The following is a 72,089-nucleotide window of genomic DNA, read 5'->3' as shown; positions in this document are numbered from 1 at the left end:
CTCCTCTGTAAACTGAAGGGCTTCCCGTGCCACCATTGTTGTTGATGTTGTTGTTGTTGTTTTCCATTCTACAGTCAAGACTGGAGAAGAATGTATATTGACAAAGTAGTGATAGAATATAGTGACAAAGATTCTGAAGAATCCAGGCAAATTTAGTCATGCATTTATAGTTGTCGAGATAATGAAATCACTGGATTATGTGTTAAGTCAATAACATAAACATTAATCGAAGTGGGAAACTGGCGACCGAGCTTCCCAGCAATTTCGTTCAATGAATTTCTTTTTCCTTTTTCATTGTGAGTGTGTGACAACAGATTTTTAACATTTGTGATGAGCAAGGATCATTTTTCTATTTTTTTCCCTTTTTAATTGCTCCTTTTGTTGTTTGTTGCCTTCATACGCGTTAAGATATTTCTGCAATGAAATCGAAATCCGTCGAAGCTTCGTTGGTTTTCGATTTTTCTTGCTTTCTATTTCATTTCTACTCTGCATGGATTTGATGCATAGTTATAGAAGAAAGGGTGGGAGCCCATAATAGGCCGACATATACCAACTTCTGGACTAGAAAAGTAAAAGGGCCAAAGAGAAATGATCTTCACCGACTCACTACTTAGTTGGAACCCAAAATATAGATAGAATTCAAATCTTTAAATCTACCTTGAACATTAGTCAGTTTTTCGTACCTCCTCTTTTCCTCCTTCAGTCATCTGAAAAAACAAAAAAGAATCATTATAAGATGACATTTGTGTTTCTTATCCCCTCCTACAATATTTTAATTGTGAAAAGTGTGTTTTCCTTTATTATTACATTAAATTTGAGCATGTCATTTCGTCCAATGGATTCGAAATTTTACTAAGAACAAAAAACTTTCGGACAGAGGTTATTCTTGTTAAACTAAAATGCTAATGTCTGACACATGTTCTCTTTGCGCACGATTTCTTGTTTTTCTAAACAAGAAGATGGAATTGGTCCTGTATAAACATGGGATTTGTATTTGAAAATCTTATTCTTATACTACTATTGATTGTCCTCTTGTGCATTTACAAAATAGAAAAGGGTAAATTACATGTAATCTCCATGTGGTCTCGTCTTTTGCCACATAATCTCTCTAATATTTTAAAATATTCATTTCATCCCCTATAATTTTATGTAAAGTGAAAACTTGATGAAAAATAGTATATGTAACGTTGTTAATTATAATACCAATAATATCTTTACTTAAAATGCTAAATCAATCGACTGCTTAATTACCTTACATAAAAGTATAGTGAGATTACGTAAATCAGTGAAAAAATCACAGGGGATAACGTGAATACTTATACAAACTATAAAGGAATTATACGGAGATTAAAACTTTATGACATGCGTTTTTAAAGTGCATTTGATATAAACGACATAACTGATTGCGCATTCCTTTTACTTTTCACTTTACATAAAATCATAAGAACATTATGTAAATATTTTAAAATCTTAAAAGAGTCGTCTAGCATTGTATAAAATCACAAGAGAGTTATAATTAATTTATCCAATAGAAAATTGTCGGGAGTAGTGAGAATGAGACGTTGCGGAGGAGAAGCATGGTGGCGTGTATCCTGTTTCAAGACGCGGTTGTCTGACTAAGGTGAAAGGGATATCAGGCCCACATCTAGATTCAATCTTGTAATTAATTACTCTTTCATTGTCAACAGTTCTTGTTTATTTAAATTGTTCTGGTTAATGTTTTTAGTCTTAACTCATCATATTGAAGTAGACTTTCAATGTCATGATTTATTCCATGTGCACAATCATATTGGATTTACCTTGTGAAGTAAGCTTTAAGAATTTAATAACTATTCCCACTGTATTACATTAAATCTGCTGGATCGGTTAAAATCCACTATTTGTCTATTAAATTTACAGTTTTAATTAATTATGTAGAATATCAAGGTGAAGGAATGATTCCATGCATGTTAAAAAGAAAAAAGAGTAAATTCTTGTAACCTATTTATATGATAGGTATATGTACATGTATTTGTCCGACCATTTGGATTCAAAAATTTGACAAAGAATTTGAAATCCATCAAAATCATCACTTTAGTTGTTGAATTGTTTAAGAAATATTTGAAATTATAATCGATCAATTATTTAAATGCATTTTATATACTAGAATTATTAGTAATTTACAAATTCAAATTTCTTCTAAATAATCTAAACAACTAAAAAAATTCATTAAGATTTCAAATCCTTCAACTCAGTCACAGCCTAAAGAATTGATCAAACACAGAATCTATCTAAATCTATGCGAGTCATGAATCAGATTCAAGGAAATCGAACTTTGAATAGGTACTCTATTCATCCGAATTGGCCTCTCCTTAGAGTCTAAGATCAAGTGCACGATTGGTTTTTTTTTTTTTCTTTTAATTAAATTTAAAATGTTTGTATTTTAGCAGATATTAAAGTCAATAACGTAATTTGAAATGCTATCCCCTCAATCTAATTATTAAAAGGCCGGTCCTATTTCATTCTTCATTTTAGTCACCTAATTGACCATTCACTTTCTTCATTTCCACGTTCGTTTCTTGATCCAATACTAAGTTTAAATTTATAAAAGATACTTGAGTTTATTGCCACTAACTAACAAGTATATAAACTGCAAAAGATTTGGCTCCAAGGAGCATCCACAATTTCTAAATTTATAGAAGTACAAAAATATTCAAATCGTCTATTCTACCTAATCCTATCAGGCAAGATCGAGGAGTACGTAGCTGAGTTGAACACAAAAATCGATTGGGGCTACGGTAGTTTTTATGAACTTCTTAGGAGTTATTTATTTGTTTTAGAATTTTTTGCTCTCTTTAATTAGTCAAATAAATTTTTTGTTATTTATTTGTTTTTATATTGTAGAAGGAGATATTAATATTAATACACGTACATGAATGGCTAATTATGACTTATGAGTAATGAGTGATAACAGCTGGATCCTGCTAATTTTACATTAACAACGTTATCCACTAACTAAACACCCAACTGAAGTTTCACACTCCCAGGACTCGCTCCAAACATGATGTCAGGCTTCCTTCACCAGAAAATTAATTAATTAATTAATTCTACACTGTTCTTATTGAGAAAAAAAAAATGTAATTCTATACAACCTGCCTTTTGTTGTTCGTGACTTAAGAAACTTGCCACGCATAATTGTCCTTTTCTCTCTCAACTGCCGAAGTTTTTTAATCAATAATTGTAAAAAGACGAAATTATTTTCTTGATTTTGAAAATGTGGATTGCCGTAGAAAAAACAAATAGAAAATGGTGTTCGTTAATTTTTAGAGGCAACTTGGTTTACATTTCACCGAATATTTACAATAGATAAGCTTTGTTTAGATGCCCCAATTTTTCATAAGCTTATTTTTAGAAAATTATAAATACGTGTTTTTAGCCACTTTTTTTTTTATCTTATATATGTTTTTATCCAAAAAAAAAAATTATACACTACTCTAAAATATCCCAATAAAAAACCATTCAATCAGAGTCTAACTTACTTAACAAATATTACAGCTTTGACACTTTATGAGAGAAATAAACCATAAAATAACTATTGTGCGTGTGTTTTTTTTTTCATAAAATTGGAAAAGATGTAATTAGCCACTTTTTTTTTATTCAAAAAAGAAGATGCACTATATCAATATTTGTTGAACAAAGCCATTGCTCCATTGGCACGCACTTAACAAGGCCAGAAGTCGCATTTGACCTACAAAATTCTCAGAATTCCTGATGATGTCTCCTATGTTTCTTCTCTTTATTCCAGGACTATGTAAACACATAAGTATTTTCTTGTTAAGGTATAAATTAAGGGACCAAAGCCTTTTGTATGCCGACAAGAGCGACATGCTAAATCACTAGAGACTTTAAGTGGATTATCTTAAAAGAGCCCAAGTTTGGACACTTCAATTTATTTTACAGTTGATATTGGATCCTTCCTCTTTAACATTACAATCATGATATGATCTTGAAGATGTTCATTTTTGTCTAGAATAGCACTAGTGATGAAGAAATTCTTGATGTCAAAAATGCTTCACAATGATGGAAATAGTTATTAAAAGGGTTTGAAAATAAAAATTGAAATTTTATGCCGGATTAAAGTTTCTCAAGTAGTATCTGAAAACCGACCTTCAAAAGTGATTTCAGATTTGCTTGTCAAATGCATGGAAAAGTGGACACAAAATTTCATATTGGAATAAAATACTAAGATGAAGAGAATGTGACACTAAACCCAAGAAAGAAGTACAAAAATTATGTGGACCAACATATTTGGAAGAAGAATGATATTACCGTTTGACAGGAAAAAAATATATACTTGGACGAAGAAGGAGAAGAGGAACCTCACACTTTTTCCCTTGAACTTTAGTGGTATTTGCACTTTACCACTTAAAACTTAGAAATTATATTTTGTCCCTCATGAAGACTAGTCAACGTTAGAAATATTAACTCTGACCAAATTGAAAAAAAAAAAGAGGAGTGAGCGTAATGCCACCGTTGCCTTTTTATTGTCGAAATTATCCATGATTTATATTACTGGCCTTTTATTGTTGAAAAATGTCAAGTTTGTTTTAATGACCATTTTCCTCCTCTAAATTAAAAATAAGGCATATTAACCCTTTTTTTTAACAATTTTGGTTTAATATTTGACTAATTTGAAAATAAAAATGACATCAATATACTTCTAACAATTTACATGAATTAAAAACATAAAAATTACTCCTTTAACAAATAACGAGCTTAACATTGTCTTATGCTTTCAAAGATATTATAACTTTTCTTATTGTTATAGCTATGGTTTTTATATTATTGTTCGATAAGAAGTCTAACATATTGAATATATATATATATATATATATATATATATATATATATATATATATATATATACATGAACATGAACATCAATCCAACAAGAATAAGAAAAGATTTTATGGAACACTAATTAAATATGGATTTTTTATTTTTATCAATTTAATATTTTTATATTAAATGATATACAAAAGGTGTATATTTTTAGCAATATAAGGTCAATAATAGTAAACTACAGATACTTTGAGCAATTAAAGGGCAATAGCATGAAACTATAGAAAATTTCAGTAAACAAAATACTAATGATAAATTATAAATAATTTCAACAATAAAAAAGCAATAATGCCGTTGCACTCACTTTTTTCCTTGACAAAGTTAAGAATTCTCAGATTGACCAGTCTTTGTGGCAGGTAACATGAATACTTTTAATGTTCAGGGTGGTGAAATGTGACTTATCCCCAATTCTCAGGGGCGGCAACTGCAAATAACCCTGAATAGAACAGTGCTGCCCGGCAAGGTGGCAAACAGGTCTAAGAAAAAGTCAAAGAGACGAGATTGACCAAAATAGAAACAAAGCATGTGTTTATTATAAGTTTGACTCAAATCTAGACTTTCAACAAGCAAATGATAATGGGCCGTGTGGTCACAAATGCCGGTGGGCGTTTCACTTTCATTGTCTTCTTTTATGACACGTTCACAGTTGCTGACATTCCCTAAACCCAAAAAAAATTGATTACAAGACTTGTAAGTTCCTTAATGGAGTCGCGCGTTTGATTATGAGTTGTTAAGCACTTAACAAGCTCGTGTTAGAAAATTGATGAGTTTTGAACATTTAATTAATTAATTTTTTTCATTTGGTATTTTTTTAAAAAATTTCTCTCTCTAGCACACTTTTTTTTTTTTAGCTCTAATTCACCTGGGAACAACTTCAATTCAACGATAAGCTACTTTTCCTTTATTCTTTAATGGTGTAGAACCAATGAAGGAAAGAAGAATGACACAAGAGACTTTCATTTTAAAGTGGCGATACAAAACATTTTATTCGCTACTTCCGCTCTTTTTAATGAAGGATTTTTGTACGGATGAGTGTCCAATGACCACTTATTAACATATTTAAATTTTACTTAACCTATCATCTATTTACACACATTAACAATTATTATTCTCTCTTACATTTATACACTTCTTCTAATTAATTTTATTTTTTCAAAAATCTAACACATGGAATATACCTTAACTAGTGTCCATTGGTGCAGTTGTTAGGGAGACCCTTTAATGAATAAGTTACTTAACTTTGAGACGTTGATATTTGACGAAAACAATTACAAATGTTAAGGAAATTTCCTAAAATGGTTTTTTGAATTTTTAAATTAGTCTCATTTTACTACTTTCATCCTTTGTGTCCGAAAATATGTACGAGAATATGAAGAGTTAAATAAACAAATTTAATATGATGATTGCACCAAAAATCTGGATCGTTTTGCTCACCTTATAATTTGCTTTCAACTATCAAGAGTTCATGTTTCTTGCAGCAAATAGCGTACAGCGGTAAACATATCTTGAGAAATTTTATTACAGTCCAGATCAACTATTTAGCAAATCGAGTAGTTGATTTTTGATTAAGTTCCCTCCAAAAGTGAGAGTTTCTCTCTCTAGGTAAGAGTGTGAGTCTCTCAATCTTGAGAGTTTCAAACCTTTTCAAAATCTTCAAAATTTTCGCAAAAATACACACACAATCCCAAGATTCGGACATCAACCAGAATCTTTAATGCGTTGATGATGTTAAGAAGATCGAACATTTAAGAGTGAGACAACAAAAGCCGAGAACTTTGAGAGGATCTTGTTCCCCATTCAGTGGAAAGCTTGCACCTAAGTTTTAGCAACACTGTCGGAAAATGAGAGCATGCAGCAGTGATCTTAGCTAATTTGGTCCAAGGAAACAGACTCCATGGAAGACGTAAAGGTGCTGATAGGTATTTTCAGAGCCATTATCACCACTGTTCCTTGATGTGTGCTTCATTTCTGTTAGAGTTTTTGGTGTCTCCCTTTTCCAAAAGTTTCTTTCTTACGGATAAGGAAGACCATAAATAAAATAATGAAAAAGGAAAAAAATAATAATATAAGTAATTTTAAAAATATATTTTGTTGAGTTCTTTCAAAAACAGGGAGGGAGGGCCTTCTTCTTTTTAAGCGACCAAGTCTGCCTGGGTAGTTTCTTTGGCTCTTTGCTTGACTAGTCTTGGTCTTAGTAGTGATAGTAGGAGGTAGCTTAAGAATCTGTTTAGACCCCATGGCGGAGGAACTAGCAGATGCGATAAGAAAGTTCGCTCTTTCAGATAAAGAATTGGAAGGTACTGACCTTGGAGGTGAAGAGATAGACAGAGGTATTCAAGAATGTCAGTTAAGTTTAGTGGGGAGAATTAAAGGGGAGAAAGTGGTTAACTTTGTTGGAGTTAAGAACTCTGTGAACTCGGTTTGGGGGTATCCAAGGAATCTGAGGATCATAGAATTGGATCCAGATATGTTTCAGTTTTATGTTCCAAATAAGGAGGACAGAGATAGGATAGTAGGAGGTGGACCGTGGGTCATGGACAACCAAATTCTGGTGATGAAACACTGGTTTGAAGGTATAGAGGAAGACACATCTGCTTTTAACCTGGCACCTCTCTGGGTCCAAGTTTGGAATCTACCTTTACACAGGATAACAAAAGAAGTGGGATAGAAAATTGGTTCTGTATTTCAGGAAGTAAAGGATATTCTGGTGCCTCAAGTTGGAGGGAAGGAAGGTAGACACTTAAAGCTATTAGTGGTACTAGATACCTCCCTACCTCTACTCAGGGGATCGACAGTTAAAGTTAATGGAGTTTTAAAATGGTTGAACTTCAAATATGAGAGATGTCTAGATTTTTGCTACAAGTGTGGAGTAATTGGACATGGAGAAAAGTCATGCAAGGAGGTAATACAGATATGCAAAGGGAAGCAGGAACATCAGTACGGTCCATGGATGAGGCCAATACAGGAAAATCATCACCCCAAAAGAAACAACAGGATAAGTATAACTCTGAGAAGAACCATTGGGGATATAAAGATGGAGAGATGGTTCTGTTAAATCCTAAGGAAAAGGTGAATATGAAATATAGTCATAAGGACTTTATGCCAGGGAGAAAGAAAGGCAATAGGAAGGGTAATGAAGAGAAACAGACAGATAGGGAAAGGTCCAAAGAGGTTGGAGGTGATGAGGTACAGCAACAAAGAGTTGAAGTTAGCTGCAGTGAAGTAAAAATGCATAGCTTCAATTCAAATAGCAGTAAAAGTCAGAAGGAAATTTGAACCAGAGAAGCTACAGAAACCCTCATTGGGGGAAAGAGTAACAGTGTTTTTGAAGAAGGAAGGGTGAGTATCCTAGAGGAGGTAGAGAAACATAGGAAGAACAAGGGTGAAGTGGAGAGGAATGGACTTGAGCAAATAACACAGGAGCTAATGCAAGTAACAGTAATGGAGGAAGATTCTGATAGACCTGAAACAGCCTTAATGCAAATTGATCCAGGATCTTCGGACGTGGGTACAAAGGCTGCCCAGAAACATAACATGCAAAATGAAGATCTCCCAAAATCTATAGACAACCATTGAAAGAACTGAGGGGGAACAGGTCTCTGACACCTCAACAAGGGAAAAGGAAACTGAATTTGGTGGATGAAGACATGGTGGAAGTGCAGGTGAATGAAATTGGTCCTAAGAGAAACAAAATGGAAGAGGGGGAGGGGAATCTGAGTGAGAAACTGGAGGGGGTAGGGGCCAACCTCAACTGGCCTCTCATGTTACAATGAAGGTTCTGGTGTGGAATTGCCAAGGAGCAAGGAGCTCCTTGACAGTTCCCCAGTTGAAGGAGGCTAACAACCTCCTCTCCCCAAATTTAGTCTTTCTAAGTGAAACCAAAAACAGGTTTAGTTATATGAAAAAGGTCCAAAATATTCTGAGATTTGAGGAAAATGTGATTGTGGAAGCTATGGATAGGAAAGAAAGCATGGCCTTGTTTTGGAACAATGATATAGAGGTTAGGAAAGTTGTTACAACTGCCCTCACTATAGAGGCTCTAGTGATTGACTCGGACACTCAGCTTGAGTGGTGGTTTATTGGTGTTTACATGAGTTGTGATGCTAATATTAGGAAACATCAGTGGAAAGTCTTGACTGTGAGACAACAATTGTGGGGTGATAAATGGCTATTAGTGTGCGAACCCGTAACTTTTCCATTTTCTAGGTTTTATTATCTTTCTAGGTTTTCTTATCTTCAATGGTTTGTTTTCTGCACTTTCTGTATCCGGAAAATTTTCTAGATAATTTTATGAGTAAATATAGTTTTTAGATGAGTTTTCTAGTACCAAATAAGTTTTGAGAAATTAAGAGCGTATACCGGATGTGGGACCCACTAGTACGAAAAGTTCGGAAAAATTCGACCAACTAGGTTAAGTTTTGGATACTGGAATTAATTTACCGGGTGTTAAGAGATAATTAGAGGAGGCTAAGTGGATTGGTATAAGAGAGACAAGTTAGGTAAGTATTTAATAAAAGGTGACAAGTGTCACCATTTGAGTGGTTTACCTTTAAGACCACTATTCATGGTCTTACCATTTGACTTAAATAAACCAAAAATGACCAAAAATCATCAAAAATCCTCCATAAGTGGCCGGCCCTCTCTTTCTCTCTTTCTCTCTTTCTCTCTCTCTTACTCTAAGCACAAGGAAGAAAACTCTTCAAGCTTGCTCCAAATCATCAAAACCAACCATTGAAACTTGCAATTTCTCCATAAAACCTCTTCAATTAGTGTTTGTGAGTTGTTGTGTGAAGTTATTTGGAAAGTTAAGGTGACCAATTGCTCTCTCTCTCTTGTTTTTAAGGTGAGTTGTGAAGAACCACCCTCCTCCCTTAATTGATGCTTAAATCATGCTTAGTGGTAGTATGAGATGCAATATTATAGATTATTTCTTGATTTGTGGTTGAAGTGATGAAGTTTTATTATTTTTGGGGATTTTTCTGTTTTAATATAAGCATGATTGTGTGGCTATCTATGATGATTGGAAATGGTATATAATGACTCTAGGAGGTGGAAAAAGTGATTAATTGCAACCAATTTCTGGTTTGGAAGAAATTTCAGAAAATTAGGGTTCTAGTGGGAGCATTCTGCCCGAATTTTTAGCTCCTAGTTAGAGGCTGAATTGGCCTTGGCTTAAAACATGAAAGTTGTAGGAAATGACATTTTAGAGGTGTCTACAAAATTTCAGGTCAATTGGAGTAGTGTAGAATGAGAAAAGTCGAAATTACTATTACTGTTCTGGTTTTACCCGAATGTAAGAATTGCGCCTGTAATTGGTTGTTTTGGCTGGAATTGCTTCCGAATTAGTTGTTGAGGCCTTCTGATGAGATGTAGCCCTGTTTCTTAGCTTTCAGCTGGTTTTAGAATTTCTGGATTTGGACTTGGATAGCCTGATTTATGATGTTTCCGCTAGAATGCGTTCTGTGAATCTGTTTTTGTAATTCTGGTATAGTATCTCGCATTTTTGACCTAGTTACACTCGAAACTGGGTTGAGTGACCTTCTGTAATATTGTAGCCCTATCTCTTAGCTTCGAAACGGTGGGTCTTGTACCTTCATCCGATAATCATAGTGTCTTTGGCACCATTACCGCAAAATGAGGACAAAAACTATTTTTTTTCAGGGCTAAAGCTAAATCATTTCCGGATTTTTCTGGTTTCCTCTATTGTTTGTGTATGCTTAGGGAACCCTGTTTTGGTAGTATGTAGAATTGGTTTATGACTTGTAATCAAGTCTTATTGTGTTTATTTGAATAGTTTAGGGCTTGACTTTCATATCCGGTCATTTCCTAGCTAAATGTTGTACTTGAATGCCATCAAGCCTAGTGAATGGCTTTTGGGAATGAGATTATTTTTGTACGAGATGTTGGGACTGTTTTGAGGAAATAATGAAGTCATGATGGCTGAAAAATAGGTAAACACAAGGGACATGCTGCCGAAATTTTACTTGAAGGCTAGTTGGATTTACTTGTGAGTTGAGCCAGGGGCTTTTGGGTTGTTTGAGTCTAGGTCTTCATGTTACCTTTTCGTTTCCAAAAAAAATCATGTTTTGCACCCTTGCTTTAGTAATTATTTGGACGAGGCATACGACTGGTAGTCGAGCCTCACATGTGCATTCTGTATACTCGATTTTTGAAAGAGAAACCTTTAATTGTTTTCCTTGGATTATTTTAGGGTTTCTTGGTGATTAAAGCTCTCTTTTGGGAGGTATCTGTACTTGAACTGGTGAGTGTACCACTCCCCTTATTTGTTGATTAACTTGGGGTCTGTATATGCAATCTGTGATATGATCGAATGTACTATCTGTTTGTTTATTCTGGTTGAGACGAGGGTATACTTTATCACACTCGTTCTCTTGTCTGTTCATATGCCCAATTTACTATATAAAATTTGAATCTGTTATCTGTATCTGTATCTGTTCGGACGTCGTTTGGAGGCTGATATCCAACGACCTTTCTGTGACCTCTGAGCTCAACACCTGTGGCCAGTTACTCGAGTCGGGCCGGCAAGGGCCTGGTCGATTAGATAACGAACCACGGTAGTCCGTTTTGAGATCTTTGGGTATTGAGACCCCTTGATTCCGGTATACTCGAGTATTACCATTTCTGATCTGATTGGATTTCGGGCCCGGTGGGGGTATGTGAGGTGGAAGGAATCGAAGAAAGTGGAGTCTACGGTATTGGTTACTCCTTTAGCGTTGACGGAGTGTCAACTATTATTTCGATCAAGCTTCGATGATGCAAATGGGAATTTGGCTCCTGAGAGCCACCTGTATCCTTCTAATTTGAATCATTGGTTCCTTTACTTTACATCTGGCATGTGTACCTGATTTGTTAAATGTGAAATGCCATGATTTTACTGCTATATGTCTGGTACCTCATTGAGCGCAAGCTCACCCCTTTCTGTTTCTTTTTGTTTCCTTACAGAAAAATAAATACTTTTGGACTGCAATTGATAAATGGTTGCCGAATTGAGCTAGTTGGACATATTTTTTTTGTATAGCTCATGTATTGAAACCCTAAATGTACTTTTGGGACCGTTTCCCTTTTGACTTGGCAAACCAGACATGTATCCACTTTTTAATACTTTTGTATGCCACTTTGGCTTGTAAATGCTAAGTTTCAAGATGTGAATGTTTGTTTGATATTTGGTTGGGTTCTGATGGGTCGGTTACTATTCATGGCCGACTCCGGATTTCATTTTTTTTATTTTGGGTTATTTTGCCATTTTGACTTGTTTACCCGCGTTGGTAAGTTCCGGAATGTACTAGCTCGTTTTATACCGAACTGTTAGTCCTGGCGAGAGTTGGGCAGGCAGTCCGCTAACCCCTTTGGTTCGCCTTAGGGGGAGGTGGGGCTGTCACAATTAACAGGTGATTTCAATGACATTCTATCTAATAAAGAGAAGTGGGGAGGGAGAGCAAGAGATGATAGAAGCTTCAAGGATTTTAATAGTTTTATTGAGCGTAACAGCCTTGTGGATCTAGGATTTACTGGTAACCCCTGGACATGGAGCAACAATTGGGAAGGTGAGGGGGAGATAAGGCAAAGACTGGACAGGAGTCTGAACACCATAAGCTGGGGTCAAAATTTTGATAAAGCTAAATGTGAATATGTGGAAATTCTGGGATCAGACCATAGCATGCTGCTCATAGACAATTGGCCTAGAGTAGAAAAACGAAGATCAAGATTTTTCTTTGATAAGAGATGGCTCAAAAGGGAAGACATTAATCAAGTGGTTGAGCAAGCTTGGAAACAACCAGTTGAAGGAAATAGTATGTATAGGATTACAAGACATGTTGCTAATTGCAGAGTGGCTCTACTCAAATGGAAAAACAACTTCACAAGAAACTCTTTGCGAAGAATCAATCAAGTTAAGTTTCAGATTAAGGAGATCAAGGACTCTAAGGACTCAGGAGTTAAGGATAAGATTGCATATTTGAAGAAGCAGTTGAAAGAGGCTTACTTTGAAGAAAAACAGTATTGGGCTCAGAAAGCAAGGATTGATTGGCTGAGAGAAGGGGATAAGAACACCAAATTTTTTCATGCCAGTGTGAAGGGAAGGAGAAGGAAAAACAGAATTCTTAACATTCAAAGGGAGAATGGAACTTGGACAAAAAGTGAGGAGGAGTTGGGAAAGGAAGTAGCTGACTACTATAGAGTCCTTTTCTCTAGTTCAGGGAGTGAGGGTATAGCAGAGATTCTTCATGGTATACCTCTTATTATCACTACTGAGATGAATGCAAAGTTAACTAGAGAGGTAGATGAGATGGAAATTAAATCAGCTCTTTTTTCCATGAATCCTAATAAGGCACCGGGTCAAGATGGTATGTCTCCCTTGTTTTTTCAAAAATTCTGGCATGTTGCTAAACCTGATGTAATTGCTGCTATTAGGCATTTTTTCCAATCAAGCAACTTGCCTAAGTCTTGGAATCATACTGTCATTTCCCTCATCCCCAGAATTCAGAATCCTACTAATTTGAAGAGTTATAGGCCAATTAGCCTCTGTAATGTTGTGTACAAAGTGATTTCAAAAATATTGGCCAATAAACTCAAGAATGTTTTAAGCCATTGCATTAGTAAAAATTAGTCAGCTTTTATCCCAGGTAGGCAAATTCTTGACAATGTCATTTTGTCTCATGAGTACTTGCATTACATGAAAAATAAGAAACAAGGACAGAATGGTTTTATAGCTGTGAAGCTGGACATGTCCAAGGCCTACGACAGAGTGGAGTGGAAATTTCTTGATGCCATGATGGAAAAGATGGGCTACTGTACAGTCTGGAGGAAATGGATATGGAGTTGCCTTTCCTCAGTTACATACTCCTTCAATATTAATGGAGTACCAAAAGAGTTTGTAATTCTAGAAAGAGGAATAAGACAAGGTGACCCACTGTCACCTTATCTTTTTCTTTTATGTTCAGAAGGGTTCTCCAATTTATTTAAGCAGGCTGAGGGAGATAAAAGGATCTCAAGGATGAAGATAAGTAGGATTGGACCAAGCATGACTCATTTATTTTTTGCTGACGATTCATTGATCTTTTGTAAAGTTGAAAGAGAGGAAGCCAGGGAACTCATTCAAGTTTTGAGGAAGTATGAGAAGGGTCTGGTCAATCTATAAACCTGGAAAAGTCCTCAGTGTTCTTCAGTAGCAATGTGAGTCATCAGAGGAAAGGGGAAGTGACACAAAGCCTCGGCACAATTCAGGTAGCTACTCAAGGAAAATATCTGGGGCTCCCTATGGTGATAACAAGATCTAAACAACAAGTATTTTGCTACATTAAGGATAGTATCAGTAGAGAATGAATAGCTGGAAGAACAAGTTGCTCAACCAAGGAGGGAAAGAAGTATTATTGAAGGCAGTTTCCATGCCAGTTTATACAATGTCCTGTTTTAAACTCCCTAACAAATTGTGTAAAGAAGTGACCTCCATTTTTGCTAACTACTGGTAGGGAGAAATAAGATACACTGGTGCTCATGGGGGAGATTGGCTAAAGAGAAAAAAAAAAGAAGGTTTGGGTTTCAAGGATTTGCAGAACTTCAACAAAGCCTTGCTGGCTAAACAGGTTTGGAGACTGATTTCCAAACCGAATTTATTAGTCAGCAAGGTCTTGAGGGCAAAGTACTTCCATAGGGACTCAATCTTTAAGTGCAAAGTCCCAAAGTGTACTTCCTGGATTTGGCAAAGTATGATGAATGTGAGAGATTTTGTGCAAAATGGAACTAGAAAGAAGATAGGCAATGGCAAGGCTACAAACATTTGGGAGGATAACTGGATCCCTGGAAATAAGGATGGAAAAGTCACATCTGCAATGCCTCAGAATTGCAACATCAGAAGAGTAGATGAGCTGATCAGTGGTTTTAGATGGAGAAAACCATTGGTACTTAGAACCTTCAACAGGAAGGATGCTGACAAAATCTTGGATATTCCTATAAGTATCTCAGGAAGGGAAGACAGCAATTACTGGTTACATGGTGGCAATGGCATCTATACGGTCAATTCTGGATACAAGGCATTGAGTAGAGAAACAGCTCAACATATAGGAAGAAAAGCTGATGAGGCAGAAACGAGCTCAGCAAACTCCAATGGAAAGCAATGGAAGTGGTTGTGGAAGCTGAAAGTCAAAAGCAAGATAAAACACTTCATTTGGAGGAGTTTAAATGGGCTACTTCCAGTTAATGGTTTGGTGTTTAATAGAACACACCATGGAGATCCAATATGTGATGGCTGTGGAGAACACAATGAGTTTATTGAACATATGTTTTTTCAATGCAGCAGAGCTCAAGCAGTATGGAAGATGGCCCCAATACAGTGGGATGGGTTAACTGAACAGACAGGGAATTTTAGAGTTTGGTGGACTGCAATGCTGGAAGTCTCATATAGGACAGAGGGCAGGGAGCATATAGAGCTTACTACGAATATCCTTTGGCAAATATGGAAAAGAAGAAATGAATGGAAGTTCAATGCTAAACGAAAGCATCCTTGGAAAACAGTTAACAAGGGTCAACAGGAATGGCAAGAGCAAGCCTCAGCTTGGAGTAAGGAAACAATGATCCCTGAGGATGCTGAAAGAGATGGAGAGGAAGTAGAACCAGTGGACGTACGAAGTGATGAAATGCATATCAGAATATCAACTAGTGTGCAGAAACAGACCAATAGTGTTGGTACTGGGATTTTAGCAACTAACTTCAGCCATCAGGTGGTGTTAGCCTGGGCACTAATTGATAGGAAAACAATGAATCAGTTGCAGACTATCGCAGAAGCTGTGAAGATGGCCATTATAAAGGCCAGACATCAGCAATGGCAGAAAATTACAGTCCATATCCCCAGCCCACAGCTGCTGAAAGTGATTACGACAGGGGTGGCTAAGGATATCAAAATGTCTACTTTGGCTGATGATAATAACAACCTCAGAGCTTTGTTCCAGAAATGCTCTTTTTGTCTAGATAGGAGATTAGATAAAAGATGTGATATGATTAGTGATTATGCCTTAGGCATATTTCAAGATGAGGAATGGATCAATCCTCAGTGTGTCTAACACTTTTGTATAGAACTTCTTGAGTCTTTGCTCATATAAGTGTACATCTTTTGCCAATCAATACAAAATCTACCGTTGTAGAAAAAAAAAGTGGTTGATTTTTGATCAGTCAAATATCGTCGACCTCATAATCTTATTTAAATTGTATTTAATAGGACCAGAGGTTTTTGCAAGCATCAATTCTAACTGTGTTGTGTAATATAGACACTCAAATAGTAAATGTAGAGAGTAATAGAATAAATGTAGGTATTAATAAAACATGTAAAAACACAACAAATTATAATTCTCCTTGAAAATCATGTCCAACAATCAATCTCATCTATTTAATTTCAAATCAAATCCATCCCCCATCATTAATTGCATCCTAGTGATTGTAGGAGCCCCTCAATCCTATTTAATATGAATTTAGTGGATTCCACAATTTTATTTAGACCATTTTCATTGATTAAAAACCAACGACTAAACTTTTGAAATAATTAGTTTGCAAATAGTTGGTCTGGAGCATGATAAAAACTTCTCACATATTATTCCTTTCCCGTATTTATCCAAGACTATATGACACAATTTTGATGCAAAAAGTAATACTCCCTCTATCTCATTTTGATAGTCCTAATTTTTTTTTACATAGTTTAAGTAAAAGTAGTTAATTTTGTTGGAAAAACAAATTTAGATTGCTATTTTTCTAAAATACTCTTACATTAAATAAAGTTGGCTTTTCATATATCAATATGTTTTGAAAAATCTAAATGCATTAAATGTGGTAGGTTATATTCAATACTAACAATCTATAGTAAATAAGGTAGTTTATAGTAATAACAACTTACATTGAATAAACGTACTTTAGAGAAATAAAAAGACACCTACATTCTTCAATTGGAAAGTTGACTATAATTTAGGACATACGAAAAAGGAAAACAAGACTATCAAAATAGGACGAAGGAATAATTACTTCCATCATTAGCCAATCATTTACCTAGGACATTTCCGATTTGAGAAGACTTGATGCACGGCCCAAACTACGAGGAATTTTAACAACATACCCACCCCATCGTGTCGTACCTCACCGCTTCCCGAATGGATCTTCTTAAGGCATAGGATTAGCTTTATTTCAGCCCTTATAACTGGTTGGAAATCCAATCATGTTCATGACCATTTTAAATTTCAATTGTTCAATTAGTTTTCATAACTTTTAATGTCTCTCTTTTTTTTTTCTTTTTTTTTGTTTTTCATAAAAAGGATAATTTCGTTCTACAAATAGCACTAATGACAAAAAAATACGTCAAATTGAACATACATAGATACATACAGATCTGAAATTTAACAGATACAGTATTTTGAAAAATCAATATAAATAAATAGATGATATTGATGTTTTAACATATCTTCAATCTAGATAAATCCTTGTAACCCAGTGGATCTGTGCATGCCAAATAAAGTACTGGTTAAAGTTCAAAGAAAATTTAGATCTAACAATGATAAATAAAGAACTTGCAAATTTTTTCATTTTCATTTTTTACCCTCCCACTGCTCTCCACATCTTTGTCATTCCCAACTACCATGCACAATATTCAAACCCTGGATCTAGTAGTGGAAAAACCTCTAAGAAATTGCAGATTTGAAAAACTAGATCTACAAAATCTCAAATTTCATAGAAAAATGACAATTATGAAAAAACTTTCACAAGAAAAAATTTAAGAGAGAATAAAACTTTGACTGGAATAATTTAGAATAGAAAAAACTCTTAAGGAGAGAAAAATATCTCATTAGAAAATTATACGAGAATTTATTTAAACAAAATCAAAAACTAGATAAATGATCTCCTATGAAGAAATATCATATTTGTCTGGTGTCTCCCATATGAAGAGTTGGGGGAGATTTTGACTGGAGAACTTCTACAGAGAAATAGGAGAAAATGGTTAGAGAGAAGGTGATAGGTGTCGAACTTGTGCAATAATAATTACTAAAAAGTCCTAATTATCACCACAATTAATTATAGAACAAATCCAAGTACTAGAGTAGGGACCCTAGGTGTGCAATGGGTTACTTGATTCACCCTGTTTTCGAAGAGTTTGCTTGATCCGATATACCAGAATTGTCTAAAAAAATATTAAATTTGCGTACAATAGCAAGTAGGGTCGATTCCACAGGGAACGGGTAGGAAGTTGTTTCTCTCCAAGCCAATAGAATAAAATTGGGGGATGATTAATGGGATGAAAATGAAAATAAAATAAGTAAAATTCAAAAGATAACTCCACAAGTACAATTTACTAAAAATAGCAATTAATAAAATTTTACCCAAAGGATCAACTTTTCAGGCACTGTCCAATTAAATGATCATCGATGCAAAGATTTTTCATTCATTCGTCACTAGATTGGTTATAGCCATCAACAAGGTCTGACAACCAATTCTTCCTTACTTTTTCGACAGTTAAGGTACGACCGTTGACTGCTTCTCTAACCAGAAAACAACCCTAGATACGACCGTAGGAATTTAATTATCCAGTTGCATTAAAGCTAGAAAAAATCAACCCTAACCAATAAACACGCTACGAGGGTTTATTTAAATTAGATCTTACGTTTCCCCAACACAAAGCCAATTATGGTGGTTGTCACCAGTTGTCAACTAAACGAACAATTACGGATTCAATTTAATTAACGCGACAGTAGGTTATTAGATTAAATTAAATATCCGGCCGTTGATACTCAATTAATAAAATAACCATAAACAATTAATCCAAAAAACGCACGAATAGTAACAAATTGGAAGAAATAATGAAAGTTTGATTAGATCTCACAGATGTTATGGACCGCGCTCTCGCGTCGACCTTTGGGTAGAGGAGAAACCTAACCGCTTATCATCGTATTAATCACACGTGGGTTGATTGATTTCATCCACACAATTGCCAAAGAATTAATTGCCAAGGAATCGGAAAAGATAAATTAACGAAGGAACGAAGGAGAAAGTCCCTTAGTTTCTTTTCTTATTTCGTGTCTGTCCTGGAGCAAAGTCAAGAAAAGGGGCTAAAAGCTAATGGAAAATCGTACAGAATGAAAGCCGCAAGTAAAAAATGTCTACAGGGAAGAATGAAAAGATAATCTACCAAGCCTACGTGATTCTGGCTTTTCTCCTATTTGCTGCTAAAGAGAAAGAAAAAACGTCTGACCGAAAAGGAAGAAACTAAAAGCCCCCACGTGAATGGGCTGGTGGTTGGCGCCTCTTCCTCGGGACCGTCAGGTCCTGGGGTCGAACCTCCGCAGCAACATCGGCTTCTCCGTGCATCTAACGTGCTAGGTCTGGTTGGGGTGCTGGGCCGGGCCAAAGTGGGATTAGTCGGGCCGCCTTTACGGACTTGACCCGGACACCCACTCCGACGACAAAAAAAAAAAAAGAAAAGGAAGAAACTAAAAGCTAATCTTCTTCATTAGACGTGAATCTGGCTTTTTAGCCTTTTGTAGCCGCTGCCTGCAGAAGCAAGGAAACGTCTCAGAGTCTTTACTCTCTCTGGGTTTTGATCCTCTGCACCTTCGCGGTCCATGGGCCCTTTTGATTCCCTAATTGCCCTCTGCTGCTACCAATCCCGCGGGTCCGGCTTTTAGGTGTAACTCTTCAGTTTCTAGCGTGAGCACGCCATGAAATAGAGAGTCTTCTGGAAATTTACCTCGCGAAAGCACTTTTTACACCAACCACCTACAATTTATACAAATATGAAATATGAGCAAAATCTCAATACTTAGCACAGTAAATAGCCAAAATTAGGACAAAATAACAGAGCAAAATGTGCCCAATAATTGCTCTATCAGAAGGAGAAAGAAGTTTTTCCGGTGTGTCTCTTCTTACAATTCACTAAATACCTAATAGTAAAATATATGTATATAAAGCTCTTAGATAAATGGGGGAGACAAATTTCATATGCAATACCAATATGGTTTCAATATATATTTTCGTACACATGCCTGCGTGTGCTTTTGCTTTTATAGCCTAATCTTCATTTGCTTTTTCGTTTGAAAGTTAAAGTGAAAACTAGAAGAGAAAAGTTGTTGACCTAAATTTTTTTTTATAAAACAAAAATCAATGTTATTAACAAACTAGTTGAAAATTGTGTTGAACGATTTGCTCGATAAAAAAAGTTGTACTAATGGCAGAAAATATATAGAAAATATCACAGATATATCTAATATGAAAAATCATTAGATTTAATAAAGCTACAAAATATAAAAGAAGTTTGTCTTAATTTGATCAATCTTAGTGTTTAGACTTGATCAATAGCTAAACTCCCTAATTAAATTCATTTATTTATATCAAGAAATTGGTGAAGGATGTGTGTGTGTGTATACACTTAATTTAATTACTCATTTTCTTACTCCTAAGTAACATGTCTAATTGTAGAGAATTGATGGGTTATTTGGATACTTGAGTTTTACCTATATTCGTATCGATTCTTGTCTAATCAATTCTTATAATTTCTTTCTCTTCAAACAACGTAATCCTTTTAAATAAATTTATATTATTTTTTATTATGGTTTTCTCTCACTTCTAACAAACTTGTTTTTTAATTATAGATTCACTTAATTGCATTTATTCATATGCATTAGCTTTGTTTGGTTTTATTTTAATTGTTACTTCATTAAATTTCCCAGAAACTTAATATTCATTCATGTAGAAGATATGCTTTTGTATCTTTGGTATTTAGTTGAATACCAACATATAATTTTAATATTTTAATCAAAAAAAAATTTAATAATTGATTCAAAGATCAATATAATACCTGAATACTCAGGTACATTAATTTGCTAAAATAAATAATCATGAATAAGAATATTATTTTACTTTTTAAATTATTCATGTTGTATGAATTTATTACTAAGAAATACAAATATAAAAAGAAACCATGCTGATATCACGGGTTAAAATACTTATTGATAATTGAAATTAAGAATGATAAGACGACAAATTACAACAAACTGCAATTCATGTTGGAAAGGAAATTAATAATGATGAGAGGAAACTATATTTGTGTCACAAAGTCAAGACCCTCCAAATTAGTAGCATCTGAAGGGCTAATTATGAGTAATGAGAAATGACAGCTGGATCTTGCTAATTAAGTTAGCAACCTTTGAACACCCAACTGGTTTTTCACACCCATAGCTTAGGCTCACTCCAAACATGATGTCAGTCTTCCGTCAGCTGAGAACCAACTCCGTCTGACCCATTTTAACAACTATTTTTTTTATCCGTTCTAAATTATAGGCCACTTTTTAGAAAAATATAATTAACTTGTAACTTCTCTAAAATATCCTTATTTAATGTAAGTTATTATTGAGTATAATCTAACTTACTTAATATAAAGCTAATTAGTCATACTCCATTTAATGTAAGGGTATTTTAAAAAAATAGTAAGTTAGATTTATTTTTCCAATAAAGTTAACTAACTTCTCTTAAATCTTATAAAAAAAATCAAACCTATCAAAGTGGGATGTAGTGAGTAATAAATTCTACAAATCCTACCTTTATTGTTGTTCATGTTGTAAGATACTTGCCAGGCATACTTGTTATTATTTTTATTTTTTCATTCTTTTTCTATTGTTAAAGGTTTTTAAACAATAATAGTAAACAAGACAAAATTATTATTTTTTGACTTTGAAATGTGAATTGCCATTAAAAAAGGAGAGTTCTACAATCTCATCTCTCTAAGGTAATATATTAATGAAATTAAATTCATCGTTGGATATAGAATAAGAGTTATCTATCTATTATTTCAAGAGTTTAAATTACTAAATGATATGGCAAAATTTGAGTGAATTAGAATGATGGATACCATGCATACCCTCTCTGAGCTCCCTCTTACGAGCTCGGTAGGTCCCCCCTTGCCGATTCGCCTTGTGTTTCCCTCCTTCTCAACCTACTGATTTCTTCGACGCTACGAAGCATTCAAACTGTCATTAATGGCATCACCTCAGGGGAGATTTCATGATGTGACCCTCTGTTAGGCACCGCCTCCCACTCACTGGCAATTTATACCAGCTCTAACACCACTAATTAGCCTTAAACTGTGATACTGTATTAGGTTTTGTTTCCCATTTCTCTCTCTTAGCCATTAACATAAATATCCCTCACAACTCTCAAGAACACATACATTGTTCATTACTTTTTTGGCTATTTGCTTTCATTTTACTTTGAGTTCCTATTGATTTAAGCATTGGAGGTATTTTGAGGGATTAAGTTCCGCCTCTTCCTAGATTCGTGTTGCAAGACTTCTGATCATTTGTACCCGAAGTCCCAGGTCCCAGCACGCACAAGTATCGTACTCAAAAGAGACTAGCATTTTCCTAAAAAATAGCCAAGGTGATTTTGTATTGGGCTATAAAATTTCTATCCATAACGCCTTTCTCCATAAAAAAAAAAACCACACATTTATTTTTAAAAAATCCCCAAAAGCAGCCATCTAATCAGAAACTAATATTAATAACCTTTACGATTTGGGAGTGACTAAGCAGAAATTAAGCCATTGCCCATCGGCATGCACTTGACCTATAGTGCCCTCCAAATTCTTGATACTATCTTGTAAAATGATATTTTCTTGTTACGGTATAAATTAAGTTAAGGGACAGAAGCCTTTTTATGCGACAAAAGTGACGCATTGAGTGCTAAATCACTAGTTATAGACTGTAGTGGACTACCTTACTTGGACGGGGCCAAGTGCAGTTGCGATTTATGTAATTTAGTGCAGTTGTTATATATATATACACATATTTATATAGTATTATATATATAGTATTGTATTAAATATAAGTTAATTATTTTGTTCATGTGCATCACTTTTTTCACAAGTACAACAATGTGATGCAGTTGCATACCAAATAATGTAAAAAATATAACAATCGGACCAAATTGTATAAACCCCAACTGCACTAACTCCTTTTTCACCTTTAAAAGAGCCAAAGTTGGACACTTGAATTCTACAGTTGATATTGGCTCCTTCCTCTTAACCTTCCAATCGTGACATGATCTCATGCATTAATTGTAATACAGTTGTAATACTAAACAATGAATTCAATCAAATTAATATAGTCCTTGATGAGATATCCAAAAATGATTTTGAAGATGTTCACTTTTGTACAGAATTGCTGTAGTAATTAATTAAGGTTATTCTGATGACCAAAATGGCTCAAAATGATGGACTTAAAGTATAGTTATAAAAAGGGGCTTGACAGTAACAATTGCAATCGTTATGTTGATAAGTAAAGGATTACATCCTACATTAGTTCGAGAGATAAATAAAGAGCGGTTAATATGTAAATAAAAGCACGAGACCTAATGGCTTAATTTTTTGGATCAGAGTTGGGTTTCTGACTTACATATTGGGCTGTTTGGTGGGCCCTCTCAAGGTGTTTCTCCCTATCAAATTGGTATCAGAGTTTTAGGTTGCAAGACTGGGTTACCATGGGCAAGTGATTCTTTTAAGAGTTGGCCTTGTGAAAAATCTCTTTTTAATGGTGGACCAAAGTGTCAAAGTGCTAAGAAATTTGGTTAGTATTGGATTAGGTATGCTTTGGATTTGGTAGGGGTCCGGTTGGTGTTAGACCAAGAAACCAAGGATTGGCAGGGGTTCAAAATGCAGTTTGGATGTTGAAGAAAACTGGATCAATGTTTAAGAGAAGTGGTGATCTTAAGTGATAATGTGGACTTGCATTGAGTATTAAAGTGAGCTCGAAAAAAAGGTTTGTAAAATTGGGTTTAATATGAGGGGTTACTGATGAAGGGGGAGATTTATTAAATTTATGAGTAAAAGATCATGTTCTACATTAGTCCGAAGGATAGAGAAAGAACGATTAATATATAAGTAAGAATTTAAGATCTAATGACTTAAATTTTTGTATCAGAGTTGAGTTCCTGACTCTTTAATAGGCTCTCTCGAATTGTTTCTCTTTGTCGTGCCAAGTTAATTATATGTTTCTCACGTGTCTCAAAACCGACCTAGAAATTGATTTTAGATTCACCTCTCAAATGCGTGGCCAAAAGTGGAAAAGAAAGGGAAACCGCGCTTCCGACACCAAATCCATTAGGATAAAATCATTAAAATGTGAAGATCAAGAGAAGGTGACCCTAAATCCAAGAAAAAGTACAAAATTCATGTGGACCAACATACTTTACTGTAAGAAAGAGAAGTGGAAATAGGATCCAGCTGCAAAGCAAAGAAGAAGACTAGGCAAAAGAGTAGTAAAAGATACGAGGTTGACCAGAATCATTCCAATACTATTTTGTAGGTTAATTACTGTTTTGTAAGTACAAGAAACAAAGCATGCTACATCATTCAGCTGGACCCAAATTTAGACTTGCATTAAACAAATGATAATAGGGCATGTGGTCACGAATGCCGGTGGGGGTTTCACTTTCATCTTCCCGTTCAAAGTTAATGACTTTCCCTTTACAAAAAATTTATGCATGATTACCTGACTTGTAAGTTCCCAACTGGGGGTCACGTGTTTGATTATGAGATGTGAAAGTGAGAAAATTGATGTGGGGCATTTGATTTATTTAATTGTTTTATTTGGAATTTCTTTAATAATTCAACTGAAGAATGGATAAAGTTGTTGACCTTTAATCTAAACCATAAGATACTTTTCTTTTATTTTTCAAATGGGTAGAACCAAAGAAGGAGAGAAGAATGGATTTGGCATCTCTCCAGTGGATTCTCCCTCCATTTCTCACAATGCACATTTGGATACATAATATATATTCTCACAATGCACATTTGAATACGATATGTGTCTTAAGTTATTAAAAAGGAACATAATTATTTTAAATTTGATTAATTCTAATTCTTATTAATAAATAAAAATACACGTCGTTGTTGAAATGTGTACTGCTTGAAATGAAAAGAGAATCCACTTAGAGGAGCCAAATCCGAGGAGAATGATGCACAAGACTTTACTTTCCCATCTTAAAGTGGGGAAATGTGTTTTCTACCGCTACATCCGCGTCTTTTCAAGGATCAAGGTACTTTATTTCGAGGTGTTAATATCTGATGAATACAGTTACATATGTTACGCAACGAAAAAAATCCTAAAACAAGTTTCTATAGGTTTTAAGTTAATCTGAATTTAGTACATTCGTCCTTTGCTTCTACAGTTATGTAGTAGGGTTGTCCTTTAATGAAGAGTAAAAATATCAATTTTGATATTATTTGCTCTAAAAATCTGGCTCGTTTTGCAGACATGGTAATCTGCTTTCAACTATCAAGGGTCCAGATTTCTTACAGCAATAATGGTCCACATATTCTCCCTTTTTTTTTTTTTTTTTGTATTTGTCCACCACTAAAACATAATATTGAGTCAAATGAAATTAGGGTAACGCTTTGCCCCCTACAAGCGTAATTCCAGTTTGTTAATCTAAACCAAAAGAATACACACTTTGCCTTCCTCGTGATTAGTCAAACATTGAGTCTAAGTATATTGTACAAAAACACATGGTATATATTCTGGCAATGAATAGGCCAAAGTACCGCAGAGTTATTTAATCTATGCCTTTAGAGTTAATCTCAATTTGTTTCTCTTAGTATGGGGATTGACCATGCTTTATAAATTTAGATACCATGAGTATTTAACATCATAACAGATCTATAAAAGAAAGAAAGTAAAAATATAATAGATATCAATTATCTAAATTCTAAAGTGCTTTAAAATAATTTTGATTCATCTTAGATGTGTACGTTTTTTTTACAAGAATTACTTACTTTCAATAAACAATAAGTTGAATATGGCTGTAATATGAAGGCAAAATTTTTATAATTAATGTGTTTTGTTTTAACAAAATTCATGTTATTACTCCATAGCAAATATTCTAAGTATTAAAAATATATTCATGTTTTTTAATTCAATCAAAACCACATACTTGTCATTTTATGTTTAAATTTAAATATGATTATTATCATTTGATGCTTAAACTTTGACAAAGTGCTTCCAAAATTTTTGTTGATAAACTTTTGCCAAAATATTTTGTTGATGCCAAATTTATCAATTTCTTACATAATTCATTTCTTTTTTATTCTTTAGATTAAAGATTTTAAGTTTAATTTTATGGGTTTCAAAATATATTATAATAAATGAGGTTATGTATAATAGATTGTGAGCAAAAATTGACTATGGAAGTTGCTAATTTGTCTAGAAAGAAAGACTAAAGAAATCAAATGTAAAAAAATGTTGACAATATAATGAATTCGTAGGAAGTTTCTTTTAAAAAACTACATATATATATATATATATATTATTCATCAATAATGTTTTGGGAATTTATTATACTAGTTTTAAGTATTATAAGTACATTATAATTTTATAACTGGTTTAATATACTTAAATAGATTATTAAAGCAAAGTGTATATATTTTTTTTGGCTGTTGGCCGCAAAGCTTGATTAACTCTAATAGGAAACTTGGAAGAAAAACTTTTACATGTCTCTAAGTATATTTGTTAAAACTCTAAATCCTGCTATTACGATCCTATGATTTTACGATCCAAGTTTACAAATTCGATTCCGATTCTAGTATGATCCTAGAGTTTATAAAACTATATTTAAATTACAAGATTTTTGTAGATTTAAATACATATCAAATGAACTAAGAGATGTCTTAATAATTTGTAATTCAGAATCTCATGTTTCACAAATTTAGACCAATGATATTTAATTTTAATTTTTAGCCAAATAATATAATAAATTTCGGAATGCGACAGCCCCACCTTCCCCTAGGGCGTACCCAAGGATTTGGCGGACCGCCTACCTAACTCTCGCCAAGACTCAGTCACGTATCATGAAAAGTTACAAATAAATACCTCAAATATAAAAGCGATATTAGTTACAACCTTTAACATATACACTCATGGACCTCCAATGTCCACACGATCTATAAATACAACCAAAGAATCAGGCTTACAAAAAATCAAACCAAACAAGCTGGCTAGACATCTATGACGTACTCGCTCGAGCACCTAACAATCTTAGAAGAAATTGAAGCCTTCCTCAATTTAACCTCTCATGTTCTCATCCCTGTAAGGAAAACAAATGGCGTGGAATGAGTTAAAAGTCCAGTGAGGTTCAAAGTAACCAAGCAGGTAAAATACGAGACAAGATAGCATACCAGACATCAAGAATCAAGTCAAACTCAAATCAATTATGACTCAGTATATAGTTAAGCAAGTAGCCAGATAAAACATGCAAAAGGGTACAGTAAGGAACACATTCATGGCAAAGAATATAGGTTGCTCTCAAGAGCAAGTTCCACAGTAGCTTGATCAAGGTCCGTTGACTCTCCGTCAACCATGAAAGTATAACGTCCGTAGATTTCCACTTTACACCAATTTCCGTTCACCGATCAACCCCTTACCGGGCCCGAACGTCAACAAAGTACCCAAGGTTTGTCGATCTCCTCGACCAAACTCTTGCTGGCTCGATTCGACCAACTAACCCTAGGTTGGACATATAGTCCCAGATATACAGTAATTCAGGATTTGGCTTATAGCCTCAAGTATTCAGGTATTCAAGATTGGAGTCGTTGGCTGTTATCCAACGCTCATCACAGAAAGTGATTGCAGACGTTAGTTGTCACTTAACGCTCTGTATTCAGAAATATCAGTGTTCCAGAGATTACTCCCAGTCATAAGTAACAGGTTAGGAACTTGTTCTTTACCCAAGATTTTCCCAGCTTACCCGACTGCACCGAGGCTGGTCTAAAGCAAAAGGTCCAACGAGGGCTCAGTTCAGTCGTTGCCAATCTACATTCACGTATACGCATGAGTAACCCTAGTTTCCACTTACCCGACGTCTCGGATAGGGTCCAAGGCCCAGTTCAACCACTACAAGAGAGATGTAGCTGGTCTACAATTCAACCGCTACAAGAGGAATGTAGCCGATCTACAAACATACAAAGTCCGCATACAGGATCCATTAATTCAAGTTCATGGAGGTCGAGGGCGAATAAGGAAACACTCGCCTCGCCATAATCAAGTCACAATTAATGTCCAACACTTCACATTCTCAAGTATTTCAAGTCAATGTACAGGTCATATACAAATCAAGTTACTTGTTCACGCATGAAGGAGATATCAAGTGTTTAGTCAAGTCAGATCAATTGAGTGTACATAAGAGCACACTCGCCTAAACAGGTTCAAATCACAAATAAGCTCAACATAGCATGTTTCAAGCATTTAAAGTATTTCAAATCCAAACAATTGAAAATCGAGTGGTGAAGAACCCTAATCAAACAAGAAGACTAGAAGAAAGAAGCAAAAATCAGAAATTTTCTCAGCAAATCCCGCCGGATATTGGCCGGATTCAAGGCCAGATTGACAGGGGAAACTCAAAATTTTTTTGATGCCTCAAATCTGACTGACAATCCGGCCAGAAAATGGCTGGATTCTGGCCAGATTTCAACTATAACAAAACGGCTGTACATGTTTGAACAAGATATCAAAAGTTTAGTCGAGTTAGGTCAAGTGTGATAAAGTACACACTTGCCTATGAGACAATAAATCAAGTACCTAGCATTTTCTAATAACAATGAGCATGTAACACATAAGTCGGGGGGATAACCACCCGAGTGACCAACAAGTTAAATGCAAGTAAAGCAATTCATTTCATATCAATATCATGAAGTTAACTACAAAGGATCGAGTATGATAACATACATCCTCGTCCCAAAGGTTATCAATTCAAGAGCAATTACTTTAACCAAGCAAGCATGTTATTCAAGCAAGGAGACATTCCACGTAAATGTTTTCATGTACTTGGAACACTCACCAATCAATTGCAACCCTTCACTTTAACCCTGGTTCGTCCTCTTGACTCTCCTGAGTCCTGCGGTCATATACTATATTAAAAGACTTGCAATACAAAACCAAAATACATGAAGAAATTAAGGTTTCTAAGACTTCATTTCCTTTCACTTAAACCTCAATTCCACTCATAAACCATACCCGAAATGATTTACCAACTCCAAACCTAAAGTGGGCAATGAAAGTAAGAACGGTTCTAAGAGGACAGAATTTTCCAGTTTTGCGCAACACTATTTGAAAAATCATATCTCAAGCTACTTAAGTCCAAAATTGACAAACTTTATATCATTGGAAAATAGATTCAAAGCGTTACAATTCCTCAGAAGACACATTTATAAGATTCTGTCCATAAGTCAGTCAAATTCGAGTCTCAAGCTGCTTCATCCAGTAAAAGACAGAACAGGTGTAGAAAATCAATCAACTTTGAAAAATCACAGATATTCATAGTCATGGAGAAAAATTCTGAAATTTTCACGGTTGATAGTACTCTGAATCTAGTTTCAAACGCAATAAACGAAGCTCAATTCCGAATTTTCTACATTAATATATAATAGATTTCCCAAGACTGCTCAAGGGTTCCTGCAGAAAATTTTCAGCAGTACCTCCCCTTGTTTGCTTTACTTTTCCATCCAAATTCAACACCAAATTTCATCTCAATTTAACCCCAATCACAACCACAAGTCATAAGCTATCTATACACTTATTCTAGGCCACAATACCATCCAAATAGAGCACATATATAGCTCAAATATCAACCACAATAAAGCTGAAAGTTGGAAACCCTAAGTTAAAATTCATGATCACAAGCTAGAAATTTCTATAGGGAAGTCAAACTAGCATATAAAAACTAGATATTTCACATGGCAAAGCTAGCAAACCATGGCTAACCCTTAAACATCATATGTGGGCAGAAAATTCACCATAAAAACTGAAAATTTTCACATCACTACTTTAAACCATGAAATTTCCCATAAAACTACCAAAAATTGAAACCCTAACCCACTAGTTGACAAATATTTGAAGTAGAGGGAAGTTTCTTGCCAAGGTTACCTTGTACCTTCAAGAAAGATGGAAGTTTAGTGTTTTTTCCTCCAAAGTCTCTCCACTCAAGCCCTTAATCTTCCCTAGTAATCAACTTTTATGGAGTAGTTTGCAAGATTATCAGTTGAAACTCAAGATTCAAGCTAGAAATTGAGGTTGAAAATGAACTTTTCTCTCCATTTTCTCCTCTCCCATTTTCGGCCAAAGGAAGATGCAAGATGAAGAAATTTTTTGTCAATGTTTGGTTTTAGTAAAGTTAACAAAGAATTAGTCAAAGTCCAACATCCAACGATTTCGCGACAAATGGCGCCTTAGGGTTTATTCTCATCTCTTTGCCTTCCAATCACTAAATTGTCTTGCCAACGTCTAATTATCCCTTAGCACCTTATAACATAACATCCCTTTATGCAAAACTTCACCTAGTCGTCAAAATTTTATCGCACTTACCGCACTAGCGGGTCCCACATCCATAATACAATTCAAACTTAGCACGAACTAACTTATACTAAGAAAATGATTTAAAAACTTGACTCACTTATAAAAATATCTAGGAATTTAAGGTAATAAAGTAAAGTAAAGTAAAGAAAATGTGCTTAAAAAAATAAAATAAAATATAAGATAATTTTTCGGGTCCTCACACGGAATGACTTGAACTTTTTTAAAATAGCATATAATGCTAGTTTTTAGTTGAAAAACTTTACCTTTTTAGTTACAATTGTATTTTCTACGTTTGTTTGCATATGTTTTCATAAATAATAAGCTTATCAACATAAGTAGATAAAGAGCCGAAGGCCTCTGATGACCTGGATTGGTTTTCGTCATCCTCTCACGTGCCGCGCACGTGGATCATCCCATCTTTTTCGCGTGATGCGCTTCGTGTGTCCATTTTCTTTCTCGGCTTAGGGTTAGCCGCATAAAACACAAGAATCTCTCGGCCGCTTCTTTCTTCCGCCGTCTCTTCTCCAGATCTTTCCACCGTCTTCGTTTCTCTCTCTCTGTTCCTTTAATCATCCTTTTTCATCCTTTTCTTCCACATTTTTTTCGTGCATTCTTGTTCTCGTCAGATCTTACCGTCTCTTCTTGTCAGATCTTGCATTTTTTTTTTGAAAATAGACAACGAGTACACTATCTGTTCTTGTCGGATCTTTTTTTGTTGTTGCTTTTTTCCCTTTTCTGATTGCTACTACTATTTTGTTGTTTATGAGGATTATGTTATTCTTTTTAATTTTTAGATTTTTTTATTTCTGTAGCTTGGATGAGCCCGTGAGGTGGGGTTTCAAAGATTTCCACTTTATTGATGCAAGAATTGGATGTTGGGTACTAGCACTTGAAGATATATGCTTTAGATTGGTATTTCAATATTTCCTCCATTTCCCTCTTCTTCTTTTTTTTATTTTTTTTTAATAAGCTCCTCTTTTCTGCAGATCCTTTTACGTGCGAGGTCTGATAGGAGTTTCTTCCGTCAGGTAATTTTTTTGTTCTTGTTTTTCTTGCAAATTCTATTTGTCTCTGTCTTTCAGTTTTGCTATATTTGTCATTCTTTATTGACTTCCTTTTATTTTGTTTTCTTTTCTGGGTGCTGAGCTGTGTGTTAGGTTGAGCAATGTATAAATGAGGGAAAGCAAGAGCTTGTCATTTTCCCTGCTCACCTTCAATTGAGAAGATGTTGTGGGTAAGCTTTTCTGTGGCATCGGGAATAATTCTGTTTCATTTTTCTATTGCTGCATCACGAATCAAGAGCAGTTCAAGTTCCTATTCTGAGATTTTCTTGTGTTGTTTGGTTCTTAGTATTGTAAAAGGTCACTTTTCCATGTTTTAGTCCAAACACCATGATGACAGAATAGTATTCATATTATCATAACAATTGCATCAAGTACAAAACATTTTTTGAGCCAAAACTTCTCAATTGCACTGATTATACACCGAGTTTAGTTCCCTTTTACTCTTCTGTTTTGTGGCACTATTACCTATTGTCATGTTGTTGGTCGAAAGCACCTTAGATGTGTGTGTGTGTGTGTTAAACAAGCCTCAGTTTTTTGCACTTTTTTGGTCTTCCAATTAGTTAGTTCAGTCTTGATTAATTACAGCTCTTTTGGCCTTTCTTGCAGTAATGCCTACAGTTATAGAAATAATAGTAGATATACCTGAGGATTCACAAGTGACACTTACAGGTAAGTTCATGTTCTAGCCTTCTGCCAATTCTGTTAACACCACCAAAGTGCACCAATTGGAGGACATTTTACTGCAGGGAATATCGACGAACAAGATTTTGGATGCGAGAAAGCTTTTAGGGGTCCATGTTCAGACATGCCATCTAACCAATTACTCCATGTCTCACGTGGTCAGTTCCTTTACCTTCGTACTGCATTCTTCATTCTTCGTACTACATTTTCTTATTACGTATTACACTAAGAATTGATGGACTCTAAACATAAGATAAGACACAACCTTTCATCTATCATCTATCATCTTCCTGCCCCGAAATGAAAAAAGGGTACGGTCAAATCTTAGATACCATGAAGTTAGGATTTGTGGTTAATACTATCTGGTCTACGTGTATGGTGATATGGTTGCCTGTCAATGTATTATGTGTAATTTTTATGGGCCTTAATGAAACTAAAGGCCTGAATAAACTTAACAAGTTGTCTGTAGGAGAATGACAAAATAAAATAAAAAAGTTTGGTTTCTATTGACAAACTTAACCACGGATCCTTTTTCGGTGCTTTATGCTAAAAAATATCTTTTGTATTGCTTTATGCCATGGTTTCTATTGTAATAAATAAGAGAGCTTGTTCCTAATTTTTCAGCCTTTGACAATGGATTTGTGGTTTACTGGTTAGTTGTTTTAATCAAGAAATGTTTGGATACTAAGTTTGTGGATATTCATGATTTTGGCATATGATTTGAGCAACTTCACTAACTTCATTAGTTAGATTAAAACCTGAAAAAGGGAGTTTAGACATCAAACTGCTATTTTGTTAAGAATTTCAGTATATTTGATAGCAATTCCATTGAGTGTTTAGCTTTAGCGAAAATCTGGCAGCTAAAGTTAAAAGGTAAAACTTAGTCACCATTAATTTTCTTGGTATTCTCCCATGGTAGACATATTTTCCCTCAAGATTTGTGAAATTTTCGAGCCTTCTGTACCAAAAATTGTATGTTGATTAATTGTCTTGACATTTTTCCAGGAATGAGTTATGTTCAGAGGGGATTTTTATTATGTGCTTAATCTTTTGAATTGTTGCTTTGATCTAGACTTGTTGGTTGTATTTTTTCCCCGGGGAGATTCTTTAATTGGGTGATTTAGCATTTTTTGCTTGGTTTCCTCATCTCTTCTCATTTCTGTGCATGTGAGGCTGTCTTTTTCTTTTTCTTTTTTTGTTATGTTTTGCTTTGGTGCTTAGTGGTTCTGAGGCTTGAAGGATCAGCCATTTGCAATTAATGAGTGGATTCCATAAGAAATTTTGTACTTGTGACTATTGTAATCGGTTAAATTTTGTCATTGCTTTGAGTTGCTTTTGGTGTTTGAGATTGTGATGTGTGAAGGAAATTTTGTGCTTGTTGTCTGTTGATTTTGTGTAAACCTCAAATTCTGTGTGTTTCTCTTCTTTTATTGAAGGAATAGAATTTGGATTACGAAAAAATGAAATGAGTTAATGGTTTTTATGGTTTGTATTGTGGGACTAATCCTTTTTAGGCAGACTAACAGTTATTTTCTTCTCTAAAAGAGATTTTTCCTGATTTAGGCTTTGTGAATGTTCTGGCTTTTTGCAGCTAAGCCGGGCGATTGATTAGCTTGGCTGCTTTTTATGTTTATGAAGTTAAACATGAGGTATATTAGGATTGTTTTTGTATTTTGTATTTTGTTTGATTATTTATACTTGTGTAGTTATGTTTATGTCTCTGTTTTTATCGCTGTAGAATGTTAGACTAAGTGATCTTGTGTTAGGCATTCATCTGGTTTGATTAGGGATTCGGCTCACTGTTAAATTGATTATTGTAAGACAGCTAAGGGTTTGGATTTTGACTGTGAATAAGTAGTGTGTGCAGACTAGCAATGTATTGTTTGTTCATACTTATGCAGTTTATGACTATGCTTTTGAGTTTTGCTGCAGAACGTTGAATTGAGTGATCGTGTCGCTAGGCGGCTAAGAGGAAAGAATCTGTTGTCCTGCCTGTGTGACACATTCATGTTTTCTGATTAGGAATGCAGCTCAATGTTAAATTGATTATTGTAATTTTTATTTTTTTTAGCCTTTTTCTAGATAACAATTTTATTAGATGTTTTTAGTTAATGTCTAATATGTATTTATCATTGTTAAAGAACTTAACTGCGGAAACTTTTGTAGTAGCTAGGTTGCTAATTGATATGGCTCAATTGCCATTTCAGTTTGTACATGGCTTACGTTTTGTATATGTATATGGAACATGATGCTTTTCCGTTCTATGACAATTTGTTTTGTGGATGATTATTTGTAACTGCCAAATTCTTGGCTGTTTTTTGCAATAAATGAACTATAGCCATATAAATGAACTGTCCATAGTTGACTTTGGCTGGGGAGGTTGCATTACAGTTTTTCCTTTGTTACAAAAACTGCTTGGAAGTGTTGAGCCCTGTTTCTTTTGCCCTATTCTTCGGCAAATGAAGGGAAAAATGATAGTTTTAAGCATTATGTGTATTTGCAAGAGCATGCTGCGTCAGGTTTTAGAGAAGACATGAATAAAAGGGTAGATTCCTTTGAATGAAAGGGTTTCTTGTTATCTTTGTCTAGGTTCCTGTTGAATTCAAGAGGTTTCAACTTTGTGAAATTGACAAGTCTTGTAATATGGGTCTCATGTTGCTCCACATAGCAGATTTTGTACTGTGTTTTTTTGTTCATTTACTTTTTTTATTCTGCACTTCATTAAACCAAGAAATGAAACAAGACAAAACAACTTGGTTTGCTTTTACTCCTTTTTCTCCATTCAAAGCACTAGAAGTTTAATGTTCAACAAGTTATTGCATTTGTTTAGCAATTCAGGCTTTGCTAATGGGTGTTTAGCCACAAAATTGATGTTAACCTACTTGCTGCACTCATCAAGCTTTAGTAGTGAATGTTTGAAAAGTTTCTTTGGTTACTTTGATGTCCTCTCTATCTTTTTAACTAATAATTAGTCATTGCAGTTCCTTTGGGATGAATATGATTTGCAAACACCAAAGGAGCCAAACTTTTTGTCTAAATATTCCTTGGTAATGTGTTTTTGGCTTCATCTGCATGGAAATACCAAAAAAATGTGTGGACAAGAATCAACAGAAAATAAGAGGAAAGTACATCATTGCACCGTCCAGTATGTTAATGGAAACTCTGGACTATCTACACTGAAATTACTACATAGTAATTCAAAATAATATACCAAGAAATGAAGAACTATTTTCAACTATAAATATATTTACTGGATTTGGTGGTCCTTCGTGGCATGAAAATTATTAAGGACACTTTCTGCATCAAAAGAAATTTTATCTGTGAAACGCACTTTATGTATGAAGGATCCCATTAAAATAAAGATAAGAATTACGCCATATGATTATATATGAATTATATCCCTCTTGCCATCTACAGATTTAGAGCACAGGCTCTAACTATCTAAACTTGTTAAATGCCTATACTAAAAATGTACTTTTTCTACATAAATTACAATTTTTATTGCTTCAAAATTGGGCAGGGCATTTTACATTTTCATCGCGCGAAGCGCGTTTATCCCTCCTAGTAAATAATAAAATGTCAATTTTTTTGTAATTTTTATTAGGATCTTACAGTTCCATGATCCTACCTATGATTCGATCCTATGACTTCCAATATGATTCAAGGTAGGATCCCGATCTAAGGCTGATAAAAAGCCTAACATGCAATTAGGATAGAGCAAGCATATATTCTTTTGGTTCAAGGGGACAAAGTGGGATTACCTCTATAATTCAGGGGGGCAAGGTGATAATTACCCGTAAAATTATCAATTTATTGTGCATTAGTAATCCATCATTTGCCTAAGACATTCCTAATTTGATCCATAAGACTTGATGCACAGCCCAAACGAAAAGGAATTTTAACAAACATACCCACCCAACCCTGTTGATACCTCAGCGGGCAAGCCCTCAATGGGTCTTCATAAGGCATAGGTTTATCTTTGTTTTGGCCCTTGTAAGTTGAATGAAATTCAATCATGTTAGTGTCCATTTTAAACTTCAATTGTTCAATTAATTTCCGTTAACTTTAAAATTTTCTTTTTCAATGTGTCTCTTCTTATAGGGAAATTCTATATGTTGGATAATTAGGAGAGTCAAAATTCACATCTAACAGTCTGGTTGAATGTGTATCTTCATACACATGCCTACAGGCACTTTCGTTTTCATAAGTTTAATCCTCATCCACTCTTTCGTTTGAGAATTGAAGAGAGCTGCATGCACTTTCGTTTTCATAGCTTAATCCTCATCCAATTTTTTTTCGTTTCAGAATTATCAGACAACCAGAATACAAACGCTATTGTATTCGATTTTTTTTTTTTCAATGTTTAGGCTCAATGGCATAAATCCCTGATCATTCAACTCTTTTGTCTTAATCTGGAAATTGGTGAAGAGTGCAGGAGGGAATGATAAATTGAAGTAGAGATATCCATTGGAATCAAGAAGGGTTACGAGGGCAAGACGACAAAATACAACATACTACAGTTGATGTTGGAAAGGAAATTGATCAGACGAAAGAAATTTGTATTCATTTCACAAAGTTGCACATAGAGCATCTCCAAAAAAACAACCTACCGAGACCCCTCCAAGGTTCAAACCATCATCCATTCTCCAAATTAGCTTAATTGGTAGCACCAAAACTTGTGCACTTTTGTTCTTACCATTTTGGAAGATAATTCTCCTGTAAGGGACTACCAGAGTAATTCCCCAAGAAAAAAGAGGGTCATACCTGTTAGGCTTTAGCTCTCAATTGTATGATGAGATTCTCAATCTTTGGAGAACAAGCTGGCTATTAGTAAAGCATAAGAGATCACAGAATTATTGAAACTTCAGGATTATCATACATGATATACTTGTAGTTTATGCTAATATAATTGTGTTTGTGTTATATGTGATTCTTTGTATCTAGCTTGACAATAAATGAACTTTCACACTACAAACTTTTCTAAAACTGTAGGTTGAGTATGTGTTCGAATGACGGGTTCAAAATAATTAGCAGGGCTTTTGTTTGCTACGTGATTGTATAAATTTTCAGTCTTATGAAATATTTTATATATGTTCTTTGCTACAAATTGCAATTGAACTCATTAAAAAGTAGTATTTGATTCAAATAGTACACATAATAATGAATCTGCATGAAACACGATAATGTCTTTGTACACATAACATGATAATCAGCTTAGTCATAAAATTATGTAGCAAGCACTTAAATGCAGCAAGAGCTTTTTTTTTTCTTTTTTCTTTTTCAAGAGCACTCAAGTTTTAAAATGTTTAAAAGCATCTTTTATAGTATGACGTACAACATGTTAAGTTTAAATAATTCTATTATTCTAAAATAGTTTTTAAGAATTATTAAAATTGCATATTAAGAGTCTACAACGATTTAGTAAGCATTGGGCATAAAAAAATAGTACCCATAATTCTTACTTGATATCTCTATGTGATATCAGCTTACGTATAATGCTTTACAAAGATGTAATTTAGAACTTTGTTTTAAATCACTGGCGTAGTTTAGAAATTAGAAGTTTTAAAAACTACTCCTTCAATACTAGTTTGCTTCACCAAGAGTCCTGGGGCTGTACCAAGAGTTGCCGGCTTTTGGTATTAACTCTGGGATTAGGTTTATTTCATTCGACAAAAGTCAATTGCTTTGAGTCGGAAAAAATACTAGTTTGCTTCAGTCTCGCGCCATGCGCGAGGGTGATCAGATTCAACTTTTTGAGTCTGTTTTTGGATAGTATTTACATATATTTATTTACATTGATTCATGAAGGACATTTACATGTGGCCTTCATTAAGTCGTATTGGAAGGCTATCAAAAGTTACAAGTCTCATTTGGCCTCAAAAAAGGGATGTCGTTAGGTAGTATAACATGGCTCATTGACCTGACTGTTTCATGATCTGCTCCAATTCATCACTGATCACACGCAGCAGCAAGGAAAGAACAGAACTCCACCGCACCGCCCACCGCACCGCCAAGTGTTTAAATCGGAACCCGAGCCATGTGATAATACAGTAGTAGGTGTCTGAATGACTTGGATGGAACCAAAAGACCAAAATTCACCAAGAAATTGCAGCCACAATTGTGTGTAACGGTAGCAACCCATGAGCATAAAGTACGTGTGAAATGATGAAAAAATCCACACAGTAAAGGTGTTAATGAGGGACCAAAATCACTGTTCATCCAACTCATTCACACACTTATATTGTTAGGATAGGAAGGATAGGATAGGATTTACTCTACAGCAATTGAGAATGAACTAATAGGCTACTGAAACTAGTTTTAGATTCCTTCAAAAAAAAAAAAAAACTAGTTGTAGATGTTATTAATACGCTGCCATAACATATAAATAAGCTTCGAATGTGAATATAAATAATAGCATCTAAAAATGTGAAAGAAGCTACATAGCCCACCCCCAAACCACACACCAAAAAAAAAAAATAATAACAAAGGAAGAAGCTATAGAAAAGAATCTAATGACAATTTTAGACTAATATATATGTAAAGTTTTTTATTAAGATTGTAAAGATTTTTCAATTCCTAATCAAAATTACGTTAAAGTTATCAACCACGGTAATAGTGGCATTTTCACCGGCATTCATAAGCAAATATGTGATCTGCATGATAGCCGCAAACGCAAGTTGCTAAGAATATTTTACTTGCAAAGGAAAATACATTAGTGTCATAAAAGAAAGTTTGAATGACAAAGCAAAATTAGATCTTGGCAATTGAATGGAGCACTTGTCATAGTTATACTTTCTGGGATGTATCACGCATACAGCATATATCTTATGAGGTACACGTACGTTTTGATGTATAGGAGGTCGGAAGCTTGATGTATACCAGATCAGGCATTGCTTCCTTCATGAAATGTTGTATCTAATCTGTTCAATCTCCCTCAAATTTACCAGTCTGATTGAGCCCAGAGTTTGTGACAGAAAAGTTGGTGTTGCTGTTGGAAAAATGCAGTGTTGAGCGATTAGAATTCTTACGTTGTTCTTTTGTAATTAAGTAGTACTTTTCTTCCACTTAAGCACTGATTTTGTTTCTTCTATAGGGTTACCTGCAATGTCCCTTCATGAACAATAAAAAAAATATGTACTTTGCATTTCTATTGATTTTACTGCCATAGTACTTTGCATCCTAATGCATTTCTATGAATTCTTTTAATTATTGTTGAATGTAAAACACTTTAAAATCCCTTATTTGTAAACCTCAAAAAAAATTCAAAATTGTTTGGTTGACGGCCTCAATTCATGATTCTAGTATTCTCTTCTATTGGGTTAATTAGAATGTAGTACTCATGACCTTGTGTAACGGTCTAAATTTCTCCAGCTCTTTTATTTTGCGCATGAATATTAGAATTAGGGCATGTCTTGCAACAGCCTGATGTTGAAAAGTCAAATCAATCTTGAAGCACCTTGACAGATCTGGAAATCTAGCTTCTTTTGTTTTTTTTTTTTTTTAAAAAAGAGCAAATGACCTAAATCATCCCTCGAATATTTTATCAAAGTTGAAATAGTCTCTCAACTTTATTCTTAGCTAATTATAAACTATTGTTCGTATCAACTTTTGACCATCAAATAATTTTTCAATAAGAATAGTGGATGTTTATAACTCTTATCAAATTTTAATTTGACTGATACAAAATTTGCCCGTATATCAATTTCATTCAATAACATTTTTGAGGGTAAATACAGTTTGAACATTTGTGATTAGAAAGTATAAGTTTCTTTTATTTTTTTCCTTTTCGGTTCCTTTTCTTGTTGCATTTTTGCGTATTAAGATTTCAGCAATGAAACTGCAATTCTTTCGAAGCGTTGTTGGCTTGCTCATGCTTTCTATTCTAATTCTACTCTGCATTGAAGTGTTAAAAGAAACAGTTTGAGCGCTCATAATGGGCTGATTAGATGAGCTTTTGAACCAAAAACCACAAACAGAGGTGACAAGGAACTGAAATTGTCGAAAAATTGTTGTAAAGTGCAAACATCATTTGCCTAAGCATATCTTAATATAAATCTCAAGTGATTATAACATTTCTTATTCCACCTTCAAACTCTTTTATTTTTCTCTTTTTTCTTGTAAAAATTGCGATCTTACGTGAACCAAAAGACAAAAAAAAATAGAAACCAACGTCTCTATAAGAAGAAATTTCCGATTCTTCTCCCTTCAAAAATTTGGGTTACAAAAAGTGTATCTATTTTCCTCTGTGATTACACAATAATTTGAGCATGTCATTCTGTCCAATCGATTCGAAAATTCTGTACGTAAGAATAAGGCTTCCGGACAGAGACAAATGTCCTCGAATTCAGTGGCCGATGTAATGTAAGGTGGCGGCACGGGCCCACTATCTTCACAGAATTCGTCTAGCATCCCTTCAATTTTAGTAAACTTTTAATTGTGTCCCCGCTAAATTTTTTGAAAGCAACTATACAGTTTTATGAATCGACGGAATTGGAACACTAATAATCCAAAATCGAAAGGCTTTTTATTCGAATCATTTAGTTTCCTTGGAAGTCATATAAATTTACTACTCATTAGTTAATTGAGTTGTGTGGACTTTTTTCAATAAATCAAAAATTACATTTTATGTTAATATGTATCTAAAAGTAAGTCGTAGTTGTCTGTACTGCTCAAGTAAAATTACAACAAAAGTAATTATTTTTCAATGAAACATGGGTGAAATTTTTTAGTAAATAAAAATTTTGTTTCCTTCTGCCTAAAATTATTGTAGGTTAATGAGCAATTTAAAATGTTTAGTATGCTTTTCAAAAGAAAATAATTATTTCATTAGTAAACTTGAGCATGTCTTTTTGTGTCATAGTATTTGATAATATGAATGATATAATTTTACTTTGTTATATAACTATTATTGTTAAGTCTTTCTTTTTTTTAAAAAAAAAGGTAAGAAAGTTTGTTATTATTTTAGGTGTTCTAATGGGGTCCCTATTTGTTTGCACACCTAAATCAAACTCAACTATTATCTTAATACAAGAAATAACAATTATTATGTGAATACAATCATTGATAATTATTGTCTTTCATTGCATTCATGCACTTTCTAAGACTAACATTTTTATTTCCAAAATAATAAACACCATCATATGTTAACAAATGCCAGTTACGCTCATTAAAAAAATCCTATTTATTTTTGTCTCCACTGAAAATTATTCCCGACTGCGCCACTGTTTGAATTATGCTTTAGTCCAACACATGCATATTCTCTTTGCGCAATATTTCTAGTTTTTCTAACCAACAAATGAGATTGGTCCCTGCATAATATGGGATATGTACTTAAAAAACTTTATATACTAATATTAATCGTACCCTTTTGCATTTATAAAATAGAATATTGTACGGAGTACTTAAAAATGAGATTGTGGATGAATAGCATGGTGGCATTCCTGTTTCAAGACGCGGTTACATGACTCAGATGAAAGGGATATCAGACCCACACCTACATTCAATCTGGTAAAATTAGTATTCAATTAAGTTTCCAGTTTCATGACTTGAACACAAAATTTGATTTGCAACAATAGTTTTTAACTTTTTGTCTGCATGCTTCTTAGGAGATATTTATTTGCTTTAGAATTTTTTGTTCTCTTTAATCAAGGTTATCTCTTTAAAAATTTGTGAATACAGTTGAATGTAATTTTTTAGTTCCTTCAAATTGGTGCCAGAAAACTGATTTCATCAGGATCCCACACATCTGAGCAACTAGGAATTATCCTCACCAAGGATCATTTCTTCTCCTCTTTCAGACATCTGTAGGCTCCAGAGAATGGAAGTGTGTTTATACTACTGTCTTTAAGTTCCCAGCCATTTTTTCTTTCTCACTGTAGATAAAGAAAGTTAGAGAAAAAAGACAAAAACTAATGAACCAAAGTGCTCTTAGCATCTCGTTCGTAGGATTTGTTTAACGGGTGTACGTTAAATAGTTTCATATGCCAATTTTTTTTAAAGAAAATTAAAGTTAAATGGATATATATATATACAAGTGCAAACAATAAATATGAATGTATGTGTATTGACATAATAATTTAGATTGCTAAATATAAGATTTTTTTTTTTAAATTTCAAGAGAAATACAATTTAACCTCATAAAGAATCCCTTTTGTGTGTGTGTGTGTGTGGGGGGGGGGAGAGGGGGGGAAGGGAAGGTCTCAGTATCAATTAAAAAAAGCTATTCTAGAACGAGAATCAATAAACGTGTGTGAAGGGCTAATTATGATTTATGAGTAATAAGTCATGATAGCTGGATCCTACTAATTAGATCTTGTTTAGTAAACGTATTTTCGAATCATTTTTTTTTATTTCACATACATCAAATCACTGCAATATATTTTTTTTACAAAAACACTAAAAAACAACAATTCGAACTAATTGGCAACGTTTTTCTAAAGTTCCGTACATCATGTAACTATTCCGTCACCTCACCTGAGAATTAATAAAGTACAGTCTAACCTGCGACTCATACTTTAATCAATAAAATAAAAGAGAGAAGATTACGTTGATGACTTTGAAAATGATCGCTATGGATAATCAAAATAGACAAAAAAGATTATAGGTTAATGCCTTTATGTTTTTTTTTCTCTCTTCGTTTCATATTTAGTTTGGTTTTCTTTTTCCTGGTTTCTTTAATGCTTAGAGGTAACTTGATTCAGACCTTACCAGGACTTTTGCAATTATGAAAAATCCAATACTTAGTTGTTTAAATGAACAGAACATAGTGTGCTCGAGAGAGAAATTTGTAAAGAAATAAAAGGTCCAGAAATTAAATAAAATTAAATAAATCAAAAGGTCCAGAAACCCATCAATTTTCTCACACGAGCTTGTGTGTGATATTGACAACTCATGATCAAATGGAAACGTGACCCCATTAGGAACTTATAAAAGTCATGTACGAATAATATTTTTTTTTTTGTTTAGGAAAATTGATTAAGTTTTAACGTGTCATAAAGGAAGATAATGAAAGTGAAACCTTCACCGCCATTTTACCACATGTCCCAATATCATTTGTTATATCAAGTCTAAAAGTTATGTCAAACTTAGTAATCGGGCATGCATTATTTCTTGTACTTAAAAAAAAATAGTGATTAGCCTATCAAAGAAGAAATAAATAGTGCCATATACTCTTTTTTATTGGACTGATTTTGATCAACCTTGTGTCTTTCACATTCTTGTCTAGTCTTCTTTTTTGCTTAGCAGCTGTATTCTATTTTCCACTTCTCTTTCTTCATTCAAATGCGTTGGTCCCCATAAGTTTCGTACTTTTTCTTGGATTTAATTTTAGGGTTACATTCTCTTGAGCTTTATATCTTATTGCAGTAGATGATCTATCGGAATCGTGTTGTCATGAGTTTCCCTTCCATTTTCACTTTTGGCCATGCATTTGAGAGGAAATTTAAAATCAGATTTAATTATAGGTCGAATACTTTAGAGGGTTTAACTTTGGTACTCCAACATTTGAAGGGAACCACGGTACAACAACGTGGCTCTTGTTATTGTTGAATTTTAGTCCTTCACATATAAAATTAAGCATATTAATTTTTTTACAAATTTAAAATACGTCATTTTGATCCCTTAATATATTTACAGTCATTTTCTCATAAAAAAGGTTAAGCATATGTCACATGTTCAAAATTCAAAAAGACAAAATTGAAAGTTCATGTAATTTGTAGTCAATTATCCTAATTCAAAAATTCCACGAACACCAACTCTACCACCACCTCAACCAAGATTCACCTCTGCTCAATCCCACTTCTCCAACTTCTACCAATCTTCCCTCCCTTCCCCCTTCCCGCTACCACCATCCTTCTTCCTCTGAGATTTTGAGGAAGAAGATGAGAAAAGATGAAAAGGATATGTAGATATATGCTTTCCATTTTTGGAACTTGTAATTTCATCATTTTGAATTTCAATTGATAAATGTATTTCTCTCCGAAATGGGATTGTATATATTTTTTCTAATTTAAGGAAAAGATATTATGATTTTCATGAGCTTTAGTTTATTTCTTCTGTTTCATTTGACGAGTATTTAGACTTTGAAAAAGAAAGGAAAAGAGAGAATGAGGTGAGCTTCCAACATTGCCCCTTAAATTTTTGGAATTTGGTATGCATGTGACTATCTTGGTTGAAAATATAGTTGGAAATGTGTTCAGCAACCAAATAAGAGAAGCATTTTGAATTTATAAGAGATTCCCTCAAAAAAATTAATAAGAGATTAAAATGATTTATTTTATATGTGAGAGAGTTAAATTTAACAACAATATAATGTGAGGGACTATTGGTTTCATTTTTCAACATTGGAATTTTATTATCAAACCCTTTTTAATAACTAAATCCCACAATTTTGAAGCATTTTGCCTATCCAAATTAATGCATAAATTAAACCATAGCATGATTATAATAATGCAAGGAAGGAACCAATATCTTTTTTTTTTTGTTAAAGACAAAAGTGCAACATGAGGACTTCTCAAGGTCACCTGGAAGTAACTAGTATCAATTGGGAATTGCATTTGCTACAACTTAAGTTTGAAAACTGAATTCTAGAGTTTGAAATCTGAAATATAGATTCATTAAGTTAGTAAATTGTTAAGTAATAAATTTGATACATTTAAGTGTATATCACATTAAGTGATTAGTGAATAACTTATCACTTATTTTTTTGGAGCAAATTTTGTCTAGAAAATTCATGCCACTTAATTTATTCAAATGTTCTAGTCTTAGTTATCAAATACGTATGAACATATTAAAATCTGAACTTATTGAATTTAGGTGCTAAATTAAGTTATTAAATGGGATCTAAGTGTCGAAACTTTAGTAGCCTTTTTAAGGTAGTCCACTACAAGTCCATAACTAGTGCAATTAGTAATCAACGGCCCTTGACGTTAAAAAAAAAAGGCACTCAATGTTCCCTTTGTCGGCCTATCGAATGGCTTTTGTCCCTCAATAATCTTAGCCTTAACAAGAATATCTATTTCACCAGTGCTCGAATACGACGAAGGAACATCTTCATGAGGAATTCTGAAAATTGTATAGGTGAAGTGATAATTCTGGCGGTGTTGAGTGCTGCTATGATTTTTTTCAATAAGAAAGTACCTATCTACAGCTTATGTCTATTGTTGGCTAAGCTTAGATATGCAAGCACTTACAAAAGGTAAGTGACAAATAAATGGATGAGAGAAAAAAATTCTTTAGTCACTCACAAAGTGCAAAAGTCACTAAGATATGTTCAATAATTAATCTAGACATTGATTTTTTTTTTTCAGACACAGGGGGACTCACAAAATATTTGGATTTTGAACCTTATTCGGACTGAGCCCAAACTCACTTGTTGGTTTTCAATTTTTTTAATATAATTATTATAACTATTGAGTTATAAAACTAATTTAACATTCACAGGACTACAACATTAAAACTAAACATGAACAAGTAATAGTTCTTAAAAAGTACATAAATCAAGAATTTTTTAACAATATTTATATCTAATTCGTTCAAAGTACACGAAAAATAGTAATAAAACATGTGGTCATAAGTCAATACATCTTTAAAGGTTGGAACTTCTTCATAGCTTTGTGACTTGAATTCAAACATGCTTGATGATTTGTGTTTCTAGATAAAAAAGAAATCAACAAATATTATGTCAATACAAAAATTTACTCAACCAATAAGAAAAGTTAGAGTTTCAATTATACATTACCAATATTGACTCTTAAGAAAGTTAGTAGAGGAGTGTTCAAATGTATTTTGTGTTTTGTAATTGGTATATATTTAGTAAGACTTTTTTTCGGGCCGAACTCGGGCCGCCCGGGCCCCATTGACAGTCCTAGCATTCAACCATTGGGAGTCCGGGTTTCTTACGGTAAATAGTGATCCACACATTCTCCTTTTACCGTACCTGTCCCCGACTATAAGTAACACAATTTTGGGGAAAAAAAATTGATTACTCTATTATAATCCATCAGCAATGAATCATCTGCCTGGGACATTCCCAGTTTGATCCATAGAGCCCAAACCAAAAGATATTTGAAGAGCATACCTGCCCAACCTATGTATATACTACCTCACTAGACCCTGGATGGATATTCATGAGGCATACGATTAATAATTCAGTTAGTTTCTATAATTTTTCAATCTTTCTTTTTAAATGGTGTCTCATGGCTTGGGTCTTCTATTACACATTTTTATGTTACACTTATGGCCTTGTTTGGAAGCGGAGTTTTTGGCAAGTTTTTTTTCCCTACAAATTTTTGAACAACTTTAGATACAATAATTTCAAAATACTTTTCAAAATTTTTAAACTACACACTTTAAAATACTAAAAAACACACACAAAAAAAAAATTCCCTTCCTTCCTTTTTTCTTCTTCTTCTCCTACCTCAATCCACCACCATCTCTACTGGCGATGGCCCGCGCCTTTTTTTTTTTCTTTTTTTTCACCTTTTCCTCTCCTCTTCCTCCTTCCTCTCCCCCTCTCCCTCTCCTCCTTCCCTCTCCCCCTCTCCTCCCCTCCTCCCTTCTCCCCCGTCATCTCCTCCCCCCTCCTTTTCCCGACCACCCTCCTCCTCACCCTCCTCTAGCGTGACTAGATGGCGGGGAAGGGAGGGGGGAGAGGAGAAAAGAGGAGGGGTGGAGGAGAGGGAGAGGGAAGGAGAAGAGATGGAGGAACGGGAAAGAGAGGAAAAAAAGATTATGCCGCCGATCTTCGGCGGAGGTACTGGCGACGGCAGTTGGTCAGTGGGGAGAGAGGGAGAAAAAGATTGCAGTAGGGTGGGGGAGAAGAAGAGGAAAGGAAAGAAAGGGGAAAAAAAGAAAGGAAAAAGAAGGAAAGTTTTTTTTTCTTAAAGAAAAATTTTTACACTTTTCAAAAAGTTTTTTTACAAATTTTACAGTAAGTTACAGTAAATTTTTGGACAAACATCTAAAAAATTTACTTACCAAACGGGACCTATGTTGCCTAACTTCTTAAAGTAACAAGTGTCCCATCAAGAGAGATATTTTAAAAGTTAGATGCTTATCTATTGTTGCATGAGACACGTGTCAATCGAATAAATAGTGTAACAAAAAGTGTAATCTGAAAAGTTGTAAAAGAAAATGTTTTGCCTCTTATAACCCACTTATAAATATCTAAAAGTATGAAGATCTTTGACAAATTGGAGAGTCAAATTTTACATCCAGTAACAATCTGGTTGAATATGTATCTTAATAATACACATTTTATAAAAATCCTATCGTTTTTATAGCCAATTTTTCATTCACCTTTTTTGTTTAAAAATTAAAGTGAAAACAGAAGAAAAGGAAGCTATTGTCCTTAATTCAATCATTTTTGGGTTTAGACTTAGTAGCATAAATCCCTAATTCATACATTTGTCTTTTTTTTTTTTTATATATATAGACAACAAGAATGATCTTATTAATGAGATTGTTGGATTTCGTGTAACACTATTTGTTTGACAAAATTCGATGGGGGAGTTCCATAGCGATTCTTCAAGGTTGCCCGATTTTGCAAAATGAGTTAACTATGCACAATCTTGTTAGCCTCTTTAGGAATCCAATTTACATCAACAATATCATGCTCTAAGAAAGCTAAACGAACATCCTCAATTATCAAGCCAATATCCAAGAGAATGTCTTCATCCACTTACCCTGAGGATGCATCCTGCCCCTTCCAAAATGTAACTTTGAATCATTAAGATGTTTGTCAGTGATACCGCTTCCCTTGCTGCAAGAGCTCTTCTAAGGTTAAGAAATCAAATCTTTTTGATAAGCCAGCTATGAACTGACTATCAAAGTCACGAATAACATGTTTAATTGATGTTACAGAAGCATCAAAGTTACCGTGTAATGGGAATGAGGAGGCAAAGACCAAGATATGGAACAGGCATGGCGAGCAGCGGCAAAGAATGATCATTAGCTTCCTGAAAAGCAGATAGATGATGAAGTGCAAAACTAACCATTGGGAGAGAATCCACCTGCCATTGAAGAGTACATCATTTCTATTTCTCTGTATTTCATAGCAAAGAGTTTCGAACAGCTCACAATCCTCTGCTTAGAACCAGTAACACTGGAAAATAGAAGAGAATGCGAGGCAAGTCTCCAAAATGGTTCCTTGCAAACATCACACTTAGAATCAGTAAGCTACAGGTTAAAGATGAATGATGAATTGAAGTAGAAATTCCATTGGAATTATGAAGGTTTACAAGGGTCAGACAACAAATTACAACAAAGTACAATAAAATGTTGAAAAGAAAATTGATAAAAATCAACCTACCACCCAACATCCTACCATCCAAGATCCTCAAGATTCTAACCATCATCTATTCTCCAAAGATGGTTGATTGCTAGCACCAAAACTTGTACACTTTTGTTTTTGCCCTTTTGGAAGATAATAATTCTCTTCTGTAAAGGGCTATTAGAATAATTCCCCAAGGAAAAAATAATTGTAGTGTTTCCTTTATGTTTAGGTAAAGATAATTGTACACTAATTAAACAGTATTAAATAATTAATCCCAAATGGAGTTATACACCATGAATTCTTCACTATGCTCAAACTCTTCTTGTCCGTAGAAAACCATAGGTTCAGCTGAAAAGAAAGCCCCTGTTAATTCCATCCACATCTTGGGTGAGTCCAATGGTGATTCATATAGAGCTTCAATTTGGCTAGAGGACAACCCCACCCTCGCCGGAACTAAGCCACTTTTAGCATAATCACCACCACATTCATTCACCTCCTGTCCCTGAATTTGCCTCTTAAACCACATTGCAGCCTCCTGAGCAGCCATTTGAATATGTTCAGCACTCGAACTTGCTGGTTTAGGAAAATTCTCCTCCAATTCAGGGAAATTGAGGCGAGCTCTTGAACCTTTTAGGTGCAAAGCAGCTACGTCGTAGGCCGCGGCGGCCAACTCCGGTGCTTCATAGCTTCCTAACCATATCCTGCTTTTCTTGCCTGGCTCACGAATTTCAGACACCCATTTTCCCCATTTTCTTTGCCTGATTCCTATGTAACTTTGTCTGGCATATTCATTTCTGATCTCTTGTGCCATTTTTTTTGAGTAAAATGAAGAGGAAATTATATGTCTTGGGAACCCTTAATGGCTGAACCTATATAAATAAAATTATTGATTTTTGCTTGTCCTGCAAACCAGAAGCATGGGCGCTTTATTTAGTTAAGAGTTGGGAGTTGAGAGTGAGGAGATGAAGTGAGCTTCCACGTAGTTGCATGAGATGAAAGTGGATTCAAGACATATGACAGAAAGATTGTGTGACTTATATTGTGGTGGCCCAGGGAGAAATTATATGCATCTTGTCAACCAATGAAAAGGAGTTTGGTTGCATTATTATTATTACAGTTCCATCAGTCAGATCAATTTTACATGATACACGAGGGCTAAATTCCAAATCTTTGAGAAGTATTAGTTGAGCCACACCTTCACTCTTTTTTCTTTGCTATCATATAGAGCTCCATGGGGTTAGGTAGTTATGTTATAGAAAAATAGGTTGAATAAAACTGGTAAATTAAAATTGCTGAAGCATAGATTAGAATACTATGCAGTTCATGGTAAAAATGGTAAATAAATCAAGGAAAGAGAAGTGGTAATAGTGAATTAGTGGCTAATGAGAGTTCTTGGAGGGGCATTTCGTTTCACTTGGAAATGTAAGATTTAAGGCCTTAATTGGCCCATTAGAAGAAAGAAATTATTCATGGAAAACATATTGTTTCTTATTAAATTTAATTTTCTTGGTTAGATAGATTCAGTGGTCGTCGAACAAATAGGAAGCTTTTTACTTGATTGCAACTCATTTTTTTCTTGTTTGGTTTCTTTAAATTTTGTTACCAAATCTTATTGAACTAATTTACTATTTTAGTCAGAATTTAAGTAATAACCAAATCTAATGTCGTAACAGTATGCAAAAATTTCAATCATGAATCATACTAAATATCCCTTGTGGTACTTTTCAATATATATACACACAAACACATACATATATATACATCCCTTGTGGTAGTTGAGCGATCATAGGACTTTTGACCATCAGAAAATGGAAGACAGAAACTGAAGATGAATAATGGACATAGCTATATTTCGGAAAATTTTTATTAACTACAGCTTTTGATTGCCGAAAGTGAAAAAAAAAAGAAAATAAATCCAAGAAAAATTTTTAAAGAAGAAAATAGTTTTGCTCGTATGCTTTGTTTGTTGAAAAAAAAATGGAAGACATTTTCTAGGAAAATCTTTTACGTATAATAAAAAAAACATGTATGAGCTTTGCCCTCCTTCCAAACAACAGGACGACCAAGAGAACTAAACCAATAAAACCCACCAAAAATTGAGAACATGGCAACCTGGTACACTGAACCAAATGCCACGGTTGATTGATTTCTCTGTTTTTTTTTCAAAAAGAAAAATTATTTTACGAATTTGGAGTATCATTGGCTCTACCAACTCCTTATTCCTTTAGTCAATTTCATTTATGTATAATTGGGTATGAAAATTGATTTAACGTAGTCTAAAAGCAAACAAAAGAATTCTTATTTGATACGAAATATAAGAAATATAGCAAAAAAATGCATGACTACACGGATGGTTAGGGATCACAGCATTGCTATAAAGCAGATCTGGCTGACCAAGTACAAATAAAGTGTTCATTTGCATTGCCCTACTTATTGGTATGATTTCTTTTTTATTGTTCAATCATTAGAAAATTCGGTTTACATCTACATCCCTTGAGCGGTACAAACTACACATAAGGAAGCTAAATCGTATTTATTGTATACATCTTAATCGCTTATGCAGTATTACAAGCAAATTACTTTTCGAAATGGCTTAGCAAAATTCTTGCTTTGACCCAGTCTTCTTCCAATGCCTCTTGGATGCCAATGCCATACTATACCTAATTCTAGGGCCATGCACAATTATTGAAAGATGACTAGAGTTTCTTACGTATGCTTCGTATTAAAGGGTGCAAAATTATTGATTTGTAATATTAATAATCTTATTTACTGAAACTATGCTCCAGCTTTTTCTTGTTATATAATTTTAAAGAATTTCCACGTTGCTGCCTTTTTTTTTTCTAATCTCTTGGATCATCTAATCGAGCTCTAGTAAAAGATAATTCCCTCGGATTATTACTTATGTATTGAAAATTCACTGAGATTGACTAATATTAATGTGTGGTTTCCTCAGGCTTTTTTTTTTCGCTCACATTGACTAATCTTCCCTGACAATTGACTAATATGGGATCTAGATGATTTTTTTTCTTTACCTTACTTTTTTTTTTATCTCCCTCGCCTTTCTACACCCTTCATGCTCCCAATTATCAGATTCAGAATTTGAACCGTTAATCTGACAATAGAGAGAACTTTAAGAGCCTTCTGACCACTGAATTTTCTCTACCTAACTTGCGTTATGCCAGCACAGTTCTGGTTAAAAAATGTACCATGTAGTACAGAACGTCTGTTGAACCAACAGCATCTGATGATGATACTCGTAAGGCAATGATGATAGATAGGTAGTTTATTTAGTGTGTAGAACTCTAGTCAAGTCTCTATACACATCCCAGTTGCTATATCATGAATGTGTGTACTTAACAGTACAAATTAAAATAGGAAGAAGCTTTACAAAATCGGGTACAAAAGACAAATTTTCAATGGTTTATGTCATTTCTAACAGCTGGATGTTGAAAAGTACCCAAACCAAATGCCAAAACCTGCGAGTCTGTCTTCCATTAATATTTCATATCAACGCGTGAAAAACCCTTAATTATAAAGCGTAACGTGATCAATCGAAATTGAGCTTTGAACACCGGCATTCTCCGGTTGACTTTACTTTGAGCCCGTCTCCATTCCATCCACTTTTTTCTTCCATGTATTCTTCGTTTTGTAATTTCAAGCCGCCCATATTAATATTTTGTACGAAATGAGTAATGATGAATTGATGATAAGTTTTAACTTCTACGCCACAGCAAACAGAAATTAGTTCAATTGACAAGAACGGTCTATTATCTCACAAAAGATTATGTGTTTGAATTTCAATATTGATATGAGGATTATATTGGTGGACGATCTACAAAAATCTTTATAAACGATATATGATTTCGTAGGTATGTCCTGACCGTGGTGATGATAGCAGTCGAATGCATCCAAACTTTTTTATTACAAAAAAATTTCTAGGGCACAATTTCTTCTCGTACTATCTTAGTTTCTTGAAATTTACAAGTACACAAGTGGGGAAGGAAATAAAAAGTTTACACTAGGAAGGGGAATTTTAATACATCTAAATCTAAGTATATAAAATGAAATAAATTTAAATTTTTGTTTGGACAAAAGCTTATATTTTTAAAAATGTTCAAGTATTTATGGGAGGCAAACTAAATTTTCTAAAAGTTGGGGGGGCGGGGATAGGGAGCCGCCCTAGTCAACCAGGGATTCCGGAAGATGGAAAATGAATTAGAAAGAGTAATCGTAAAACATGTATTTCTCGTTTAAAATTTGATTTTGTGATGGGGACAAATTATGATGGGCTGAATAGGCCTTAATTTTTGCATTCGATAAAATCCAAAACCCATTGGGCTGAGCTTGCCTACCAAGTGCCAAAAGTTTAGTTAATATATACTAGTGTTTCTGGCACACCACAAGTGTGTGCTTATTTCAAGAAAATATGTGATTATTTTTTCATATAAAGTTACATATCATAGTAGATATTTATTTTTCTAAAAATCTAGTTACTACTTCAGAGAAAGTCATTGTCTTTAAAAACTCATGGAGAAAAAAGTGGAGATGTGAGGGAGTTAGTGTGAGAAAGTTGTAATTTTATCTCAAAGGGATAATTCTTTGTTGATTGTGGGGAGTTTTTGCCTAGAATATATTGGGATCAATTTACCCTTATAATTAAGGGTAGATTAGAAATTTAAAAAAAATGACACTGTGTATTTACACCACATAGTGTTGCTCTTCCTTTATATATTGTATAGATATGGTTTAGGTGGAACAGATACCTAGCCAAAAATTTTAATTGGCTAATTGAATGATTTTTTTTTAATTAAAAAGGTAAGAATATATATATATATAAACTGTTTATTGGTGAATGATAATCTTTTTTGTTTAGACGCCAATCCCAATTTTATTAATAAAATAAAAGAAAATACATTAGGAGGGGGGCATCAATCGTGCCATTGGGAAATGATATGACAAAAAGCCATAAACGAGGACTACTACTCCTTTACAATGAATCAACGTATAACAGGCATCCTCCTAAAATCTAACTTTATAATAGCCATAGATAAGGAGTACTATTTCCTTATAATAAATGACTGTATAACAAGCACACTCCTAGAATCTAACTTTACAATAGCACGAAATCTAGATGGAATTCTTGTTCCGCAAGGCACTTGAAAGATCCGGCTTCACAAAAAATGTAAGACAAAGAGCCACGAACTAAGACCAGAAGTTGAATACGAATAATTGTATAACACAGAGACCATTTTGCAACCCGTTTGACTCTGATCGGTCTCAACTTGGACATGATGCGAAAACCCTTTTAACACGCAAGTCTTTATGGTGAATGGTGATGTTAATTAGTTAGGTTTTGTCTAACTAAACGGTAGCACTGAATTTTTTCTAGAAAGAAAAATTGAAGTTAAATTGGAAAGAGTGTCTAAGAAACGTCTTTAGCAATCTGGTTAAGTTGTGCTCTAAGTGTTAGCATTGTAAAAGTGTAGTTACCTTAAAAAATTGCACACTTTTGGCTACTTAACTATCTTTTGTTGCAAATCATCCACTCAACTTATGGAAGTAGTGCAATACCATTGGCCATTTTGTTTACCTTTGCCATTAGAATTATGCTTTTGCATTAGTTTCAAGATTATTTATGAAAAATTAAGAGAACTTGGTTATATCCCAAGATCGAAGGTTTTAGATTCAAATTTTCGTTTTCCTCTAAATCCCACTCCTCTCCTACCTTTAAAAAAGAAAACATCTTGGTTATATATTTATTTATATCTTGTCTGTTTACCCAATTCTTTTTCTTTCTTTTCATTTATTATTATTATTTTTAATTGCAAGGCATTTCGCAATTATCCCATTCCTCTTCTTTCTCCATCACACACACATAGACGCATACATAGACGCATAATAATTTCACTTTGTACTCTCAAATTTGTACCTCATTCTTACTCTGTACAATAAATTTTAAGCTAGGATATTTTGTACCCTAATCTCTAAGATTTGTCCCACTAGAGTCCAATCCATAGCAATGTTAGCAAAACTAATAGAATAGAGTGTTGCGCACATAATGTATACCTAAATCACTCTACTAGATGATAGTGTATTATTATCATCTAGTCATGTAAAAAAGCGTGTTGTGTAATTAGTCTTCCATTCCTTTGGTTTAGATTTGACTCAACTGGAACAAATCTAAGAGGTTGGGATGCTAACCGTTCAAAATTGAATTTTGTGGTACAGTGAAAATAGGGTATAAGTTCGGATGTACAAAATGAAATTAGTCCACATGTAAATTACATAATAGAATTTTTATACAATAACATAGATAAGTCCAAAACTAAAGGAAAAAATGTAAATTGGACGACAAATTCAGACAGAATAACAACTCATATACCACTATTGAGTGCACCAAACACAAAATAGTTAAATGGTGAAAGGCATACAATTTTAGTGATTTAATTTGTGGCTGTTTAGGTTCCTTGCCCTAAATTTTATTAAGCTACAAATTTAGTTACATGAATCATGCTTACCCTTTTGTTCCTTATACACAAAATCCATAACCAATTCCATTCTACTCTAAGGGGAAGGGAGAGCCTAATTAAGCTATATGAAGGGTTAGGAGAAGATCACCAGAAAGGTGCACTACTGCACATCTTCTAGATTACAATTTAAGTGTATGTGTGGAGTTGTGAACACTCAACCTCCAGCCCTAAGGGTTCTTGATAGCCAACTTATGAAACGCAAAGCCAGTTCAGGAATGATGCTTGCCAAGTGCCATAGACGTACTTCTATCATTGGTAACACAATCCCAAACAACTTTAAAATTAAGGAGCTATCTGGCAGGTCCATTTAGAAATACAAAATTTGTCTAAAATATCATCTACAATAAGTGTTAAAAGGCAAATGATATTTATACTTCAAAACAAGTTCCAGACATTCTACTCTTCTTTTTACTTAATGAAATAATACAAAACCTATTAGATATTCTAAGAAAGTAAATTACCTCTCTATACATTTACTATTAACTTTTATCTCTTCAATTCACTTAGTTTTTCCTAATGTTAAATTAGCTTTAAATTGTTGTACAATTAATAATAAAAGAAATTCCTAATAATGTTTTTTAAAAAAATGCCATATTAATATGAGTTACTTAATAGTCCTTGAGTAAAGTGCAAGATTTTGTTGTTTAGAGTTGTCTATTACTTTTCAATTTGTTCATTATTTTTAAGTTAGTTTTTTACAACTTGAAATAATGATAAAGTTTTTTAATTTAAAAAATTAAGATTTTGTAGTCAACTGTACAGAGTTCTCTATAAGAATATTGCAAAATGATCATTAAACTATACCTAGAGGGTAATTTTGACATTCAAATTGTAAGAGAATCTAGACTATAGGTGATTATTTCATTTTTAACAATTATAAGTTTAGTATCTCAACCTTTTTTTTTTTTGGAGTAGTAATATCATTTGCATTATTAAAAACATCTAAGATCGCCTTAAGCTTTTATTAAAAAAATACCCAAAAAAGCACACCAAAAAAATTTTAAAATACCCAAAAACACACGTCAACACCAGACGTGCCACTACCTCCCTCCCTCCTCCGGATTTGGCTCATCTCTAGTAGATTTTCTCTATTTTTGATACTGAACATCTTGATGTATGATATGTGTTTTCATTTATTAGAAAGGGATATGATCATTTTAAATTTGACTAATTCTAAATCTTGTTAAGTAATGAAGATACATGTTATGTATCCAAATATTCGTTGTGAAAAATGGAGAAGGGATCTACTGGAGAAGAGCCAAGTCCCCCTCCTTCACCCTCTTTCCCTTCCTTCTTCCACCCTTCACTCCGCTCTTTCCCCTCTTCTACCATATTTCCTCCCTATAGTAAGTTTTAGACAAATAATGCAAGACACAGACCAGCAAAACGGACCCTAATAAACTGTTAAAACTTTTCAATTTTGTGAACCGAAAAATCTCACTACTTCAGAAACGACTTTGAACCATGAATCGTCTTTAGTGTATTAGTGAAAGGACAACATCGTTGAAAGCATGAAGTTGGTTGATCAGTTAAGGAGAAAAGATCTAGAAAATTACGTACCTAATAAATCAATAATGACCAGAAGAGAGCTACATTGATGAACCTGCTAAACTAGACTAAGACTAATAACTTGATCATCTTCTTTACCATTTTTAGAAAAAATATGTACATGTATGGCAATATTACGTGGACTAGTACTTCCATCTATCATTACCATCAAACTACAGCCAATCCAATGAGTTGCGAGAACATACTCCTTTGATGTGTTTGGTGATCAATCAGATTTCCAAAAAAGAGAAAAGAAAGAAACAGGAACAATCTTCAATTAATTTTTGGCATTAATTCGGGCAGCATTAACAGATTAATGGCCAGAAAATTACATACCTGATAAATCAATAATGACCAGAAGAGAGCTACGTTGATGAGCCAGTTAACCAGACTAATAACTTGATAATCTTCTTAACCATTTTTACTAAAAAGAATATACATGTATGGCAATATTACGTGGACTAGTACTTCCATCTATCATTACCTTCAAATTACAGCCAATCCAACGAGTTGCGAAAGCATACTCCTTTGATGTGTTTGGTGGTCAATCAGATTTCCCAAAAAGAGAAAAGAAAGAAGCAAGAACAATCTTCAATTTATTGTTGGCATGATTAGGGTAACATTGGTTGCAACAACAGATTAATTACACAGATTTGTGACTATCCTTGTGACTTCTTTGTAAATGCTTGAAGAAATCAATGAACGGATATGGGAGAATACTCGGTTTACTTGTCAACTTGTGGATTTTGTGGTACATTCAAGAGATATATAATCATGGTAATATAATGATGTTAAAAAAGTGACGGTGGATGAGATATGATGATACAAGAAAATCCATTTACCTCTTGAATATACCACATAATTTAAAAGTGAGGGTGTAAACCAAGAGTGCCGAAAGATCTCCCATGTCTACTACCACTAAGGAGTACCCTAGTGATTCCACAAGGAATCATCAGGTACTTCTACATAGTCAGTCATTTCAAGGTCACAGTCATCTGGAAAAATGACCGGGTCTCCTAAGAACTTTGAACCAGATGTCATCTCCATCCACATATTGTAATTCGGTGACTCCAATGGCAAGTCGTGAATGGCCTGAATCTCTCTCTGGGAGAGTCCTACCGTGACAGGCTGAGCAACATAATCGACCACGGTAACAGGAATTCCTGCTGCAGCTTGATCATCATAATTTTGCTGGTCTCCAATGGACTTCTTCAACAGCAAAGAACCTTCTTGAGCTGCCAATCTCATATCTTCAACACTTGAGCTAGCTGGACTAGGAAGATAATCCACCAAGTGAGGGAAATTTAGCTGGGCCGCCTGCCCCCTCAGGTGAAATGCAGCTGTATCATAGGCAGCAGCAGCCATCTCAGGGGTATCAAAGCTCCCAAGCCATATTCTTCTTTTATCTCCTGCTGGCTCTCTTATTTCAGAAACCCACTTTCCCCATTTTCTCTTCCTGACCCCTCTATAAACAGAAGGGGTTCCAACTTTCTTTTTAACGTTGTTGCTTTCCATTTTTATCAGTCAGGTTTTCAAGGATGGATAATCTGTTGATCAAAACTCAGTGCCATGTAAAAGAATATTCATCCCTTGCCATATATAGTCATTCCAAATTGCTCAGCCTGACGTTCAAGGGTTAGAAAAGGCAGCTTCCGAGTAATTTCAAGGTCGGAGAAATTAACCTTTATTGAAAGTGACCACAGCAAAATAATTAATAATCAATTGGAGAGAAAAAGACCAAATTGTTTCTTATTAATGTAATCTTCATTTGTTTCCCATTTTTACATTGTCCGCGTGCACATTTGTGTTCCAGATATGCGGCTATAAGCCTATAACTCTCTGAAAAATCCTTAGATTTGCATTTATATTAGTACTTACTACTTTTTCATTTTTTACCCAGGGTTCTAGTCTTGTACGAAAATAGAGTGAAATCAATTGGCCCGTGCCCCGTAGAACATGTTCCTGGGAAGTGACGCCAAAAGAAATCTGAAATAGGAAACCTAGCTGGCTAGCTTGATCATTGTCTCCTAGGACTAAACTTCTCTAAAAAAAGAGTAGGGCTGTCTGTGGATAATGATGCTACATATGAAGGATGAAAGCCGTGTTTCCTGTTACATAACAAGGATGTGGTTATTTCAAGAGGAAGAGGTCTTGGTCCAAATCAAGATTCAACACCAATGCTTATTACAAAGCTCAAATTAATTTAAATGACTTTTCTTATTAATTATTGATCCTCGAAATCCTTTCATTTTACCAAATACGAACAGCTACAACATTGCCTTTGTTGTACATGCACTACCTTTTTTTTTTCCTCCTTCCTTTCATTTCCTTTAGTTTCAAGCTTCATCATATCTTCGCATATTTAATTGAAGTTTAAGGTCCATCAAACATTTGAATATTAGTCGAGAAAGTCTTGATTTAGTTACTAAAATTAAGATCTCGAATTTAAACTCTTCTTTTTCTTTCTCCACTTTTTAAATCTCATACTTTCCTTACTTTAAAAAAAAAACCATTTGAAGTGAGTCACTGGTTATACTCTCTTTAGGGTCAAACCTACGGTGACTTGAAAAACAAGTTTGATATGAATTGCATGTACGCGGAATGCACCACTCTAACAGCATAAATGAAAGCTTAAAATGATAAATTAAATGATCATTAGTTTTTAATATTTAGTTAGGAACAAATGATCAGTACTCTCAAAGCGTATTTATCAAAAACCAAATTAATTATAGTTTGCATGCGTAACCTTTTCGACCATTCTTCCATTCCACACTCAACTTTTGTTATAGACATATTGCACATTAAAGTTATCATTTACTACTATATCGAGGCTGGAAGTTATTTTTGATGCTTTGCATCCTAAAATTACCAATTTTATTTCAAATATCGATAACTTCACGTATAATTAACTATGTCAAATACAGATGCAAAGTATGCTGCAAGCAATTGATGCAAAGTGGAGAAGTGGAAATAATCCTTATGAAACCTGTCGTATGTTTTTCTCTATATGTCGCATATTTTGAGATAGGTCGAAGCATATTGTACCATCCAATATAGTAAATGTTTTCTTGTATCTGCAATTTAGTAATGCTCATGTGTATGTACCTACAAAAACTGCAGATAGAAAGCCCTTTTTTTCTTCGCAAAATTTTTTCTTCAATAAAGTGTTTGATAAATGAAGCATATATAAGGGGAGGGATAGATTGGATGGTATGAGGGAAGAAAGTGTAAGTGAAAGGTGCCAGTGTCCAAAACCTCACACTTAAAAAATAAAATAAAAATCAAAGCATATATATATATATATATATATATATATTCCTAGTGAGATTAATTAGAGACTATTCGGATTTATTAAACTATTTCCAAAAAGTGCATAACTTGGCAAACGTATTGACGTTACAAGTGTTTTATGGTATTGGGGTATCAAAAAATGAAAACCAATTGGGTTTCTAGTTTATTTGGATGGTGGATTATTTAAACAAATTCATGTGCTTGCATCATCAACACAGTTTTAACCACATTTTTATTTTACATACATCATATAAAAAAAGTACTACATTATTTTTTCAAAAACATATCCCAAATAATATACTATCCGATAATATACTATCCAAACAATGTTTGGATAGTATATTATTTGAGATAATTTTTTTAAAAAAATACTGTAGTACTTTTTTAATGCGATATATGTGAAATAAAAAGATGGTTGAAAATGTGTTGATAATGCAAACATATAAATATGTACAAATAATCCAAGCGACAATTGAGGAATGCTTGTGTAATGTAAAATATCGATCCAATGTAAATATCATTACAAGCTAGTATTTTTCTACGTCCCCCTCCCTCCTCCTCAAATGTGAGCTGAGAAGCAAATAATTCATAAAGAAATTAATTGACGATGAGTGAAGTGATCCAAAACCTAATTAATGTAGGTGAAAAACTTTAGAATATTAGTATGGAATATTCAGTCTTCTAGCAGTAACATGGAGCAAGAAGCATGCTGAAATACGAGGATAGAGTTTGTTAACACAACCTTAACAGTTGCTTGTCAGAGTTGCTTTCTACATGTCCAGATACAAGGGTTCATACTCAATCCACTCACATTCTTTTATCGAAGAAACACCTGTACCTATTTTCAATTAAAAGATTCCTTTCCTTGGATATCGATCTATTTTATTTCTGGAACTTGACTATTTTGTTACATGGATGTGAAGGGTAACGTGCTAATCAACATTGGGTCGGTACCAAAGAGTTTCTCTCTCTCCATTGTGGTCAGATAATTAGAAGTGTCATTCTCGTACATGGTATGAGCTTGAATTGACCAAAGCTCTTTTTAGCTTCTCCCTTTTCTATTTTTGCTTGCCAAACACAAAACTTTAGCTTTCTATATATATACATATTTATTTATTTTATTGTGTAGTATTACAATTACTAGCAATTAATCAAGTTATAGTACAATTTTAGACGTTCCTAAGAAACATGTTTCCTTGTTAATGTCATTCATTCTCAAATTGATAATGTCAATTGAAATCCACTATAGTAATTCCTAAGATCAACATTTGGAAAAACAAAAAATGGGCTTTTGATTTTACCAACATTATCCAACCAATTAGCCTCATCTCTTTCTGAGGACCACAAAGATATCAAAGCGACCAAGGTAATACCAACAAAAGACTCATATTTTATGAATTTAGACTAATTGTTCAAACTTTCTCATGTGACTGGCCGAAATAATCACTTATAACAGACTCAGATTTTGCCTAGAATTCTTGTTCAAAGTTTCTCATATGACTAGCTGCCTATTTTTTTAATCATCAATTGTCTTCGAAGTGCCTAACATTGGAACAAAAGCTCTGTATCTGCCGACACAAGCCGCTATCAATACTGAATACTGGTTACTATAAACTTGACACATACTTTGCATTTTGCCAAAGATTTTGTTCAACAATATTGTCGCCCACAAGAACGAAAGTTTGATCAATTTTAGGGTTTTGGACCAGAAGTCCATTGATAGTTAACGTTCTAGAATGTGATTTTTTGGAAGTTAGCTTTTCAAACTGTCACGTTTTGCAAAGCATTTTGATAATCATTTCCATGCTGAGTGATTTTCGTTTCTGTCAATTAAAGCTTTTATTGGAAAATAAATTAATACTAAGGTAAAAGATCTACCTTAAACTTAATCTAAGCACTCTTCAAAATATTGAGTTAAAATGTTGGTCACTTTCTAAGACAAACGAATTACCCAGATACTTTATGCTTAGTACATTCAAGACGACTACGTACAAAATACGATCTCAATTCATCATATTTCTTCCAAGTTGTGATATGGTTAATTGAAGGATGAGCCAAATAAAGATAAAGTTTGATTATTTTTTTTTTGTGTTGTGTTCAAATAGAGATTTCAAACTATTCAAGGAAGAAGAGTGATTGAGGAGAGTTTGACAGTCGAATCAAGAACCTTATCATTCAAACTATATGAGGAAGAAGAGTGATTGAGAAAAGTTTGACAATCGATCCATGGACCTTATCATTATCTTGTTAATGTTTCCACCAATTAAGTTAGATCTTAATGACTCAAACATAATCAAAATGTATGCACCAAAAGAGATAAACATGTACAATTTCACAAAAAATATGTAATCACATATATAAAAGGTATAGTCCCTCGTTCGTGATTGTGTATGAGGTATATTCCCTCACTATTAACTTTTGATTTCTTTTGTATTTTTATTCATCGACACCAAAGCAATAATTGAAAAGTGACAATGACCCTAGAAAGAAAGTAATTATAAAAAAAAAAGCATTGCGAGACCATCCAACACAGCATATATAACTCAAATCAACAAATTTTAATTAAAATTGGAAAATTCTGATAAAAGTAAAAAGCAGTAGAATAGAAGAAAGTCAGAGAAAGACATTGACCAATCGAGGCTCAATTAGAATCCAACATGAAACACGTGCAATCAGCTTTGACAAGAACCTCTTCGCAATTGATAATTTTTTAAGTTCTTAAAAAGTGCCAATGAATTTTTTTTTCGACAATCGGTAACAGTCTATTATACATCTATTTCTATTCCTATTCTAACCTATTTTGGGGGGATCCAACTGAGTCTAAAGGAGGGTCGACGGGGACTGAACTACTATCGGATTAGACGAGTGCACTACACACCTGTCTGGATTTAGAAAGCCACAACTGTGGCAATTGGTGGAAGGCAAAATTTGAAAACCCTTGCCACAACTTTAGAAACCCTTGCCTCCCATCCCACCCCCACCAAATCTTAAAGATTTGATGGTGGCCATTGCCAATGAATATTTACCTTTGCATATTACTGTGACAAATTAAACTAGAGCTTTAACAATTATAAAATGTTGCCTAGTGGTAATCGAATCTGTGTTGGATCCCTCATAGGTTATTCTAGAACATGGAATTAAGTATATCGGAAATCCTTCACGTGCAAACTTTTGTAGAGTTTTGGTATTTGATTTGATAAGCTCATAGAGACTTCAATGGTGGAGAAATTGGATTATTGTTTCTCTTAGAACAATACATCATGAGCTGGATGGGTTGGTTAGTGAGAACTCATATCATGCATGTCTTCGTGTTTGTGACATACGATCATTCATATAATAATAATGATTGTGAAAGTGAGACTAATTAAAAGAGAAGTGCAATTAACATTTTTCTTGTAAATTATAATTAGTTTAATTCGTTCACACATATAAGAGTTCAACTGATATTAATGTAGCATAATTCTTGAAATATTTTGGTGATCTTAACTTTACATTTAATTTTGGGGGGAATTGTAGTTTTGATCCCTAATGTTTGGACTACGTGCTAAATTGATTCCTAATGTTTCTATCAAAATAAATTTAGTCCCCAAAGTTTGTCATTTTGAGCAAACTTAGGTCAACTAATGGAAATAGAATAATGATTAACAGTCAACATCAAATTATCATTAGTCAACAATTTTGACTTTGCACTTTTGGTCTCTAATGTTTTAATTTTAAATCATTATATTTCTCCAATATTTAAATAGTGATATTAAGGGTTTTAGAATGAATTGAGATATAAATTAGAATGAAATACTATAAAATGGGTAATAAGAATTCTAATTAAACTTTTTTCTTTATTTTTATTTTTATTTCATTTATTCATGCTAATAATATATCATATGTTTCTTTTCTTTTATATAGTTAGTCTCAAATTTGGTATTATATACATATATATATATTATTGTTTGTCACTATTAATAATTTATTGATAATGAGTTTCATCATTTTTATTTTTAATGATAATAAAAATTTGATAATTTATCGATAATGAGTTTCATCATTTTTATTTTTAATGATAATAAAAATTTGATAAAATGTCCTTTTAAAATATAAGAAATATATACTTTTTGTAAATTAATTTGATCTTTTTTTGGGTATTTTAATAGCTTATCAATTGAATTTGAAATGAAACTAGCATTTTATACATATTATATGAACCATTAGATGATTATCAAGGTTATGATTATGCCGTGTCAAAATAAAGTGTTTTATAAAATTTTATATTAGAATAACATGATTGTAGCCTAAAATTATTACTATATTTTATTTTTTATTGCCTTTCCTACCAATTTTAAACTAATTCTTCGATGTTGTAGTTTTAAAGCATTTGTTTTTAATATCTACATACTTTGATAATCATTTAATGGTTCATAGAAATATATATATATATATATATAATGCCAACTTCATTTCAAACTCAATTTAGAACCTATTAAAATGCCAAAAAAATAAAAAAGATCAACTTAATTTACAAAAAGTATATATTCCTTATATTTCAAAGGATATTTAATTATCTGTAGAAATAAAAATAATAAAACTCATTATCAATAAATTATTAATAGTGACAAACAATAATATACATATATTAAATCAAATTTAAGACTATGCATAAGAAAAGAAACATATGATATAATATTAGCATGAATCAATGAAATAAAAAGAAAAAGAATTTTAATTAGAATTATTATTACTCATTTAATATTATTTTATTCTAATTTACATCTCAATTCATGCTAAAACTCTTAGATATCACTATTTAAAAATTAAAGAAATATAATGATTCAAAATCAAAATATTGGAGACCAAAAGTGCAAAGTCAAGATTGCTGAATAACGACAACTTGATATTGACTGTTAATCATAATTCCATTTCTGTTGGTTATCCTAAATCTACCTAAAGTCACAAATTTTGAGGACTAAATTTGTTTTGGTTGAAACATTGGATACCAATTTGACATATAAGCTAAACATTAGAGATCGAAACTGCAATTCTTTCTTTAATTTTGTAACTTTAAGATATATTCTCTATCATTTTGATTTTGATGGCACAATATCATACAGGTAAGTTTGCCAAACAAATTTTTTTTTTGAAAAAAATTAAACAATAGTTATTGAATTAATATTTTGTGTAAATATTCCTTGCCCAAATGGAGATTTCTTTTGCTATTGTGCGATAAAGAAATCTCTCTGCTGTTGGCAAAGAAAACATTATTATTTCTTAGTTGTTTGTTTAATCCGCATTCATGTTCCTTTGTTTATGTACTTGTAAACGTGGAATCAAATTTTGAGCTACTATAGTCGAGTATAATGTTGATAGTACAACTATATTTCATACATTCGGTTTCCAAAAAAAAAATTATACATTCATACTCAAAATTGCAATTTCTAGTCACAATAGTAAAAGAAATGACAAGCAAAAGAAATGAAAACCCTCGATGGTTAACCTGTGCTGCAGCCCAACTGGGGGCATTAGCCTCCAGACCTAAAAAAAAAAAAAAAAACCGGTGCTGCAGAATTAGATTGGACTGCGTTAAATGGGCCAAGTTTCACCAACACAATTTCAGATGTAATGAGCCAACTTTTTAGTTATACACGAATTATGACTATTGGGCTGGATCAGTTTGGGTCTCATTACTCAAGATCTCTAACCAACTGAAGTTGAATTTGTTGTTGTAGGCTTCGAACGCAAAGTAGGCTTGGGCAAAACACAGAGCTCAGACAGCCCAATTGGGCAATAAAATCCCTCTTCCTGATCTTCCGCGCCTAGGGTTTCTCCAGTCTCTTTTCTACTCTTATCATTCCTTCTCTTTACCCCCCGCACCCCCCTCCCCCTCCAACACACACACACACACACACACACACACACAGAGCAATGGCGATAGCTGCAGGTGAGGAGGAGAAGAAGGTTCACAGTGACGTATTGCTCTTTAATCGGTGGGCTTACGACGATGTTCAGGTTTACTGTTTTAACTTTTTTATTTTTTTGGTTCTTTTCTATTTTTGTTCTACATATTTTGCTCGCCTTATTGTTGAAAATCCAGAAGGAAAAGAATTGCTAGACGAATTTTGATGATTTTTAAAAATAGTTTATTATTTAGGTTTGTGGTGGAATCCTATCTTCCTTGGTTACTTCGCCCAACGTTGGGGTTGGAATCGATGTGTTCTCGAGTTGAGCTGAACTAATCTTGCATTTCTGGGGTCCGTATTTGAAGATGATTCATATCTAAATTTTTTTGTGGACTTCTTGTATTAGAATCTGTAGGTAGAGATGCTATCAGAGTAATTAGTAGACTTCGGATGAACATTTTCATATAATTTTAGGATTAATACTAAGGAAAACTATATAAATCACAAGAAGGTTATTGGTTGTGACTTGGAATTAAGGGGCAAAGGCCCATTAGTCTTTCAATTTTGCTGGGTCATATTCTTTAGCAAATAATTGTAATAAGAACTAGACTCGTTAAGATTTAGCTCTTTTGAAATATAGTATGATGACGCTTCCGAACTTCTATATCCTTTTTGGTCTGTACTTTTATTGGACCATTAGTTTTCTGTAGATTATGTTATTCCTGGGAAGTATATTTGTCAAAGTGGGATTCTTGCGATCACTTAAATATGAATTATGTTGCATTTACATTAGTGACATTTCTCCTCTCTCGGGAGTCTGCTGTGATCTATCAAGGAAGATAGGATAATTATTGAACTTTTGGCGAATTTTGGTTTATCCAGGTTGGTGACATTTCTGTTGATGATTACATAACTGCAACTGCGGCCAAGCATCCTGTTTACTTGCCCCACACAGCTGGGAGGTACCAAGTAAAGAGGTTTAGGAAAGCCCAGTGCCCAATTGTGGAGAGGTTGACCAACTCATTGATGATGCACGGGCGCAACAATGGAAAGAAGCTGATGGCTGTTCGTATTGTCAAGCATGCTATGGAAATTATTCATTTGCTGACTGACCAGAATCCCATTCAGGTCATTGTCGACGCTGTCATAAACAGGTAATATGAATTGCTTGATGATTGCTTATTACACTGGAAGGGGGAAGAATTGGAGAATCAAATTACCAGTGAGAATAGTTTGCTGTCAGTTTATGGGACTGTAGGAAGGTGAAATGGGAAGTGGAATTTTTGTTTGTGTCAAACATTTTCTGATAGAAAAAAATTTGTTATGCCTACTAGTATTCTAGTGCAATAAACTATTCTTGTGCTTTCATTTATATCCTTTAGTTCTTTAATTTTTTTTTTTTATCTGTTTTTTGTAGTGGACCAAGAGAAGATGCAACTCGTATTGGTTCTGCTGGTGTTGTGAGGCGTCAGGCTGTTGATATTTCACCATTGAGGCGTGTAAACCAGGCAATATATCTCCTCACAACTGGAGCGCGCGAGAGTGCTTTCAGGAATATCAAGACAATTGCTGAATGCCTTGCTGATGAACTCATTAATGCTGCCAAGGGATCTTCTAACAGGTAAATTGCTACCTGTTTCTTTTTCAGCTTTTCTTCTGCTGCCATCTGCATAAGGGGTTACTGTGCTTGGTTTTGGGTTTAGCATCTTCTGTATCTTCACTATGTTGACCCTCTCTTTCCAAATGATTGTCTGTAACGGTTATTTGGTATATTGTTTTGACTAGATTTTGCTATATTTACCGATTCCTGTCTTGTGAACATGCAGTTATGCAATCAAAAAGAAGGATGAGATTGAAAGGGTTGCAAAAGCCAACCGTTAGGAGTTGTTCTCTGGTTGAATGGATTGGGAGGGACTTCACAGTTAGACGACGTTTTCGTGCTCCCGGTTTTGCTCCTCTAGTTACTAGTAAATCGTAAATTGAGACTGAGAGGATTTCTAGTAAATCATTAGAGTTGTATTCTGATGGAATGCTTTGATTTCATTGTTGGACATCTTTTTTTGTTGTTGCCTTCTTACTCTATACCTTTTTTACAAGTAAATCAATAGATAGTGATGGGTTGGATCCATATTTATGAGATTGCAATTTTGGTTAACCATTGCAGCAGTTTTCATTTAATTTTTCGGTTACTATGGCCTTTTAATTGTGTTCAATACCATATTTTTTGCTGAATATTTTGTGTTTGAAGCAACTCCTAGTCACTGTCAGTTTTTTTTTTATGGCTGGTGCATTTGTGCGGTAGACAGGTAACTCAGCAATGGTAATGACAATCTTTAATTTGGTCTATTAACAGAAAGTTAGCAACTAATGGTAAAAATGAAAGTTAGCGACTGTTAGTGGATGCTAAATTTGTAAAACCATTCGTAAAGTGTACATCATCTGATATGGATTTTGTTAACTCATTATGTGTAGATCATCTGATTGTGATTCGTTGCCCACTTCACACACAGAATTAGGGCAAGTTGATTTGCCACAAATGAGGAGGGTCGCCTGTAATGAGTTGCCAGATGGCTTTTCTTATGAATGTAAGTGCGGTTTTCAAGCAAACCTGAGCAGCAACAATCTGATACCTAGTGGCACCTTTGGGCATAAGAAAACATGGGAAGAAAGTAAGCGGATCAAAATCAAATACGAAGCACGAGAAGGCTTAGTTTTAGTTCAACAGGGAATTTGATTACCAATCGGAATGGGGTAATTCCTCTCTAGCATTTAATCAAATCCTCAATCTTCTGCAATGGTTGCTTAAATGGCAACAGATGAATAAAAACTTGAAAGTTCTAACCTAAATGTCTTAACAGATGAATAAAAACGTGAAACTTCTACTTAGGCCTGCAATCCGCTCGAGCTTGATTATATATATATATTTATATTTTTAATAATAAAATTATATATATATTTTTATTATTTTATTATTTATTAAAAATATTATTTTATTTATTTTTTAAAAATAAAATAATTATTTTTTTATTTTTTTAAGCTCGAACTCATATTTTGAACTCCTTCTCGAGTTTAAATTTTATAAAATTATATTAAAACTCGACTCAATTAGATCAAAATTCAATTCGACTTGATTCGTTTACACCTCTACTTCTAACCTTTCAAATTTGATTGTTATCTTTTAACCGCCACTAACCATGGAAATTGATACGGCACGTTCAAATCAAAATTTTTAGGACTCCAAATTTTCTCGTTATTTCTCTTCGTAATTTTGTCCCGAAAATACTCCTTAAACGTACGTCTGGGCAGCCAAATGCTCCACTTCCTCTTGTCAACAACCAAAGCCGCTAAAAAGTAAAAAAGCGTCCATTGAAGAACAATCGAAAGTGCATCATCAATCAACATTCACTGGAGGTCCAATAGGAAGGAATCAGCATACCAATGAGGATGATGACTTCCACCACCACATCCTACTTTCCCCTCCATCTGAAAACAAACCTCCTTGTCTTTCCCTCCAACAACGTTAACAGCCACGACATGAACAACAACTGCTGCTATGCCACGGGAAGGAGTTATTATTCCATTACTAGTAGCGGCGGTCAAATTAAAAGGAAGTGGGTTCTACGTGCCACCAGCAGCAACCAAGGGGTGGTCGAAACCTCTTTAACTTCACTAGATTCTGCTTCAACTGTTGTCAGGAAGTTTTATCAAGGAATCAATGGCCATGATTTGGGCTCAGTTGAGAACCTTATCGCTGAGAGTTGTGTTTATGAGGACCTTATCTTCCCTCAACCCTTTGTCGGCCGGAAGGTGACCACTGATCAGTAACTACTGCTTGTTATCTGATTATACCTCTTTATCCTATTTTGATATCTGATAAGTACCAGAGTATGCAAATATACTGGGAAATGTATCTTTGCTTTTCAAGCTCGTATTAACGTAATTACAAGGCTTGTGTGAATGTTTAGAAATTTTGTAGTTGAGCAAAAGAAAATGAAAAGGTAAGGATGCCATGGATGGACGTCATAGTAGAGAGGGAGGGGATGGGAAGTAAGAATGGGGACGACAGGAGCCGAACTCTGCTATAGAAACGAGGAAGAAAGATCCTTTATTACCGGAAATGTTCAGATTCTCTAATAAATAAGATTGGTTATTGAGTAGCAGTTTTTCATACATGATACAACCATTGCTTTTTAACGCTCTCTTTATGTTTTAAGTTAGTTGATGTTGAAAGATGTTACGGAGCTATAAAATAGTAGGTCTACCCAGAAAAAACAACAAATGTGCAGTGTGACAAATATATGGTATGAAGTGGGAGTGGACAGTTTTTTGCAGATATTTTAGATGATTATTTGGTGAACGATTTTTTTTTTTTTTTTCCCAAGTAGAAATCGAGAGTAATGCTTTTGCACAAATACCTAGTAAAATCTTCAGCTTGAAGCATACGTTCAATTACATTGTTGTTATGGTTCAAGCTCAAGTTTACTAACTCTTTTATGGAGGCTAGCTTGACTGCCTAATTAGATTGAGCTCAAATTAATCAGTGGAAGCTCAGATCGAAGTGATTTGTGTGGATTTTTTTATCAATTTGGTCAAGGACTTCCAAGTAATGCTACTGAAATTACACGACAACTGGTTTCTAATACTCAAACATGCCTAATCATACCTAGGGATGATTTTTGGGTATTCCATCAGAATGCTATTCTGTCTACCCAGGTGAAGACCCTGTATGCTTTGAAATCTACCATCAATTATTTTGCTACAGCCCATAATTGCACCATTGATAACTATGTTCTGTTTTCCTGGCAAGCTTTAGTAGATTAACATGATGTTGTTGCAGGCAATCCTAGATTTCTTCAAGAAGTTCATTGATTCTATCAGCACTGATCTGCAATTTGTTATTGATGATATATCTGAGGATGATGTTTCTCGTGTGGGAGTTACATGGCACTTGGGTATGTCCTGCTTTTTTCCTCTTATTTGCTGGTTTTTACCAATTGAATAGCACCAAATTTTGGCTGAAGATAAAACTGCTGGCAGAGTGGAAACGAAAGCCTTTTCCATTTAGCAAGGGTTGCAGCTTTTATCGATTAGAAGTTATGAATGGCCAGAGACAAATAATGTAAGTGGAAAAGTTGGGCTTTGATGCGTGCTAAGTTTCGGATGAATTTTTCAGCATTTTACCCCCTGGGCAGTTACGGCTTTAAAATTTTCAAGTATGTGGCAAAAGAATAAAGAATTGTGATAAGTTGAATAATGTCCCATCTCTATGCTTTCCATTTCAAACTGATTTAAACCTAGAGAAGACAAACTGGGAACTGTTTAAGGCGATAATATGTTCTTATTACTCTATCAAATGCCTGATTTAGCATGTCTTGGTTGTTTGAGCATTTCCCTCAAACTAAAATGATTTTGGCAATGTCACTGTACTTGAAAGTAGTAGAAGTTGAAGAGAAAGAAAGATTTATATTATGGCAACTTTACATATTATTTGTAGCTTAGCAGAAAAGCATTTCTCAACATGGATGACAGCCTATGTAGCAGAAACTTGCTTCACCTGGAACAATATGCCTTTTGGTTTTAGTCTTATTGGTATACAGCGTCTGAATAGATGCCTTCCCCTTCCAATGAAGTTACCCACACTGGCCTTTTATCTCCTGGAAGATATTGAATCCGAGCTCATCTGTAGAATTTGGATCTCGAATAATCTTTCCATATAAATTATTTAGCATTGGACTCATTGATTCTGTTTTGTAAGCTATATCTGGAAAATTCATGATATTTGCAGTGGTTTTTATAGTTAATTTTCATCTAAAGAGTGGTCAATTTTAACTTAAATCTTCACTGTCTTGTGGAGAATGTCATGATTCTGTTTTGTAAGCTATATCTGGAAAATTCATGATATTTGCAGTGGTTTTTATACTAGATTTTCATCTAAAGAGTGGTCAATTTTAACTTCAATCTTCACTGTCTTGTGGAGAATGTCTGTCTTGTGGAGAATGTCATGTATGATATGGAAACAGATAGCCAAGTTATTCAATTTAAGTGATAATCTTTCCCATCCAAAATGGTTTAGTTGCTTTCATGCTTCAGAGTTTGTTGCCTCGGAGAAACTGTGTTGTAGTGCCTTATGACTGATAATAAAATATATAGAGGAAATACACACCTCGATAAAATTGTCACTTTTTTGTTTTACCTTGTTATTGTGATACTGATCTTAAACTTATGCAGTTATGGGAGAGACAGTGTGGAACCTGCAGTAAAGCCTGGAGAGTCAGCTCTGGTATTTGTTTTTCTATCCATTTTGACCTATTTCAAATGCTAAATATCTTAAACAGTTCAATTCCACATATTCTCTATACATGCAAACAAAAAGGTTAGGAAGCATGCTTCAATAACAGATGAGCCACAACACCTACAGTAGATTTCATAGTCCCTTGAGAACAAAATAAAGGAAAACAAGTACCTCAGGTGCATGTGTTTTTGAAGGTTTATGAGTTAATATCTGTTTGAGCCAATGTAAATGATACAAGATAGCTCATATCGTGCTTAGCAAC

At 34.0% G+C, this 72,089-nt stretch overlaps 6 protein-coding genes and 2 long non-coding RNA genes across 9 annotated transcripts in view; 5 read left to right on the top strand and 3 right to left on the bottom strand.

Moving 5' to 3' along the window:
* LOC113750405 (ethylene-responsive transcription factor ERF021) overlaps positions 1-67 on the bottom strand; it is a 588-nt gene extending 521 nt beyond the window's left edge. Inside the window, exon 1 of the mRNA XM_027294380.1 lies at positions 1-67. This exon is cut by the window's left edge and continues 521 nt beyond it. Coding sequence (XP_027150181.1) covers positions 1-67 — 67 coding nt within the window.
* Positions 68-14,609: 14,542 nt separating this feature from the next.
* Positions 14,610-15,956, top strand: LOC113750404. The gene has a single exon (XM_027294379.1). The coding sequence runs from the start codon at positions 14,610-14,612 to the stop codon at positions 15,954-15,956; it is 1,347 nt and encodes a 448-aa protein (XP_027150180.1).
* A 14,885-nt stretch (positions 15,957-30,841) lies between these two features.
* Positions 30,842-31,438, top strand: LOC113750889. 2 transcript variants are annotated; one of them, XR_003464680.1, is made up of 4 exons: positions 30,842-30,942; positions 31,073-31,172; positions 31,247-31,288; positions 31,418-31,438. It is a non-coding gene; the product is annotated as an uncharacterized LOC113750889 (long non-coding RNA). The 2 variants fall into 2 exon arrangements; XR_003464679.1 differs by lacking the exon at positions 31,418-31,438 and having other exon boundaries at positions 31,247-31,410.
* A 30-nt stretch (positions 31,439-31,468) lies between these two features.
* Positions 31,469-34,269, top strand: LOC113750020. Its single transcript, XR_003464613.1, has 5 exons — positions 31,469-31,494; positions 31,931-31,993; positions 32,071-32,163; positions 33,597-33,654; positions 33,938-34,269. It is a non-coding gene; the product is annotated as an uncharacterized LOC113750020 (long non-coding RNA).
* Positions 34,270-47,744: 13,475 nt separating this feature from the next.
* On the bottom strand, positions 47,745-49,089 carry LOC113750403 (ethylene-responsive transcription factor ERF022-like). Its single transcript, XM_027294377.1, has 4 exons — positions 48,571-49,089; positions 48,083-48,181; positions 47,882-48,015; positions 47,745-47,826 (listed from the first exon to the last, which is right to left on the bottom strand). Exons 1-4 carry the CDS (start codon positions 49,087-49,089, stop codon positions 47,745-47,747), a joined length of 834 nt encoding a protein of 277 aa, XP_027150178.1.
* An 8,197-nt stretch (positions 49,090-57,286) lies between these two features.
* LOC113750402 (ethylene-responsive transcription factor ERF021-like) lies at positions 57,287-57,871 on the bottom strand. Its single transcript, XM_027294376.1, has one exon. The coding sequence runs from the start codon at positions 57,869-57,871 to the stop codon at positions 57,287-57,289; it is 585 nt and encodes a 194-aa protein (XP_027150177.1).
* A 7,647-nt stretch (positions 57,872-65,518) lies between these two features.
* On the top strand, positions 65,519-67,690 carry LOC113748895 (40S ribosomal protein S5). Its single transcript, XM_027292485.1, has 4 exons — positions 65,519-65,644; positions 66,418-66,689; positions 66,953-67,156; positions 67,362-67,690. Exons 1-4 carry the CDS (start codon positions 65,561-65,563, stop codon positions 67,414-67,416), a joined length of 615 nt encoding a protein of 204 aa, XP_027148286.1. The 5' UTR covers positions 65,519-65,560; the 3' UTR covers positions 67,417-67,690.
* A 1,159-nt stretch (positions 67,691-68,849) lies between these two features.
* LOC113749375 overlaps positions 68,850-72,089 on the top strand; it is a 4,836-nt gene continuing 1,596 nt past the window's right edge. The window contains exons 1-4 of the mRNA XM_027293081.1: positions 68,850-69,342; positions 70,373-70,487; positions 70,573-70,654; positions 71,764-71,815. Of these exons, the coding sequence (XP_027148882.1) occupies positions 68,974-69,342; positions 70,373-70,487; positions 70,573-70,654; positions 71,764-71,815 (618 nt within the window). The 5' untranslated portion in view covers positions 68,850-68,973. The remainder of the gene's footprint in view (positions 69,343-70,372; positions 70,488-70,572; positions 70,655-71,763; positions 71,816-72,089) is intronic.

The sequence above is a fragment of the Coffea eugenioides genome, chromosome 10 (genome assembly GCF_003713205.1).
Source record: "Coffea eugenioides isolate CCC68of chromosome 10, Ceug_1.0, whole genome shotgun sequence".
In the NCBI taxonomy this organism is placed as follows: Eukaryota; Viridiplantae; Streptophyta; class Magnoliopsida; order Gentianales; family Rubiaceae; genus Coffea; species Coffea eugenioides.
Note: the sequence above shows the minus strand (reverse complement) of the source record. Positions and strands in the feature narration are given on the sequence as shown.

Coding starts and splice junctions, on each gene's coding strand:
- LOC113750404 (XM_027294379.1), top strand. CDS start 14,610: ATGAATGTGAGAGATTTTGTGCAAAATGGAACTAGAAAGAAGATAGGC.
- LOC113748895 (XM_027292485.1), top strand. CDS start 65,561: ATGGCGATAGCTGCAGGTGAGGAGGAGAAGAAGGTTCACAGTGACGTA. Junction 65,645..66,417: donor GGGCTTACGACGATGTTCAG/GTTTACTGTTTT, acceptor TGGTTTATCCAG/GTTGGTGACATTTCTGTTGA. Junction 66,690..66,952: donor GTCGACGCTGTCATAAACAG/GTAATATGAATT, acceptor TGTTTTTTGTAG/TGGACCAAGAGAAGATGCAA.
- LOC113750403 (XM_027294377.1), bottom strand. CDS start 49,089: ATGGCACAAGAGATCAGAAATGAATATGCCAGACAAAGTTACATAGGA. Junction 48,016..48,082: donor CTGGTTCTAAGCAGAGGATT/GTGAGCTGTTCG, acceptor CTTCAATGGCAG/GTGGATTCTCTCCCAATGGT. Junction 47,827..47,881: donor CTCCTCATTCCCATTACACG/GTAACTTTGATG, acceptor TGACTTTGATAG/TCAGTTCATAGCTGGCTTAT.
- LOC113750402 (XM_027294376.1), bottom strand. CDS start 57,871: ATGGAAAGCAACAACGTTAAAAAGAAAGTTGGAACCCCTTCTGTTTAT.